At 42.3% G+C, this 71,356-nt stretch overlaps 2 protein-coding genes and 1 pseudogene across 3 annotated transcripts; 2 read left to right on the forward strand and 1 right to left on the reverse strand.

The window, feature by feature from the left end:
* Nucleotides 1-2,119: 2,119 nt before the first annotated feature.
* Ankub1 (ankyrin repeat and ubiquitin domain containing 1) lies at nt 2,120-34,023 on the forward strand. Of its 2 annotated transcripts, XM_085835879.1 has the most exons (7): nt 4,578-4,662; nt 9,562-9,609; nt 10,639-10,693; nt 18,195-18,411; nt 22,508-22,622; nt 24,814-25,746; nt 32,314-34,023. In XM_085835879.1, exons 4-7 carry the CDS (start codon nt 18,243-18,245, stop codon nt 32,441-32,443), a joined length of 1,347 nt encoding a protein of 448 aa, XP_085692005.1. In that variant the 5' UTR covers nt 4,578-4,662; nt 9,562-9,609; nt 10,639-10,693; nt 18,195-18,242; the 3' UTR covers nt 32,444-34,023. The 2 variants fall into 2 exon arrangements, with proteins under 2 accessions (XP_021009814.1, XP_085692005.1); XM_021154155.3 differs by lacking the exons at nt 9,562-9,609; nt 10,639-10,693 and adding an exon at nt 2,120-2,700 and having other exon boundaries at nt 4,519-4,662.
* Nucleotides 34,024-37,638: 3,615 nt separating this feature from the next.
* Commd2 (COMM domain containing 2) lies at nt 37,639-44,048 on the forward strand. The gene is made up of 5 exons (XM_021154154.2): nt 37,639-37,930; nt 38,018-38,095; nt 38,702-38,784; nt 39,260-39,433; nt 43,519-44,048. The coding sequence occupies exons 1-5, from the start codon at nt 37,864-37,866 to the stop codon at nt 43,714-43,716; spliced, it is 600 nt and encodes a 199-aa protein (XP_021009813.1). The 5' UTR covers nt 37,639-37,863; the 3' UTR covers nt 43,717-44,048.
* Nucleotides 44,049-45,751: 1,703 nt separating this feature from the next.
* Nucleotides 45,752-46,322, reverse strand: LOC110287583 (transmembrane protein 11, mitochondrial pseudogene; annotated as a pseudogene).
* Nucleotides 46,323-71,356: the final 25,034 nt, after the last annotated feature.

Genomic DNA, 71,356 nt, shown 5'->3' on the forward strand with positions numbered 1-71,356 from the left:
ACTCGAGCTGTGTTCAGTGCTGTTAAGAATCAAAAGAAATGCAATATAGTGGTCCTATCCTGAGTCAGATATACTCTAGCAAGAAAGCAGATGTACACCTATGGGGAGATACAACGATCAGACATTGAGCTGAATGTCTCATACAGAGTACTTCGGAGGAAAGATTTTCAGCTCTAGGGAAATGCTCACACTATAACTCGAGCAATGGTGCTTAAAATCATCACTCGGTGAATAGGGTTTGAAAAAATTCCCACCCAACATGGGTTGGGCTCTCCCACAAATTCTGCACCACTGTTTCCCCGGCACATCTTGCAGGCAGGGCAGGTTGTAAGTTGAGAGTTGCTTGGTATCCGGGTTTCCCTTTCACTGGTGTGAGAAGTACCTTCTCATGCCAGAGACTAGAACAGCAAGCAGTTCTCAGCCTGAGGGTCGAGATCCCTTGAGGGTTGAACACCCCTTTCTCCCTGGTTACAGATCAGATATACTGCACATTGGATATTTGCATTATGTTTCATAACAGTAGCACAACTACAGTTGTGAAGCAGCAATGGAAATAATTTTATGGTTGAGGATCACCACAGCATGAAGAACTGTATCAAAATGTTGCAGCATTAGGAAGGTTGCGAACCACTGCATGGAAACATAGGGGTGAAGGCTCCATGCAGGTACTATCTTGACCTCTCTACAGCCAATGAGTGTTGTCCTCAGCAATGTTTGGTTTAAATTAAGGCTTACACGAGGAGGCCCATGCCCTACACTGCCTGGGTAGCTCTGAGATGTTGGGTAGAACAAAACACAACTGACCAAGAGAGAGAGAGAGAGAGAGAGAGAGAGAGAGAGAGAGAGAGAGGGAGAGAGAGGAAGAGGAAGGGAGGGAGGGAGAGAGAGAGAAAGAGAAAGAGAAAGAGAAAGAAAGGAAGGAAGGAAGGAAGGAAGGAAGGAAGGAAGGAAGGAAGGAAGGAAGGAAGGAAGAAAGAAAGAAAGAAAGAAAGAAAGAAAGAAAGAAAGAAAGAAAGAAAGAAAGAAAGAAAGAAAGAAAGAAAGGGAGAGAGGAAGGGACGAAAGAAAGGGAGAGAGGAAGGGAAGAAGGGAGGAAGGATGAAAGAAAGGGATATCAAATGATTTCTAATGATATTCTGCTATACTCACAGACCGGTGCCTTGTCCAGGTGTCATCAGAGAAGCTTCCTCTGACAACAGATGGGAGCAGGTGCAGAGGCACACAGGCAGATGATACACAAAGAGAGAGTCTAAATTTGAGGTCTCCATTGGGTCCCTCATCTGGGAAATAGGGGAATTCAACAGAAGAGCAGGGGGAAAGATTGTATGAGTCCAAGGGGATGGAGGACAACAGGAGAACATGGCCTACCGAGTCAACTAAGCAGGGCTCCCATGGCTTCACAGAGGCTGAAGTGACCAGCATGAGGCCTGCAAGAGACTGCGCCAGGTCCTCTGTGTATATGTTATGGCCGTTAAGCGTTTTTGTGGGACTCCTAACAGTGGGAGTGGGTGTATCTCTGACTCTCTTGTCTGCTCTTGAGACTCTTGCTCTTATTGGGTTACCTTGTCCAGCCTCGATATGAGAGCTTTTGCCTTTTGCTATTGTATTTTATTTTGTCCTGTTTAGCTGTTGTCTCTTGGAGATCTGGTTGTTGTTGTTGTTCTGAAGAGAAACGCAAGGGGAGTGGACCTGGAGGTCCATTGGAGAAGGTGGGGAGGAGGTGTGAGTGGTGGAGGAAGGGGAAATTGTGGTTGGGATGTATTGTATGAGAGAAGACTATTTTCAGAGAGAGAGAGAGAGAGAGAGAGAGAGAGAGAGAGAGAGAGAGAGAGAGAGAGAGAATCCCCATTGAGGCCAAGAGGGGTAGAAAGAGATCACAACAGCAAATTGTTCTTAGTAGCACAAAGACTGAAAGAAATATCATTTATATTGTGTTGCTATGAGGCAGATTTTATTATGCAAGAATGGGAAGGGAAAGGCCACTTTCATTTTCCTGGTACAAATGGGTATTGTTCTGTAAACCCATGGCAGGATTGGACACACTGCCAGAGAACAAGTACACAAAGTTGTTATGGAAACTAGAATGCTTCCATGCAGACATTTTACAGAGAATCTTCAGGACCACCTCATTCAACAAAATCAACTTTATTTGCTTTGCTGTACACTGGTGCACCCTACTGAAGCCCTTATTCTGATGGGTTCTTTGATTGGCTTTTCTTGAGTGATAAATTCAAAAGTCAGGGGGTGGCAATTACAACACCAAAGTGTCACTTGTGTGTGGAATCTTTGCTCTATAAGTCACAAGCCTGCTCGCACATGCCTCGGCCATTGTCAAGTGTGCTGGTTTCTGTAATCTGAGAACCAGGTGGCTACTGTGATTGTGTTGAGAGAAACATTTCCTCCAACACAGCCACTGTCTAGGCTGTCCTAGACTGGGATACGGACCTTGGATATGCCTCTTTAATGCTCTTTCAAGTCGCTGTGGAGAATAGACAATGACAGCTGCCTCTGGCCATCAATTTGGACCTCAATCGTGAATTTGGAAATTTTTCCAGCTATTTTTAAAAACAGGGGTTTTGTTTGCCTTGTTTTTGAGAAGATAAGTGCACAATGAGGATTTTCATAGCTTTTGAAGGATCTTTTGAGGCATTCGATGTTGAAGCACATACGTCGGTGGGCGCCATCAAGCAGATGATAAAGGTATGTGTTTGCTCCAGGGACACTAAGATGTGTTTGGGTTCAATTATGCCTTACAGTTGAAGATCTGCATAGGATAGAGATATGATTGGGTACATTTTTAACATGAGGAACAAAGAGGTTTTGGGAAATATCACTATTTGTTTGCAAAGATGTTTTGGGAAATATCACTGTTTGCATACTAGAGTGATAATAATATGTTATATTTGGGGATCTTAGATAACAAACTGAGCTAGTAAATTCTTGATGGAGGGTGGAGAAGCTCACTGTTAAGTTTCACTTCTCTTTAGTGAATTTCATGGGTTGGGCCTGGACCAGATAGCTTACTGCAATTATTCATAAAAGGACAAAAATATAGCACTAACTTTAGCACCTGCAAAGAGTGTGCCAGTTATCTGACAAATGCCTTGTTTTAAGCAAACAGATATGAGGAAGCAAAGGATTTTAGAGACTTAGAAGACATCAATGATCCTGTGGGCTTCCGTTTTATTTGATATTCAGAGAAAACTGGAGCTCAGAGAGGGCACCTTACCCCAGACCACACTGCCAGAAGAAGAAACAGTCATGAAATATTTCATTTAGATATCGTCATTCTCATTCATTAAGGAGTATATCTTTTCTTGCTTTGCTTTGTTTTGTTAAGATGCGGTCTCACTATATAGCTCTGGTGGTAGACCAGCCTGGCCTCAAACTCACAGTGCCTGTCTCTGCCTCATAAGTGCTAGGATGAAGGACATATGTCACCATGCCCAGCTTTATACTTCATTGAGTTTTTCCTGAGGCTTGTTAGTATTTGGTAGATTATTGCAATCTAGATTTTACACAGGAGATAATGCCTAATATATGCCATGGATCTATGTGGAAGTATGATAAGGTCTCTCAGAATGTTGTTAAATGCATAAAATATGTAAGATAAAATAGAACTACTTAAGAGAGAGAGAGAACCATGGAGGGCAAGACGATGCACACTTATAATCCTAGCACTATGGAGACTAAAGATTGGAACCAGTTAAGCTACAGAGTAAAAGACTCTCTCAAAGAAAGCAAGAAAAAAAAGTGAATTGGATTTAAATATAATCTTCAAATAATAAAATCAAATTTATGATACAGTGATATGGGGTATGGGGTTTTATTAACATTAGCTAACAGGTTCTAACAATGCACTTAACAACTAGTATATTTTGAAATTAGTGATAAGTATGCATGATATTCTGAAGTATCTGTAACAACAGTAACATAAAATGAAAGTAAATGTAATTTGCAATTAGCAACAAAGACATAGTAGCTACAGATAATGACTTTATTAAACAGAATTAAAGAGGGTTTTAAAAAATCTCAATTTTACTTAGAGTTAACAAAACTAAAGCTGTAGGGCCTGATGACATAATTTAGTGTTAAGCAATGCCTAGTATTCCAGAGGACCTGGGTTCAATTCCCAACACTCACCTGAGAGCTGCAATTTCAGGCTCCAGTGCTCTCTTCTAACATCCCCAGGTTCCAAGTACACGTGTGGTAGACAGACATATAAACAAAGCACTCGCACACATAAAATGCAAATAATACATTTTAAAAAAATGATGGTGTAAGGTTTTTTTTTTTCCCAGCTAACATCTATTTATAAGCTTATAGAAACAATGGAATCCAAGGTAAGAACACTATCCAAGCTTTCTTCCTTTTGCTCTAAAACAATTATCACACCATATCAGGGAAGAAGGGAGGAAGAAAGGAGAGGAGAGAAAGAAGGAGGAGGGGAGTTTGTACTTCTGGTCTCCTAATAAAGAAACAGCCTGTTTCCATAAGATGTTTTCATTGCTCTTTAAGGATTACTTCCACATTCCTCTTTCTGAAGACAAACAAGGCAGGTGGTATCTTGAGCTGATGTATGCTGGAGCGGCCTTAAGGAACAGCTGGAGTCTGTCGGACGTTGGAATATCTTTCTGTTCGACTCTCAAATGCTTTGTTAAGGTATGATAGAATAATGTTTGCCCAAGATGTCTCACTCATTTGGAGGGAAGTTGTGAATGGTTCAGCTAAGTCATTTCCTAACTGAGAAAAGGCTTTCCATAGGCCGATGTTGTTGATGCATACCTATAATCCCAACACTTGTGAGTCAGAGACAGGACAATCATAAGTTTGAGGGCACCTTAGGCAATATAGCAAGATCCTACCAAGAAGTATATAATAAAGAGGGCTTCCTTTTCTTTTATAATTTTTAGATTTATTTACTTTATTCTATGTGTGTGAGCACAGAAAAGGATGTTGGTGCTAGAGTTACAGGTGATTGTGAGACACCAGATGTGGGTTCTGAGAATCAAACTCAGATCATCTATAAGCAGTACATTCTACTAAACTCCGAGCCATCTTTCTAGCCCTCTAAAGATTTATTTTAATTATAAGTATGCCTGTGCATGCATATGAGAGCAGTTACCAGCAGAGGCCAGAGCCATTGGATTCCCTAAGAGCTAGAGTTGGAGATAGTTGTCAGTTACCTTGCACAAGCACTGAGAACCTAACCTAGGTCATCTACAGGGGTAGTATGCACTCTGAACCATCTCTCTCCAGCCTTCCTTGTCTTGTGGTCTCTCCAGTTTACACATGGTCTTACACAAGCTTCATGCTTGTAAAGGGCAGTAAGATATGCACTATTTCCCCATCCCCTGCAATTCCATCTCTCTTTCTTGCCTCATCCCTTACCATCTGCTCCATCCTGTCATCACAGGACTCACCATAGACCAGAAAGTCTAAGGGTTGGCTCTGAAATACCTATACAGAATAGAGCAGATGAGATCACTTCCTGGGTCTTAAGGATTAGGGGCAGTGGGTGTGAAGAAGAGGAAATTCTAAGTAATAATAAGAATGATGGGCAAGCATCTGTACTGGCTAGTTTTGTGTTAACTTGACATGAGGTAGAATTATCTAAAAAGAGGGATCCTCAAAGAGAAAATGACCCTATCAGACTAACCAGAAAATGGCCACAAGTCACACCTTGCACAGGTTTAAAAAGGTAATGCCACAGAGCCACCATATTTCCCATCAGGTCCAAGCAGGGACAAGCATCGATCCTGATGTATTTCCTGCTTTTGTGCCTCCCACCCACATCCAATCAAAGCCAAGAGTACATCCTGCTATGTTTCCTGCTCACATACCTCCTACCCACATGTGATCAAGCACATCTGGTGCAGTGCAAATAGGCCAAACAAACTTGCTTAGGGAAGGGGAAGCATAAATAGCCTCCAGCATTTAACTTTGATTCTCACAGCATATGGCTCCCAGTTCCCTCCCTAAAGCCAGTTTATACTGATAGTTTCCTAAGTACTGCCAATAAAACATCATCCATCTGAGTGCTGCAAGCTCTGCAGTGAACTCTAACCTTTCTATGGGGTCCAAAATTACAAAGCAAGGAATACACTTTAATGGCAAAACAGTTTCTTTGAGAGAATCAAGACAGAGTGTGGCCATCATTGGCATGCTGACCACCACAGGGTTCACCAGGAACTCACACTTTATGGCAGATTTTACTCTTCATCATTCTGCCCATGGGAGTCACATCTAGAGTTTGTTATCACAGACTTTAAGAAGGAAAGTGGTGTCTTTAATCTAAAGAAAAAGAATTACTTAACTGTTAGTTCCTATTTCAATTAGATGGTTAAACAGGCTATTTCTAAAAGCCACAGTATTTACTATTTGTATATGATAGCATCTGAAAATAAATTTACAATAATGAAAACCCTCCAATTGAAAAAAAAAAAAAAAGATCCCATGCCCTAAAGGATGAGGGCATGCATTGGATCTATCTCAGGTAACCATTGGCTGCTTTGCAATCACATTATTGCTTTATTGCATAACTATATACATACAAATGTAAGTAATGTCCTCGTTCTGTACCATTTAATTATGTTGCTGTGTGCAAGTTAGTTCTGCCTTCTGAGAATCTAGGGAAGCCTTTTAACGTTCTTTAGCATTAAGTCAGAAATATGATAAAAGCCGGAATCTCTTGCTGAATTCAAAAGCTTACCAAATAAGTAGCTGTAAAAAAATAAATAAATAAAAAAAACATGTCCAAGTAGGGGGGACAGAGGCAGGTGGCTCTCTATAAATTCAAGGACAGCCTGGTTTACAGACCAAGTTCCAGGGCAGCCAGGATTACACAAAGAAACACCATCTTGACAAAGAAACACCAAACAAACAAACAAGCAAACACAAAACCACAAAACAAAAAGAAGTACAAGTAGATATATGCCATGAAATTAAACCAGGATAGCTGCTTCTTGTTGTGCTTATATTTTTGTGTAGTTTATGAAATATTGTTTATGTGATAAAGAGATGTTCTATAAATATTTAGGTGATGTACTGTTAAATATATTTTAAGATAGTCTATTTCCCAGTATTTGTGCACATGAAAGCATCAAGGGCCAAGTAAGAAAGTTAATAAGACAGTATATGACTACTGTTCAGACTTCACTTCAGGATACTAAACATTTCCATGGCCTGGATTCCCTCCTTCCCTAATCCCAAGGCAACATGCACCCTAACATTCTTGGATTTTTCTCTTTCTACAACACTGTCCTTAGTTACAAGCAACAGAAACAAGCCACAGAAAATTGAAACAGAAAAGAAACCTATTGAAAGCCTATTGGGTAGCTGTCAGTCTTTTGAGGAAGAACAGAAAGTCAGGATCTTCAGTTACATAGCCGAAAATGGCATCTAGATCTGGCTGTAGAACTAGTTCTGAGAGGCCATTCCTGGCTTTGAAAACTTTTAATTTTAAAATATTTATTTTCGTTTTTATTTATGTGTATATGTGCCTGGGTACCCTGAAAAGAAAGAAAAGGGCACTGGGTCCCCTCGTTCTAGGTGGTTGTAAGCTGCCATGTGGGTGCTGGGAACTGAACTCAGGTTCTCTCCCAAAGCACCAAGTGCTCTTAGCAGCCGAGCATGCACACAGCCATCCTTACTCCTTACACCAGGCACTGATCAGGCTGCAGCCTTGTAACCAGGCCAGGATGCATCTGAACCATCACTAGGATAACCCCAAGGTCTGCTGTTACTTCTTGGTTTCTTTTTTTATTTTTAAACAAAATGAAATATAATAAAATATAACAAAACCATCATACCAGAGTTAGACAAAACAAGCCCACAGTAAAATAAAAGAGCTTCAAGACAAGGCACAAGAATCAGAGATGCCCTCTTTCACACACTCAGGACTTCCGTAAAAGTACTAAACTGAAAGCTACAGTGTGTATGTAGAGGACCTGGCACAGGCCTGTATAGGCCTGTGATTGCTGCTTCAGTCTCTGGGAGTTCATGTGAGCTTTTCTCAGTTGGTTTAGAGAGCCTTGTTCTCCTGGTGTCCTGTCCCCTGTCTCCACCATTTTCTCTAGCTCCTTGTCTTAGTTAGGGTTTTACTGCTGTGAACAGACACCATGACCAAGGCAAGTTTTATAAAAAAAAAAACAACATTTAATTGGGGCTGGCTTACAGGTTCAGAGGTTCAGTCCATTATCATCAAGGTGGGAGCATGGCAGTATCCAGGCAGGCATGGTGCAGGCAGAGCTGAGAGTTCTATGTCTTCATCCAAAGGCTGCTAGTGAAAGACTGACTTCCAGGCAACTGGGGTGAGAGTTTTAAGCCCACACTCACAGTGACACACCTACTCCAACCAGGTCACACCTCCAAATGGTGCCACTCCCTGGTCCAAGAATATACAAACCATCACATTCCACTCCCTGGCCCTCATAGACTTGTTCAAAAACATGAGTCTATGGGGGCCATACTTAAACATATCATAATGCAAATGCATTTAGTCCAACTTTCAAAGTCCTCATAGTCTATAGCAGTCTCAACAATGTTAAAAGTCCAAAGTTCAAGGGCTCTTCTGAGATTCATTCAACTAATTAACTGTAATTTGCAAAGCAAGGCAGGAAACCAGCTGGGCAAACTCTAAACTCTGCATCTCCATGGCTGATGTCAAAGCAGTCTTCAGATCTCCATTCCTTTTTCATCTTTGTTGACTGCAACAAGCTGCTTTCTCCTGGGCTAGTTCTATTCCCTGTTAGCAGCTTTCCTCAGCATGTAACCCATGGCTTTGGCATCTTTAACATCTTTGAGTCTCCAAGGCAATTTCAATGTTACAGTGTCTTGTTTCAGTGTCTGGGATTCCACTTATCTTTTGGCCCTCTTCCTAAGGGCTGGCATCACTTCTCCAGCTCTGCCCTCTGTAGTACTCTAAGCTCAGGTTGATCCACTCCACTACAGCTGCTGTTCTTGGTGAACATCCCATGGTACTGACATCTCCAATACACTGGGGTATTCCATTCCAACTAGGCTTCACCAATAGCCTCTCATAGGATCTCTTCATGATGCCAAGCATCAAATCCTTTGCCTGACCCCTTCAGTCCTGGGCCATCAACTACAGCTGAGGCTACACCTTCTCCAATGGCCTTCCATGACTTCACACAGTGCCAAGCTCAGCTGTTCTTCATTACACCTTCATGCCTTCAAAACCAGTACCACCTGGGTGAGTCTTACATGTTACCAAGTCCAGCTGCAGCATGAGGTACAACCTTGGCTATCTCTGGAACACAGCTTCTTTGTGCTCCCAGAAAACACTTCCCAGAAGATTTCACCTCAGTGATGCTGGTCTCTTCTTAATCACTGCTAATTTCTTAGCTCCAGTTAACCAGCATCAATTGTCCCAGTAGTTCCTTCCATTCTTAACTCTAGAGCCAGAGCCACGTGGCTGAAGCTGCAGAGTTCTGCTGCTTGCAGGAACTAGAACATGACCCACTTGTGCTATTACATTGTCACTGGCTTTCTGTTTTCCAAATCCTTCAATGCCTAAACTTGGCTATCCTTGCTCTGTAGATTGACCTTGAATGCAGAGATCAGCATGCCTGTCTCCTGGGATTAAAGGTGTGTATCATCTTGCCTGGATCTAAATTTATCTGGGTAGGATCTTGCCCCAAGGTCCCACTCCCTTAATCTGTTATCTCCTAGAACACAAGATTTTGCTCCATTTCACTTCCTCGTACCCCTTTAATACTCGAACCATATATTTTATATTTTTCCTTTCTAAGCTTACTATGCTTGTTCAAACTTCTCTTCATAAGACTTAACCAGAGAACAAAGTCTCTGCTGGGCTTTTTTGAAACCTCCTTTGTCAATGCAATTAATTCACCTTAGCCTCAGGCAGACATTTTGGACAAGGGCAAAAAGTAGCCATATTCTTCACCAAAATATCACAAAAACAGTCTTTATGCCACATTCTGAAATTCTTCTCCTTTGAAATCTCTTGGGCCAGATCAACACAGTTCAAATTACTCCCAGCAACAAAGTCTTCCATATTCCTACTAGGATGACCAATTAGGCCCCATTTAAAGCATTCCACTGCTTTCCAAATCCAAAGTCCTAAAATCCGCATTCTTTCAAATAAAAGCATGGTCAGGCCCATCACAGCAATACCCCACTCCCAGTACCAACTTCTGTCTCAGGCTTTTACTGCTGTGAACAGACACCATGACCAAGGCAAGTCTTATCAAAAAAACAACATTTAATTGGGGCTGGTTTATAGGTTCATTATCATCAAGGTGGGAGCATGGCAGTATCCAGGCAGGCATGGTGCAGGCAGAGCTGAGAGTTCTATGTCTTCATCCAAAGGCTGCTAGTGAAAGACTGACTTCCAGGCAACTGGGGTGAGAGTCTTAAACCCACACTCACAGTGACATACCTACTCCAACCAGGTCACACCTCCAAATGGTACCACTCCCTGGTCCAAGAATATACAAACCATCACACTCCTCTTCTGTGGGGATCTTTGAGCTCTTAGGGGAGGGATTTGACAGTAATATCTCATTTAGAGCTGTGTGTTTTAATCTCTCTCTCTCTCTCTCTCTCTCTCTCTCTCTCTCTCTCTCTCTCTCCACATGTGCTATCTGGCTGTAGATGTCTGTATTTGTTCCTGTCTGTTGCAAGAGGAAGCCTTTCTGATGCTGGCTGAGTAAGGCACCTATCTGGGGATGTACCAGAATATCATTAGGAGTTACTTTATTGTTTTGTTTTTGTTTTTATTTTTTAGACTAGTACTTTCAGATTTTCACCCTAAATTTTTGGACTATGTAGACTCTGGCTCTTGGTTACCCTAGCAGCTCGAGGTATGCATTCTATCATGTGGAACAGTAAGCCAAATCAGACACTGATTGGTTACTCCTACAGTGTGTGCTGCCATGACCTGGCATGTTTTGAAGGCGGGCAGATTGTAGACCCATGATTTTGTGTTTGAGTTGGTGTTCACATTTCTCTTTTGGTAGCCTGTGGAGTACCTTTCTGTGTCATAGACACAAAGTCAGAACAAAGTTACAGAAATAATCGGGTTGACCCACCTTCCAAGTATACCTTTCTCTGGACAGCTGCTGTCCAAAAAGGGAACTTCTTTTGATTTCTCAAGTGGACTTCAGTCTATTTAACAAAACCAGACATCACTTCCCACTTTGTTCACTGTGCAACAGGCTGGACAGGTTGCTGCTTCTTTGGTTTCTGCAAATTTTTGAGGCAGAATGATAGCAGAATTCAGACCCTCATCCATTTGTGTTGTCTGTTTTTAATAAAATATTTTCCATCTCATTGCTAATGTACACATACTATTTTTAGTGTGTTCGTATCTACTTTTTGAAGACAAAAAGGAAATATGATCTTGAAATAGAATACATTTGTTTGGACTGAAGAGTTGAACCTTTGAGTTTGTTTGTGGTTTTGTTTTCAAAGGGAAAAATCTAATCTTTTTGCTGGTGTTTTGTTGTTAGTGATTGTTGGTCAGTGGGTGTAGGGAAAAGAGGGAGTGGATGAAAACCCCACATCCCACCAGAGTTCCGGTGCTCTGGGAAAGGAATGCCACACGCTTTCCTTGTGGCCCCTGTGGCTGTCTGGCTGTGGGAAGCTATGGACCCCAGCTCAGCGGATGGTGGACAAGGGGCAGTCCTAGGTACCAGGTTCTCAGCCTCGGGCATTCCAGACACTGCTGGACACCACAGAAGAGCTGAGAACAGAATGGAGGCTGGGGGCGGGGGTCAGTAAGCCACGGCCAAAGGGAGGGGGCAGGGGGAGAGGGATGCTCTGGGTGGTTCCCATGCAGGCAAGAATCCTTGGTCTGGTCCATGGCTGGTGCACAGGAAGGCCTTCTGCCAGGAGGTTAGACACGGTTCTTAGGAGAAAGCCTATCCCATCGTTCAAGCACAGCAGGCCTTGATGAGCAGAAACAGTCTATGGTTTTAGAGCCTTATTGTAGCAAGGCAGGGAGAAAGGAAGAAGGTAGAAAGAGGGAGAGAAGCCAGCCATGGCCACGTGGAGGTGGGGGGGGGGGCGGAGAAAGAGAGAAGGAGGGCTAGAGATGAAAGTAAGAAAGGTGAGAGCTTAAAGAGAAAGGAGGAGCCAAGCAGCCGCTTTTATAGTGGGCTGGACTATCAGGTAACTGGGGAGGAGCATACCTGGCTATAGTCAGGTAACTGTGGGGGTGGAGTCTAGCCAGAATGCCAGAAGCTTGGGACATTGTCTGTGTGACTTATAGTCACAGAATTATGGAGTTGGGGACTCTGTGGTATCAGGCACCTGACTCTGGGAACGTGGCTCACTTTTCTGTCCCTTGTAGAGTTTTTACTGGGTCATTGGAGCAAGCCTCATTCAACCAAAATAGGCTGCCTATCACAGTCCCACAAGTGATTTCTTTTTCATTCATTCATTTATTTACTTCTTTATTTGTTTGTTTATTTGCAACCCTGTGTTTTGGGATTGATTCCAGAGCCTCTTCCATACCAGGCAACCAAGCTCTTTATTACTAAGTTTCATTCCAAGTGAATTATTTGTTTTTTAATTTCCATAAGGAAGAAAAAATAAATCATGAGTGGACACATATAGGATTAGATTTTGCCAGAGATGCTCATTGGTTTTGGTACTTGTTGTTTGAGGAGGTTGAAAGACCTGCTGCTGTTCAGTGTGTAGTTCACTGTCTCTTGTAAGAAGTTGTGTGTATCATACTTTTATAAAAGAAAACTTTTTATTGATTCTTTGTGACTCTCACGCACCCCAGTCCCACTCATTTCCTCTCCTGGCATATCCATCCTCCACCCTTGCAACCTCTGCCTCAAAGGAAAACAAAAAATAAAAATAACAAAACAAACAAAAAACATCAGCAGTGTGTCACAAAGTGTCACACAGTATATACTTTTCTCCAAACTTCTTTACTTGCAAATATTCATTGCAATGCATCATTGATCTGTTTCAAGGCTCTGCTACACTATCAATACTGGATTCCTCTGGGATATCCTGTTGTTGTCCTATGTCATGGAGATTCTGCAGTTTTGGATTTGCAGGACCATGCATTCCAGCAGTTCACAGATGGGGTAAATGTTGGGATAGGCCAACTCAGAGCCCTGGCTAGTAGCTGAGTTGGTGAGCTTGCCAGTTCTCATGCACCCACACCATCAGGGCAAAGCTTTCTAGCATTGCCTCTGCTAGTTCATCCAAGTGTCACAGCTGGCAAGGGGTGGGGTCAGCCCTCAAGCTCTCAAACCCTCATGACCTGCTCTCTTGTCTGCTGCAGGTGGTGAGGGATGGGGAGGAGGAGAGCATTTCTCCCATGCCCTGTTCCTGTGAGTGCTGCACCCAGCTATGGGAGGGACCAGCCCTCCTGTGTGCGACAGCTAGTGCGGGGCTAGGCCAACTCTGCATAGCCCATGGAAATCAGCTTGGCCTCGGGTAGTAGGAAGACTAGGAACATTCACATGGCCTTTGATAGTAACATGGGCCATGGACATCAACACAAACCCCTGTTGTTGCAAGGCCATGGACCACAATATGGCCCTCAGTGGTATCACAAGCTGAGACTTGACGATGTCCTCTGCTGGCAGCACAGGCTACTCAGGCTGTTCCTCGACTCCCTCACAGCTCTTCCTTTCTTCATAGTGCTCAAACCATTTCACTTCTCTTTTTCTCCCATCTCTCCACCACATACTGGCACTTGCACATCGTAGTGGCAGCCAGGGCTGGCAGGCCATGCAGCAGTGGGTGCCTTCTGCTTGCTCATGCCAGCTGCCACATGGTAGCAGGTGGTCTTCTGGAAAAGCCCAATCTTATATTTGTCTAGCCATGATTTATTTATGGTTTTGCTTATCTAATAGCATCTGTCTTAGGGTTTTCATTGCTGTGAAGAGACACCATGACCAAGACAACTCTTATAAAGGACAACATTTAATTGAGACTGGCTTATAGTTATGGCAGGAAGCATGGCAGCATGCAGGCAGATATGGTGCTAGAGGAGCTAAGAGTTCTACATCTTGACTGAAAACCAGCCAGGAATAAACTTTCTCTTCTGCACTGGGTGGAACTTGAGTATAGAACTTCAAGGCCCATCCCCACAGTGACTCACATCCTCCAACAAGGCCACACCCACTCCAACATTGCCACATCTCCTAATAGTGCCACTCTTTGGGCCAAGCATATTCAAACCACCACAGCATCTGACATACTTGGGCATAGCTAAGCAATCTGTCTGAGTTCAGAATGCTTGGAGAGGAATATCATGTATGGAAGCAGAAAGATGCCTTTGCTTTTAGATACCTCTCTTTAGAAAGTGTTTATGTATTTGAATGTGTGTGTGTGCACATGTGAGTACACACATACATACATGCTATAGTTTCATGTGGAGGTCAGTAGATAGTTATAGGGAGTTGGTTATCTCCTTTCATCATGTGTGTCCTGGGTACTGAACTCAGGTCATTAGAGCTGGTGGCAAGTGTGTATATCTATGGACCCATCCTGTTGTCCCATAGATAAATTATCTTACAGAGAGACGCCTATTTTATGATGCTTTCTATTGTACCATTAAGTTAACAGGTACTATTTGTTGGTATCTGCAGAGTGGTAGGCTATCTCTGCTACTGCAAGAGACAAAAATGTAGTTTGGTTCAACGTGACTAAGTAGTCAGTGTTGGTTGAAACTTCAAGAGTCTAAATGTGAGTAGTTTAGTGAAATATTTTCTGGTGATAAATAACTCAACCCCATGTGTACAATAAAAAGGCATAGCTACATTAAACCTTCTTGTAAAAAATACATGTGATATCTTCTATAAAGTTGGGTTCTTTAGATCAATTACATGTGACACCTTCCATAGAGATAAGTTCTATAGATTGACAAGCTTGTGATAAGGTCCTAGGGGAGGATTCAGGGTGGTCTCAGCCACACAGATAGCACAAAGGCCACCAGGCTACTAACCACAACTGTTCGAAGCCTTTTGAGTGAAAAACAGATTGTACCTTCCTCCCTCTGATGGAACAATTCTGTGTATTTAACATTCTTAGTTCTCCTACCGCTTCTCTGTAAGCACAAGGACCACCGAACCACCCACGGGCATCTATATTCTCCTTTTTCCATACAATCAAGGGCAGAACTCTTTTCTGACATTACACCACATTACAGTTCAAACTACTAAATGAACCCAAAGTTTATGAAATAGTGGATGTATAGTTACAGTAGCACAATGGAAACTATTTTCTCCCTACATTAGAAATGAAATGAGCCTAGGATGTCATCTGTGTTCATTGATTAAAAACTATGATACAAAGTTCTAGCACCAAGAAGGGGGTGGGGGAGCAGACTTGAAGGCATTTTCAGAAACTTAAGAATCGAGCTTCATAGGTAGCAATTTTTTCTAGTCACTTCTAATTTTCATCTAAAGCTGCCAGCTATTTTGCTATCCCTCCTTGTTATTACTTGCTGCAGAGATTTCTATATGTATGCACAGACTAGAGATCTTTTCCTTTATAATCATAGGATAATTAATATTCTGGCCTGCTTTTAATCTTACTTATCTAATGTTATTATGTAGTAGTTTGCTGTTGAGATCAACTCTGTTAACTGGGTAAGGTCAACTTAAGCCTCTACACTTTTGTTTACATGTTGTTATTTGTTTATTTGCATTTTGTTTGACATTTGTTTGCATTTATTGATAAATATAAATTAGGGAGCGCTAAAGAGAAATTCGGGGATTCTAAAGAAATAACATACTGGTGTTGTGTGAATTACAATTTTTCTTTCTCTTTACTATCTTTAAAAAATGTATATGGGGTTAGAGAGATGGCTCAGCAGTTAAGAGCACTGGCTGCTCTTCCAGAGGTCCTGAGTTCAGTTTCCAGCAACCAGAAGGTGGCTCACAACCATCGGTAATAGGATCTGATGCCCTCTTCTGGTGTGTCTGAAGACAGCTACAGTGTACTCATATACATAAAATAAATCTAAAGATATGTGTATGTATGTGTAGTTGCTTGTATTGCGCATGCTAATTATGTCCCCCAAAAACTGTTTGCATGAGAAGGTCCACATGTAGCTTCCGGGAACCTGCTCCCAGCTGGTCCTGATTAGTAAATAAAGATGCCAGCAGCCAAGAGCTAGGGAGGAAAGACAGAGGCGGATTTTAGGATTTCCTGGGCTTGGGCCTGAGAGGAAGAAGAAGGAGATCCACCATGCAGGATCCATTCACAGAGTTGCCATGGAGTAGAGAAGCAAGAAGAGTGGCCCAGAAAAATGTGACCCAGAGGGTTGACTCATCAGAGTTTAGAGCAGCCAAGATGGAACATAGGAGTTAGTAACAACTCAGAATTGTCAGCGGGAAGTAGATTCTAGCAGCATGGAGGTTAGGAAGTTGCTCAGCTATTGTGTTGCTTGAGGCACATTAAAGTATAAACACTGAAGCGTGTGTGTGTGTGTGTGTGTGTGTGTGTGTGTGTGTTCATTCAAGAACATCAACCATTTGAGGTGGGAAGTAACCCAGGCACACATCACCACCATCACCACCACCACCACCACCCCCACATATGTGTGGGGCCCACAGAGACTAGAAAAAAAACATCAGAGACCCCAAAGTGGATTTACAGGTATTTGTGAGCTGCCTGATGTGTTGATATGTGTGCCGGGAACTGAACTTGGGTCCTCTGAAAAAGCAGCAAGTGCTCTTAAACACTGTACCATTAAAATACAGCCCCTCTCCACCGTCTTTTAATTACATTGTATAATAATTTCTGCCTGACTATAAATATTTCTGGGACAAATTTGTCAGATACTTACCTGAGGGAGCCAAGGGGGAACATGAGTATTCTTCCTGAGTGAGACTGAGATTATTACAACCTATGCTCAGAACACTTAGCCCACTGGGCACAGCTTGCCAGGCTGGCTTCGTGTGTAACAGAAGAAACCCTGAACCCGTTCAACTGGTTTCAGTCAATGAAATGCACTCTCAATCAAAACACTGGAAACTCATATTTCATCAGTAACATCATTCCTCTAAGAATTTCTGAGATGTGTATGTTATATTATGACAGTGGTATCCGGGAAGAGGAATGGAGTTAACATACTGTAAGCAGGAACAGGCTCCAGGAGAACCCGAGAAGAATTTAGCTTTGGGTTGGCTTTTGTCTCCTGAGACAGTTATGTAGAAAACTTTCTATGTAGATGAGGCTGGTGTTGAACGCCTGATCCTACTGCCTCTACCACCCAACCTCTCAAGTCCTATAACTACAGGCAAGATGTGGTAAGTGGCTGGGTTGGCTGAAGTTGCATGAAGGACTTGGAACCCAGGTAGTCACTTCTACGAAAACCTCTGTGGTGGAGACATTCTGGGGCAGTGCCACGCCCTTGCATGTGCTCAGCCAATGAAAGGCTGCTGAAGACAAATGTTAACAGTCCTGCCACCACTGAAGGGGAAGTATAGCCAGTTTCACTTCTCCAGGCTGCTGGAAAGGTACTCCTACTTCCCCGCCCCCTCCTTGGGCTTGGTTGGTTCAACTATTGCTGAGAGGATTAACAATCCCTCAACTTAACATTTTTACTTCTGATGTCTCCATTCTACTTGCTTTCCTATTTGGACTCTAAAATAAAGGGAATAATGAAACTGAAAAAAAAAATCTATATTAGGTATTTCTGTTTTACAGTATTTGTATTTGGTATTTTGTGTTACATCAATAGTAAGTAATAATAGTAAAATAGTAAATCTAGTGTGTTCAATAAGAAGCAGGCCACGCAGACGAGGAAGAACAGACACAGTAAGAAAACTGCTCCTCATGTTCTAACTTGGATTCAGCCTCCAGAGAGAACCCCAGAAAAGGGACTTTTTTAATTGGCCAAAGGTGAAAAGCCCAGTCTCTCCACATTAAGCACAGAAGAGTGGAGGAGTGCTCTCTGTACTGTTTCCTCTGGGAGCACAGGATACAAGCTGGCAGCACTCCACTTCTAGATCTGGATCTGTAGAATAAACGCCATAGTCCTGAGTCTTCATCCCTTGGCTCAAAGGAGGGGCCAAGTTATGTCCTCAGGGCGGGGAGTGAAACCAAGCCACAGAAGAAAAGTGGCTTTATATTTCCCTACTTTGCACACACATCCTGGGAAGGAGAAATGCTCAGAGTCCTGCATCCCTAACAACCCTCAGACAGTGAGTGTCCCCTTTTCTCTCCTGCAGAAAGAAGACAAGCCCACTCTCTATGTGTTCAATGCCGTGACCCAGGAGATGATGCCAATAATGGAGAACATGTCTCTCTTGGATAAAAAGGTGTCTGACCTGAGAATGCTGGTAACTCTGAAATGCGGCTTCCCTGTGAGTGTCTACTGTCTCCGGACACCAACGGGACTGGAGATGTATGACTGCAACACCCTCAAGGATTACCAGACTGATATCGGTACTGCCTGCCACATTTCACGTCAGCTGTCACCCAGGACCAGGGCTCTTTTATGCCGGGTTTTGCAGCTTTTCCAGAGGAAATGGAAACCTTGGTTTTTATATTCAGATCATTAGGCTTACTTATTTACCCTAAAATAGCCAATACATTATGTGACTTAACTATCAGAAGTATAAAAAGATGTACAGTGATAACTCTCCCTGGCCCCCTAAGCACTTGGTCCCCTCCTATAGGAAACCCTGGTTGCTATCAAGATTTAAAATCACAAATTACATCATACTAAACGGAGCTGTTGCAAATTGAAACCTCAGGAGGCACCCTGAGGGTGTCAACTATCAATATTCTGCTTTTTCATCTGGGTCTGTAGAATGAGAAATAATGGCCTCACAATTCTGCTTATTCCTCTATGTAATTTTAGAATTTTTATTTGTGTGCGTGTGCATATGTATCTGTGAACATATATGTGTGTATATGTAGACACACACACACACCCCTTTGGAGGCCAGGAGAGGGAGTCAGACCCCCTAGAGTTGGGGTTCCCAGTGGTTATGAGCTGGACACTGATCTCCAGACTCTCTGCAAGGGCACCTCCCATGCTCCGAACTGTTGAGCCATCGCCAGCTCTGCTCTGCTAATTCTTTTTCCTTTTTAAAAAGATTTATTTATTTATTTATTTATTTTATTTTCTGTGAATACATCTCTGTCTTCAGACACACACCAAAAGAGATCCTATTACAGAAGGTTGTGAGCCACCATGTGATTGCTGGGAATTGAACTCGGGACCTCTGGAAGAGCAGTCAGTGCTCTTAACTGCTGAGCAGTCTCTCCAGCCCTACTCTGCTAATTCTTAAAGCAACATTTTGCTAGAAGGACAAAACTCAAAGAACATCATCTTTGTCTTCTAAGGTATATTTCAAGCACGTACAGGAGTTCAGATGTTCTTTCTTAATGCGGGTGGCATTATAATACAGAGTTCTGAAACTTGCTTTGTACAGTTTCATTTTAAAATGTTGCCAATTATATTACAACAACCTTTCTAGCAGCAGTTCTGTGCAGGATGAAAAGCTGCCTTAGCTGGCTGGAATTTGCCCAACAAAAAGACGATAACTTCTCTTTCAGAAACATGCATTCAGGTCGCATCTTCTGTGGCCAAATGTCAACAGCAGAAAGTACTAGCTTTGTCTTACATATGCTAGAAAGTGACTCAGATCTTGAATTATTACTGAAAGGTGGATGAATCCTTGCTGAAGATCAGATCATCTCAGAGTGTGAGGGTGCTATAACATTTGCTGAAAGGGATTTTGAGTTCTAATAGACACACAGGGCTCTGTAGGCATGCTTGAGTTAAACAGTTTTGCTTTCTGTTAAAAAAGAAAAAGAAAAAAGAAAAAAGAAGCGAAAATCACTGCTAAACCTACACTTGTTGACATTTCTCCCAGCTCTTACTTTGCTTAGCCATCTACTTCCATGTTGTTTGGAACTGAAGATCTAAAATTGTTGATATCAATTCTTGTCTCTATTTTTGATCAGAGAAAGTAAAGCTGTAGGATTTGTCCCCAGAGTGCTACTCTAGTTCTGAGTGCTTGCTGGAGGCTTATATGAGCTGGAATGTAGGGCTCACTGTCATCTGTGCTCAAGCAGCTGATAATCCAATGCTTTCATTAAAGATCAAAAGATAAGACAACACTAGAATGCTTTCTGGAGAGCATTCGTTCACTCACTTCTTGGATTGTGACATTTTAAAGCAGGGAAGGATTTGGAAATTACTTGGTCCAAACCCACATTTCCAAGATTAAACAACAACAACAATAAGGACAACAAGTTTCTAAATTTTTCATGATATGTTGAAGAATGCCTTAAATTTGAATGTGTGTGGGAGGTGGGAGTGAAGGGTATTTGAGTGAGAGGATTTCAGATGTAAAGTCTAGAGCCCAGAAATCATAGGTAGATCTCCTGGCTACCCACAGAACATAGGACATTGGAGCAAAGGCTCAAAGAGGAGGATGGGGTTAGGGAGGTGGCTTTGGCCTGCTTCTCACCATCCCCAAGGCATAACCAGCATTCCATAGGTAGCCAGCCAGCCCGCTTGCTTTAACTAGAGGAATCCTGGCCAGAATTCTGCTCATTGGAGAACCTCTCCACCCTCTACTCAATAAACCACCCATGCTGCTATCTATAGGGAACCTCTGAACCCTTCTCCAAAAGCAGTGGAAAATAAAATTTTGGAAATGCAATCATATCCAGGTTGAAAATCCAGATTTGAGTTTCTCAGCGAATCAGCACACATACTACCTCATACAGAAATGCACAAAGTTGCCCCTACACACTGGCATCTGCAGCAAAGTGGAAGAGATGAACTGTGGACATATCCTCAGTTATAATCCAACAAACCAAGTCGGTGTGAACTAATGAGATCACAGGGAGACATTCAGGAGAATGTGGTCGGGGGTGCATGGGATGAAGAGCTATGGATGGTCAAAGAGGAGGATAGGAGGGATTCTGGGCTTCACAGGATTGTGAGCATACACTAATCCTAAGGAGAGGCTGAAAATAAAAGACTAAACTGAAAGGATTCCCCTGACCACACAGCGAAGCACAGTCCTATGAGCTAACCATGGCGGTGCATGCCTATAATCCTAGCACTTACAAGACACAGACAAGGGCTGGAGAGATGGCTCAGTGGTTAAGAGCCCCGCATAGAATCCAGGTGCAATGAATGATGTATGCCAAGAGCCCCAGATCTAGAGAACACAGACAGAAGGCTCTATGGAGCCTGCTGGCCAGCTTGTGTGGTCAGATTGCTAAGGTTTTGATCAAGGAAGAGATCTTGTCTCATAAAATAAGGTAAAAAGTAGATTAAGAAAATTTCTCAACAATGATCTCTAGCCTCTATACACATGCACCTGCACACCCACACTGTTCAATGGATTTTGACTTGGAATTGAGGACCTAAGCATCCTTCAGCATTTGTAGTGCGTGGTTATGTGAAGCAACACTCTTAGCAGTGACAGTTATAAAGTTAAAATATCGGTCAACTCCGAAAGATATTGCAGATGATCTACATCTGCATCAAATATTCATCCAAGACAAATTTATCTGTCAGGTAGTGGTGGCAGCGGCAGTGCATGCCTTTAATCCCAGCCCTTGGGAGACAGAGGCAAGCAGATCTCTGAGTTCCAAGCCAGCCTGGTCTACAGAGTAAATTTCAGGACAGGCAGTGCTACAAAGAGAAACCCTGTCTTTTTTTTTTAAAAAAAAAATCTTATTTTTATTTATGTTTTGTGTGTGTGTTTCAGGGTGTCCACAGAAGCCAGAGAGGGTATCAGATCCCTTGGAACTTGAGTTACAGATGATTGTGAGCCACCACGTGGGTGACGGGAACCAGATTCAGGTTTCTAGGAGGAACAGTAAGAGCTTCAAACCACTGAACCCCAAGATTTAAGTTTGATTTAAATCTTTATGTCAAAGTAAATAAAACTTCCGATCTTAATGTCAGAATCCTTCATGTCAGAGGGTAGCTTGCAGGAGTCAGTGCTTTCCTTCTGTCACACAGATCCTGGGATCAAACTCAGGCAAGCGTGCTCGGCATCGAGCACCTTTGCTTGCTGGGCCACCTCACTGGCTCCTTGAACAGATTCTTTGTGGTTGATTATAAATGTAAATGTCTGGGGTGTGTACTTATTTGCTGTACCTATTTCCCCCAAAACTGCATACAATTTGTTGGGCAACAAGGACTTGCTCATGAAAAGAGTTCAAGAAGTCCAGAATTCTTGAACATTTTTATGGATATGGGCATAAAAAAAAATGAGAAGAATGAGAAACTACTCCTAGGTGTGGGATATTTTCTCATGAAAATCCTCGGCATTTAGACATTAAATGCACTCACTGAGAAGACAGAGAACCCAGGGTACATGAATGTTAATGGGCTTTCCCCACCCAATAAAGGCCAACACAGATATATCTTCCCTGCTTCCTGATAAAAAGTTTCATCTTACTGTGCATCTTGCTATGTTTGGAGAAAGGTAACATTAAAATTTAATGTATTGCTGAGCCACAGAGAGAGACTGGACCATAAACTGTCTTTCTTGATCCACAGGCACAACACTTCGTTTGGATGTCTGGGATGGATGGAAGGAATTTCTCATGGGATGTCTTCTTGGGCAAAAACCTAAAGTCCAACACTACTTATCAAAAGAAGGACCAGTCCTCAAGTATGGAAGCTAAAGCAGACATTAGATGGATTTAAGTCACTTAGTTCTAAGCCTCCGTGAACCTGAATTCTCTGTAGAGACATAGTCCTGGTGCAAACCAATTTCACCTCACACAGTTCGATAAGATATTATTATTATTACTATTATTTTAGATATTTGATGACTCAATAACAAGAGAGTCACTAGGACTGGTAATGGGTTGCAATTCAGGCAGATTTTCCTCTGGAACACTAATTAAATCTGTGACAAGTTTGGTTTGCATATCATACTTGGTTGGTTGGTTGGTTGGTTTTTCAAGATAGGGTTTCTCTATGTAGCCCTGGCTATCCTGGAACTTACTATGTAGATCTGGCTGGCCTCCAACTCAGAGATCTACCTGCCTTTGCCTCCTGGGTGCCGGGATCAAAAGCATGCGCCACCATCACCTAGCACATATCATACTTATAATAACACTTTAAATATTCTTATCTTCAGAATAAGTATTCTGCCATACATATTTAATTATTTTATTAAGTAACAGTATTTTTTAAAAAAAATCTGCCAAGTGATAGGCTGAAAACAGTGGCCACTTCTTCCCAAGCCCACATATATTAGCTAAATTTAATTGTTAAAACAATGCAACTCCAAATGCAACTGTTGAATTTGCATTGAGTTATAACTGTAATTGCTTTTTAATTGAAAAAAGAAAAGGCCGGGGTTTAACAACAGACATTTGTTACAAAACCATAAGCTGCTATTTGATTTTAAATGATTGGTTGTATTCGAGCTTTGAAATGACAGTGAGTCTAGCTTCTCCTTTAGAGGCCTTATTAAGAGCTGGCTTGGCTGCCTGTCTTTACCTCCATCCAGATCCTTTGCACACAGTGGCCATAGTTACACCCCAAACAGCATACCAAACTGCCTTCTCTCTGTGTTTCTCTGGCATGAATCTCATTCTGCTTGAATGTGTTTGCTACGAACCAAATAAAAAGCTCTCCTCTCGATGGGGCAATAGTTCGCTCTTTTTTTTTTTTTTTTTTTTTGCCTTATGTGAAGGATAATGTGTGTCTAGGGCCGTGGAACGTGGCTGGCTTGGAGAAGCCGCGCAGCATTTATTTTATTGCATTAACAAACAGAAGCTACACGAGTCTCAGTTGAATTGTTTGTGGTACGGTGTTTTGTGATACGGTGTTTTAGAACAGCGCCCTCTTGTGGGCAATTTAACCACGCTTTACTAAAGGGTAGGAGCCAGCAGTAGCTCCGAAGGCTTCATAGAGTGAACACAGGAGGCAGAGTTCTTACAACCATGAAATATACAAAAATTCCCATCAGTTTCTGTTTAGGGATAGTTGTAATACTGTTTCATATTCTAAATCCGAACAAATAGTTGTATTACTTTTAATACAACTGTGTTATTGAGTGCATTGCTCAAGATCAAACACTGTACTGTGTCTATTTATAAAAACAGTAATTCGATAGGGTGGGAACTCTTCACTTTGTTTTACAGGTAAGGAAACAGAGATTTCAAAGATGTATATGGTAAGGCTGAAATGCTTTCTATTCCTCTCTACCTAATCAGCACATCTTTATTGAGCACTTATTATGTACCGTACGGTGAAGTCCTAAGAATTCAGCAGTAAGAAACGATGGTCGTTGTATTCTGTAAGCTTACAGCATAGAAGCTTTCTAGAGATTAACTGAGTCAGTCGTTGTAAGCATGCTTGGCCCACAGTAAGCAGGCTATAACATCAAGGTTCATTGCTATTATTATTCAGTAGGAGAGGGGCTGTGACTGGGCACGCTGCAGATGGCACGTCATGGGAACAGTATGACGAGTGTCTGAGACTGGTAAATAAGTGAGACCTTGTCTCAAAAAAATGTAACTGATTGTGTGTGTGTTGTACATGTGTGTGTGTTGGATGTGTATGAATCTGTGTGCTCATGCATGGAAATTCCAGAAAGGTGTCAAGTGTCTCCTGAGACAGGGTCTCTCTCTTTGGCCCTCCAGCCAGGCCAGTGGGCAGCAAGTCCCAGCAATTCTGCCTCTGCCCTCACAGCGCCTGATTACAGGTTCACCTGAAGCGCTTTACCCGCTGTACCAATATCTCAAACCTTCTAAACCCTGCTTACGGTTAGCATAAGCAATGAGCATTGGTTTTGTCATTTCCTCGACTTACTAACCCTTTGTACCAAACTTGTTCCACTCGTTCAGGTACCAGAAAAGGGTAGCCCTGTACATCGCTGCTTTTCACGGACACACTGAGCTCACTGAATGGGCTCTGAAGCAGGGGGTGCAGCCCCATGAGGCAGTTGGGGTTCACCCTTATCGAGCATGGTGCCACGAAGCCCTTCACACAGATGTCTCTAACTGCCCTATTCACGCAGCCGCAGAAGCTGGCCAGCTGTTAATTCTAAAGGCCTTTGTCAACTGCAGTGTCCTGTGCCTGGAATGCAAGAACGCGGCAGGACAATCTCCCCTGGCCATCGCATCGAAACACCAGCATAAAGACTGTGTGTTGTATTTACTGAGTAAAATGTGGTCCACGGTGTCTTTTCTAAAACTTTCAGTCCCGATGTGGATTTATATTAAAATAAAACAATGGATTCTCCGAGCTCAGAGTCGTAGGTGCCATAAAAGCCAGCTTGGCAGAGGGAGGGTCTCTGGGGCAAAAGTCGGAGACACTGTGATGGTTGATGGTTTCACCAAGCCCAAGATGACCTCCAAGAGTTGGTACAAGGCTGAAGACAAGAGCTGGCAAACTGCCCAGAGTAAATTACCACCCTGCAAGCAACAGTCAAGCAGGAAACCTGTCGATTTTTTACCAGTGTCACAGCGAGACACCAGAAAAGAAATCTTCACATTCCCGTCCTTAGAAGACGTGAAGAGCTTTTCAGAAGTGCGAAGTCATCAACAAGTAAACCAGAAAAAAATGTCTGCCCCGGCTAGAAAAGAAAGGCACATCAAAAACCCCTATCTCCCCCAGGTCCCCCTCCCTCCGGTTTCAAGAGTGGATTATGCACACCCTCTCTTCTACTGCCCTCCACCCAGGGCGGACTGTTTGCTAAGGTCGCTCTTCACATCATTCTCAGAGCACAGTGGGAGGACTCCACGCGAGAACGCCATTTACTGCTTAGCTGTGGCAAGGTAATGGTAATGCTTTCTCTTTAAAAATACAAGGACAAATCCTAAACGAGGCAGGTCTAGGACAGAGGAGTGTTTATGAAACCCTACTTAATTAGTACCAAGAACTGCGTCTCACTGAGCCTAGGTCTCTCTTTCCTGTAGTCACTTGGGAGTCAGAGTCGGGGGTGGGGGTGGGGATGGGGGCGTGTTTCAAGCCTGGGATTCATAGTAAGACTCTATCTCAGAAAACAAAATAACAACAGAAGGATCTCACCTCATACTTGGATCTAAAGAAAACCTCTGCTGGTGCTATTCCCCAGTCCATGTGTCTATATTCATTCCGAAGTTCTCAGGAGGGGAAACAGGACAAGGAAACTTGAAATATGGGAGGGTGTCATCAAAACTGCCCCCAAAGTCAGAACAGTCATGAAAGTAGAAGTGGGGGGAAAAGAACAAATTAATAACAAATTGAACAATAAAAGGTTACGGAGGTTTACAAGACAAGATGTACAGGAGAGAGGACATCTGTCCTCAGTAGAATGGCAGAATTGGAATTGGAATTTAAGGTGATGGACTGTCACAGCTGGGGACACACAAGGGTAAAGGGGAGGCTTTCTGGAACAGTCACTACTATAACTGAAAAACGAAACTTTCCCATCAAATCATTTGTGTTCTGTCTTACATGTGAGGCGTAGCTGGTGACCTATGTTAGAGAGTTACAGATGTATGATTGGCCTTTTCCCTTGCTCAGGATCAGAAGAAAGAACTTTAAAACCAGGATTTCCTTTCTGGACTGGTTTTGTTTTCCCTCCTAAGTTGCTGCCACCTAGTGGTGAGAGTAGTTTACGCTGTAAAATTCAAAATTAAGAGATCCAACTTTATGTGTCAATTAAAAAAAAAAAAAGCCAGGCGTGGTGGCTCATGCCTTTAATCCCAGCACTTGGGAGGTAGAGGCAGGCAGATTTCTGAGTTCGGGGCCAGCCTGGTCTACAAAGTGAGTTCCAGGACAGCCAGGGCTACACAGAGAAACCCTGTCTCGAAAAACAAAACAAAAACAAACAAACAAACAAACAAACAAACAAAAGAATTTAAAAATCCAACATATCTCAGTGTTATGGATCATGCCTATGATCCTAGCCTCTTTTTTAACTGAATTCAATTAAAAGACTATTCACTTTCTATATTCTGTCTGTATTTACTAAACCATGTTCTACTGAAGAGATACTAGTTCAGTGGAAAGATATTATGTTGTTTGATCTAGTTAACATCATGGTAGATTCTGTTTCCTCTTCTGTAAAATAGGTTTAAGCAAACAGTAAATCCTCCCAGAGACACCCTCAGTCTTACTAAAGGTGCATCCTGTTCTTTAATTTCTCTATCTGGCTGTTTGCTCAACATATCATCTATGAAACTAATTATTTTATGTATATTGGTTTTTCTTATTTCTATGTATTCCAACTTTATGTAATATCCTATATCCTAATATATTTATCCATTTTATTGGGGTGGGGGAGAATCTGGGTTGTCTTTAACTTAGAGGCTGTTTTGAATTAAAATATATGATTTTTTTTATTCCTCTCTCATTATATCCTGACCACAGCTTCCTTCCCACTAGCCTTTCCTCCAAGCCTCATCACCAATCACCTCCTCTCTTTCCCGGTTCACCTCCTCTTCCTCCCTTCAGAGAAGAGCAGGCCTCCCAGGTACATCAACCAAAAACAGCATAACAAGCTCCAATAAGACCAGTCACAGACCATCACATTAAGCCTGGGCAAGGCAAACCAGTAGGAGGAAAACGGTCACACAAATAGGCAAAACAGTCAGGAACAGCCCCTGCTTCCAGCATTAGGATTCCCATAAGAACCAAGCTACTCAGCCATATCACATATTCCCAGGAGCTAAGTCAGACCCCTATAGGCTCCCAGATCTCTGCGAGTCCCTCAGTCCTCAGTTTGATTATTTCCTGCTATCTCCTCTTCTTGAGTGTGTTTGCTTCTTTTTGTTCTAGAGCTTTCAGATATGCTGTTAACTTCCTAGTATGAGATCTTACCAATTTCTTTATGAAGGCACTTGGTGCTATGAACTTTCCTCTTAGCACTGCTTTCATTCTGTCCCATAAGCTAGGGTATGTTATGCCTTCATTTTCATTGAATTCTAGGAAGCCTTTAATTTCTTTTTTTTTTTTTAATTTCTTCTTTGACCCAGTGGTCATTCAGTAAAGAGTTTCCATGAGAGTGTTGTTTCCGTTGTTGAAGTCTAGCTTTAATCCACGGTAGTCTGATAAGATACATTAATGAGATCTAGGCATTGAAGTCTCCATTATTGTGTGAAGATCAATGTGTGATTTAAGCTTTAGTAATGTTTCTTTTACAAATGTGGGTGCCCTTTCATTTGGGACATAGAATTTGGGAATTGAAACCTCATCTTGAAGGATTTTCCCATCTTCATGACTATGAAATGTCCTTCTCAATCTTTTTTTATTAATTTTTGTTTGAAGTCTACTGTTGTAGTTGGCGGAGGTGGTGGTGGTGGTGGGTGTTTCCCTTCTTTGGGTTTTGCTGCTGTGAGATTATTTTCTTTGTTTTAGTGGGTGTGGTTAAGCTTCTTGGGTTAGAGTTTTCCTTCGAGGACTTATCTGTAGGACTGGATTTGTGGATAGATATTGTTTACATTTGACTTCGTCATGAAATATCTTGTTTTCTCTATCTATGGTGATTGAGAGTTTTGTTAGGTACAGTAATCTGAGCTGTTGTTGGTTGTGTTCTTACACTGGAGCTTAGGTGTCTGGATTTAGGATGAATCTATGTCTAGGTGCCGGTTACAGGGTTTGTCTTTGTTGGATGGATGTTTTCCCCCTACATTTCTGTTTCTTCTTTAGTTTTCTCATCTTTGTGCCCTGGATTTCTAGAAGTCAGTTTGACCTCTGATCCACAAGGGAATCTCTGACCACATTGGAGTCTTGACTTTTGGCAGTCTTGACTTGGCCTTTGGTGCAGCAGGAGGTCTCTGTTCTTCTGACTGGTGTGGCCTGCACCTGAGCAGCTGGAGTCTGCTAGAATTGGGGGCAAGGGCCTGGCTACCAATACATGATTGCTTTTGTGTAAGTCCTTTGGTGATATCAGCATTTCTTTCTCTTGTTCTGTATCTAGGAATGAATAGATAATAGGATATATTTATGGTTGGCTTTTTGTAACGACTTCTGGTCAGTTTTCTCTGTTATGCTGGGGTTTTGCAACTGTGTAAGACTGGAAATGTCGAATAATCAATTCAAGGTTGAGAAGAAATTTTCTAGAAAAAAAAGTTGTTTAATAAAAAGGATTAGTGCAGAAAGGAGAGTCCAATGAGGGGTGTCCTTCCTGACTGTTTTTCCTTGGCAGTTACTTCAGGCAAATCCATGTTCTGGTTCTCATTTCTCAATATTTTTCTCTTTTACTTCAACATACTTGACTCTGTCCACTTTCCATGGTGCCTTTCCCAGGATATGTTTAGTCTTTCTGAGCTGCTAGGCTCAGAAAGTAAGGGAGAGACCTATAGACTAATGTTCCTGTATTCTCTTGTCATCTTGTTGGTCTAGTTTACATGTGTTATGACAGTCAAGGAAGCCGGGGGTCTATCTGAATCAGCCAGGAGTCAACCCAGACAATCAAAGGTTCTAACTAATTATCTCCAAATAACCACTGCAGCTCTTTTGTCAAAAAGGCACACACATGTGATCAGTACATATCTTCTTAATTCAATGTGCACTAACACCGAGCTGCTATTACAGGTAGAAACTAAGCAAGAACCTCACTGTCCATAATGGATCAGGTCAGTTAAAGCAGCCACTGAAAAGCTAGTCTCCCAACCCAGGATTCCAGAAAACTCACCTAACACACCATGTAGAAGTGCTGTGTGGACCAATGGTCACTAATGAACTCTACATTTAGAGTAATGAAAGTGGAGTTTCTACAGTTGACTTAGGGATCACATTGCTGCAGTTAGCACAGACACAGGCTAATATGATCTAGTTCGGTGAGTTTGTATGACTTTTGCAGGGTTGGGAGTGACTGAGACCAAAGATCACAGAGTCTTAGGGTGGAAGACAGTGTAGGATTAACGTAGGTCAAAGGAAATGTCTATAGTGTTGAACAAAACATCAGATTCCAATGAGCTTCATGTGATCCGAAGTCCAGGTGAGTGACTATTCAAATATAGGAGACTGTTTCCGAAGGCTGTGTTAGAGCACATGGAAATCAGACATCAGCCTGAATGCTCACTCTGAACAGTCTCTGTGCTTGAGAAGCTGCCAGAGCTCTCTATTCTGTTTTGTTTGTAGTTTTAAAAAGGCATACCTTATGTGTTTTGTTCATGTTTTTGTGCTTCCAGTGGATAAAGCAGTTCTTGGTATATAGGTGCTACACAACCTACAGCATGTACATGAATGTAGAAGAGCAAGAGTTTGATACCAAGGGAGAACCAAGGGTGATCTCTGAATAGGGAGGAGTGGAGATATGCTTCAGAATGAAGGAGAGAGGTCCCCAGATTAAGCCAGATGGTATATGGAGAAAAGATAACTAAGTGTGAGCAATTGTTTCTGGGTTTAAGAGTTAATGGTATGGGCAGCATAGATGGGTTAACATACGTTAGAGGATTCAGAGAAACATAACCACTGAGATAAAGCAAGAATCTAGACACAACATTTTAAAACCTAAAGAAAGGGCTAGATTCATGGCTCAGTGGTTAAGAGAACTTACCACTCTTGCAGAAGACCCAAGGGTTTGGTTCCTGGCATTCACAACCGTCCCTAACTCCAGTTCCCAGGAATCTAATGCCCTGTTCTGACCTCCATAGGTAGAAGCTATATATGCGATAGATAGATAGATAGATAGATGGATAGATAGATAGATAGATAGATAGATAGAGATGCCATATGTATATATACATACATATGTATGTATAAATATTCAGGAAAAACATTCACAAATGTAAATAAAATAAAATTTTAAGGCAAAAAAAGTTCCAAATTTCACCAGGCTAAAGAATGATTTAGGAAAGGATCTAGGCAAGGTGGTAGATTGGTGGATGAAAAAGCTGACCACACTGCTTGAAGACCCAGGGAGAGATTGGCTGGAGGTGGAATTGGCAAGGTAGACTATATTTACATTAGGCAGCAACATCTCTGCCCAAGTGGAGAATTAGTTCTTATTCTTCCCTCCATAGCATAGGGAGTTAATCAGGGAGACCACGGAGTGGTCTTTAGTAAGGCGAGTGGAATAGTCAAAAGTGTTTGCTTTTGGAGACAAATCTGGTGGATATCTGTGAGATGCAAAACCCCAGCAGAGGAAGCAAGCAGCCATGTGACAAAGAAGAGACAGTGCAAACGGAGATCAGGAGCAGTGAGAGAAGAGGGCAACTGCTAACCTTGCTGAGGGTGTGAGCAAGGAGAAGGGGAAGAGGGCGGGGTTTGGTTCTGGCTTAGTAGGTGGGGAGGAGAGAGAAGGATGCTAGCACAAAGAAGATATTGTGAAGGGAACACAGAGAGGCTACAAAAGATGTGCTAAATTGTACGTGTATGGGGGGAGAAATACTTCTACTTGCTAACTGTGGGTATAGAACTTGAAAGAAATATCAGGATGTGAGAGTCACAGGCCTAGGTCCTGAAGTGATGAGTAAAGGGGGTCAGGATAAGGGCACTACAGGTCTGTGTACCAGATGCTATCAGTGGAGATCTTCAGGGCTCTGGCCGGGCATGAGCGGCCAGAGTTGTGCTCTCTGAAGGGACTTCTAAAGATAGGATGGGATCTTGGATGACACCAACATTTAATAAGGTGTAAAATATTTTTTTAAAATAATTATTTATTTTTATTTTGTGTGTATGGGGGTTTTGCCTGCATGGATAGCTGTGTATGGTATACATGCAGTGCCTCTAGGAGCCAGAAGAGGGCACCTGATTCTCCAGAATGGGAGTTAGAAATGGCTGTGAGCTGCCAGTGTGGGGCTGGGAACTGAGCCAGGGTCCAGTGTGTTTAACCACCCAGCCATTTCTACAGTCTGTAAGATCCTTCTCTAATGAATCTCATTTTAACCATACAAAGTAGGAGCTGTTGTATTGAAATTTACAACTCTTAATGTTGACCCAGAGCACGTATAGTAAAGAATTATTTCTCTAACATTTCAGTTAAAGACTGTCAAAAACAAACTTGTTTTTGTATTTAAGAATCCTACTGGGGTCAGAAAGGGGAATTGACGAGCGAGGATATATTACATACAGTCACCTAGGGAAGACAGATAGAAAATGTTACAACTCAGAAAATGCTACATGACTTTGTATGGCTTTCAGTTTCTAGGTGGGCTCTGAACCTCTAGCACTAACTTGGAGGACTAGCCTTCCTCCTCATCGCAAGGAATTAGCTTTAGAAGGCTGTAGTTTATACTTCCCCTCTGATCTATATGACAAGAGAATTCAACAGTAATGAAGTTAGTTACCTTCAAGATTTTCATTCCGCCACTTTCAGGGAAGAGATTGAGCCTCCTTGTGAAATACGTCGTTGTAATTTTTTTATTTGTATTGTTTTGTTTTGTTTTGTTTTGTTTTGTTTTGTTTTGTAGTGCCTTTAAAGAGAAGCGATGGCTTCAGCAGTTAGAAATAGCAAGAGTCCTAGCCAAAAGGAGCATTTCTAACCTGACTGTCAAAGGAGGTCCGGCAAAGTGTGAAAACTATCCAGAAACTGTGCTTTGAAAAGTCACGGCAGCCCTGGTTTGAATAGAGATATGGCCAAACAGAAGCTCCAATTCTGATGGCAACATATCTAATAGTAGTTCTAATGCTACACAACTTCGACCTGATGAGGAGCAATGTTTAACAGCAAGCTTCCGTGAACACTGTATTATTCAAAACTCTCTAGAGAGCAGAACCTATAGAATGAGTACGTATTAAAAGGGCTTACATGGTGTAGTTTGGATAGTCCAACAACAGGTGCCTTCACACTGAAGAACCAGGTGCCTGCTCAACCCAGGAGGCTGGATGATCCCACAATCTCAACCAGCTGCCAAAGGTGTGAAGGATTCTTGGTCTTCCCTCCACATCAGCATCCAGAAGAAGATGGATTTTTGTATCAGGAAAGCAGGGCATGAAGGCAAGCAGGCAAGAAGCAAAGGTTCCCCCTGGGACCTCCTTACATGTGGCCGCTATGGTGATTTGAAAAAGAATGGGGTTTGTATATTTGAATGATTCATTTGTTTGCTTGTTGTTGTTGCTGCTGTTGTTGTTGCCATTGTAGTTGCTGTTTTGTTTGTTGAGGAAGTGTGTCACTAGGGGTGGGCTTTGAGGTTTCAAATGCCCATGCCTGGCCCAGTCTCTCTCTGCCTGTGCATCAGAATGTAGCTCTCAGCTAATGGACCTGGTGTGCTCCTCATTAGGATGATAACAGAATAAACCTCTGAAACTATAAGCCAGCCCCCAGCTAAATGCTTTCGTTCATAAGAGTTGCCTTGCTCATGGTGTCTCTTGGCAGCAATAGAAGAGAGAGCTGCCTGTAGAAGATGCCATTTAAGGTGGATCTACTCACTTTTAAATAACCCAATCAAGAAAACCCCTCCCACACATCCTCAGGGGCTAACTTTTGTCTAGATAATCCCTCACGGGTGAGCTTTGGAGACATCTCTTAGTCAACTCCAGATACAGTCAAGTGGACATCCAAGGTTAACTATCAGGGATATAGACATCCAAATGGCATTTAATTTCTTTTTTTGTTTTAATTTATTTTATGTGTGTGAGTACACTGTAGCTGTCTTCAGACACACCAGAAGAGGGCATCGGGTCCCTTTATAGATGGTTGTGAGCCATCATGTGGTTGCTGGGATTTGAACTCAAGGCCTCTGAAAGAGAAGCCAGTGCTCTTAGCCACTGAACCATCTCCCCAGCCCCCGGCACTTAAATTCTTAAAAGACAATACTGTTCTGATGTCAAAATTTAAGAATGTACCCTCCATTAGAGTCTCAGAAAGAACTCATAGGAAAACAAACAAAAGCTGACAACAGAAGTTGCCTGTGGGGGTTAGGAAATCAAGGAGGATATAAGATTAAGAGTTTGGCAGGCTAGGGAGATGGCTCAGTGATTAAGAGCATTGACTGCTCTTCCAGAGGTCCTGAGTTTAATTCCCAGTAACCACATAGTGGCTCACAACCATCTGTAATGGGATCTGATGCCCTCTTCTGGTGTGTCTGAAGACAGCTACAGTGCACTCTCACAGAAAATAAATAGATCTTAAAAAAGAAATGGCAGCCAGGCATGGTGCCACACACCTTTAATCACAGCACTCGGTGGGCAAAGGCAGGCAGATTTCTGAGTTCGAGGCCAGCCTGGTCTACAAAGTGAGTTCCAGGACAGCCAGGGCTACACAGAGAAACCCTGTCTCAAAACCAAAAATCAAACAAAAGAAAAAAAGAAAGAAGAAAGAAAGAGAGAAAGAAAGAAAGAAAGAAAGAAAGAAAGAAAGAAAGAAAGAAAGAAAGAAAGAAAGAAAGAAAGAAAAAGAAATGGGAATTTAGAATTTTTATCATATTTTTTACCTTTGTTTTTCCTGAGTTTGTGTTAATTCTCTGGAGTTTAAAAGTCATATAAACAAAGAAGTAATAAGATAACTCTTAAATAAAACTCTATATAACAAGGTCCCTGAGAGTTACCAAAAGCTCCTAGGTTTAGACATTTTTAACTCCTGCTGGAGTATCTCTTGCTATTATTTTTTTTCAAACTGAAGTAAAGCTTACATCTGATGAGCTTACACATGGATATTACATGTAACAGGTAGTGGATCTAACAAGCTTGTGTCTGTGTAAAGAATACCCCAGTCAACATGCAGAACGGCTGAGTTACCCCTGGGACGTCAGTTAAGCTGTTGAATAAATCTCAACCTTGAAGGACAACGCTGTTCCAAAGTTACCTTCTAGAAAAGATGTGCAACACACTTGGAACACTGTTGTTCACTCGAGGTCTGCTGGCTTGTGATTCATTTACATTGCTGCGTTTATCAATGGCACTTTTGGTTTTTTGTTTGTTTGTTTTGGTTTTTTTGGTTTTTCGAGACAGGGTTTCTCTGTGTCGCCCTGGCTGTCCTGGAACTCACTCATTGGACCAGGCTGGCCTCAAACTCAGGAATCCGCCTGTCTCTGCCTCCCGAGTGCTGGGATTAAAGGCGTGCGCCACTACTGCCTGGCTAGGGCTTTGTTATTATGAGGCATGATTTAATGTGTGGTTCTGGCTGGCCTGGAACTATAATTTTGTAGTCCAAATTACTCTAAAATCTGTGGCTATCCTTCTTCCTCCACCTCCCAAGTGCTAGGAATTATAAGGATGAGCTGTTACACTCCACCCAGTGCTCGATTTTTTTTTTTTTATTACTTCCTTAGTAGTTAGAATTCTGTTTGTGGATGTATCATATCATCTATTGTCATACATAGAAATTTAGACTGTCACCATTTCTGAGATATTATGAATAAAGTATTTTTGGACAGTACTGTCAAAGTGTTTTCTGGATATCTGTTTTCAGTGTTTGGGGTGGGGGAGCATTAAATACCTAAGAACAGAATTACTTGATTATAAGGTGAGTACAAAATTATCATCGAAAGGAATTGTCTAAGAGTTTTTTAGGTGCCTTTGCAATTTCACACTTCCACCACAACAGAAAGGAGCTCTCATTTGACATGCCTCCCTAACACTTGCTTCAAGGCCTAACAAACAAGTTCAAATGTTTCCAAGCAGCTGGCCAGAGGCCTCCTGTCCTCCTCAGAAGTCACAGGTAGGAAAGAAGAAGTTCTTCCGGTGCTAGCCTCTGGTGAGTTTTCTAACCCTTGACAGCAGAAGGCAGCAGCAGATGGGCCCAGTAGCAGGTGGTAGCCTCTACGGTTACATCTCCTTTGCAGATTTCTGATAGTAACATTCCTAACCCTGCAAGTGTTATGATCCCTGGGCAGGCCTTAGTGTTGGAATAGACCTTGAACAAACAGCGTCAGACTCTGACTAAAGAGCTTTTCTTCCCTAAAGCTTGCTGAAATCCCCTGCCACTATGTTGAAACTCCAACCTCTTGCCAGGCATGGTGGCGCATCGCTTTAATCCCAGCACTCAGGAGGCAGAGGCCAGCAGACCTCTGAGTTCAAGGCCAGCCCTTCTACAGAAGTTGTTCCAGGCAGTAATGAGGAGAGAACCTGTCTCAGAAGACCACAAAAACAAACAAAACAAAACCCTCCAGTTCTTTCCTCCTCACTGCCATTTCCAAACTCATCTGCCCACTCTGCCCTTGCATCCTGATATCCAGGCAAGGGAGTTTCTAAAGATAAACAGACCTGTGTGGATAAACAGCTCCAGGATGGAGAAACTACAGGCTTACATGTAGCCCTAGCAGTTGCATTCCCAAACTGCCTACATAAGCCCAAGCTTTCCTTTTGAAGACACTGCCTTCATCCTGTGCCTGCCCTTACGGTTTGAAGTAAAGAGTTCCATCCATTGAGATCAAACTGGTCTATTTCCTGCCTCTATAAGCTGTTTCTTTAAGCTGCCTCAGAAATCTAATGTTGTGCTACTTCAGAAATCTAACATTGGTAGTGGAATCCTTACTTCTACAAGGTTCATGGCTCTTGTACAGGTCTACAGTACCAAGACTCTTTTATAGGTGTAAAAAAATAATCAAGATACCTTAGTCTTGGGCAGTAGCCAGCACTGAAGATTCTAAATAGGCAGGTATCCAATTCCTCACCCCTTGGTGGTAGACAATTGTGTAGCTCCTGGGCCTGGGGTAGTTAAAAACATTGGCTCCCTAGAACTCAAGAACTCTTTGATTATTTCTAAAATAATTTTTATGACATTAGGAAGAGAGAGAGGGTGAGAAAAGGGAGAGAGGGGAGGAGTGCATTAATATGTGAACACATGTGCCTCAGTGTATGTTGGTGAGTCAGAGAACAACTCATAGGAGTCAGTTTTCTCTTCTACCATGAGGGTCCCAGGGGTTGAACTCTTGTCTTCAGGCTTCGCAGCAAGCAGCTTTTACCCACTGAGCTATCTTACCCACCCAGTCTGTTTGAATTTTTACCATCTTCTATCCCTCTTCAGTTCCTAAGAAACTGGTTATTTTATGTTTCCTGCCTCTCAGCTCTCCCTCTTCTGCTGGCAAGAATCAGGCTGTGCTGTCACTTCTATGGCTTGATGTTCAGGATGCTCAGCTGTCGCAGCTGCTGCCAAATGGCTGCTTTTATCATTGCTGCTACAGCACTGTATCTGCTTCCAGAAGTGGGCAAGAAAAGACCCCTAGAGAGAAGCCTTTTATTGAGTCCAAAGTTGTAGCAGCAAGGGATACAGTGTAGGGTGTGTCTATCCCTACCTGCTCATGAACTGAGCAGCCAGCTTCTAAATCTGAAGAAATGGTGTTTGCACCATTTGAAGCAAACCTCACATGTAAACGAAGGTATGTTTGGTTAGCATCTTCCCTTTTGTACCAAGAGTAGCAGTTCTTTGGCTGGGCAGCCAAGGAAAGTGCTCCCTTTCTTGCCTAAGTGGACACGTTCACAGGCTTATTTAAGGATCATGAAGGCTTGTGATAACACAAAGTCCTACACAAACTATTCAAAACTACCCTAGTTGGGGCTGTATCTTCAGAAACCAACGCAAAGACCTTTGCTCATAGTGTAGTCACAGTGTAGTTTCTTCAAGGTATTTGTGGAGTGTACAAAATAGTCACTACATCATGATGCATGTATGTATGTATGTATGTATGTGTATAAGAGAGTGTTATATACCCAAAACTAGAGTTAGTGATGGTTGAGAGACACCACGTGAGTACTGGAACCGAACCTGGTTCTTCTGCAAGAGCAACAAGAGATCTTAACCACTGAACCATCTCTCCAGCACTACATATTACACTTTTGCAGGATGGCTCATGAATGAGTGGAAGACTTGTACCTTCAACTCTTTTTACCAGCGTTCACTGCCTCCCTTCACTCCTATAGAGTGAACCGGACGATACCGTGCTCCTAGGGCTGCCAGAAACCGGAACCCAAAGCATGGGCTGTACCGCGACGCCCGCCGGAGCCTCTTTTTGCCTGCACAGAGGTCGGAAGTGGTGAGGGCGGGGCCGGCGCCGGGTGGCAAAGTCCGAAGAGCCGCTAAGATGCTGCTGGATTTGTCCGAGGAGCACAAGGAGCACCTGGCCTTCCTGCCGCAAGTGGACACTGCAGGTAAGGGAGTGCTTGCAGGGTGCTTGCGGCGGGGACAAACCGGGGGACAGCCCGGCACTCACGGCCTGCTGCTGACTTCCGTTGCAGTGGTCGCCGAGTTCGGGAGGATCGCCGTGGAGTTCCTCCGACGGGGCTCAAACCCGAAGATCTACGAAGGCGCCGCCAGTAAGAAAGGGGGAGGACGGGCTCTGTCTGTGGAGCTGGAGAGTGCGATCCATTCTCTTTCTCCGCAGGAGCCTTTGCAGGTCCTAGGGTCTTGTTCCTATGGCAGCCCCTTAAAACCCCGCAGAGCAGTCAGTCAAGGCGCACACTCTGCAAGGAGCTGCGCGATTTTATAACTAGTATGGAACAAATATCTTCATATTTAAAATGAATACAGTGCCACCTGCCTTTTAGAAATATTCTGGTGCTTAATAAAATACCGCATGCTAAAGAAGTGGAACTGTCATCGAAGTGTTTAGTAAACATTTGCTACCCAGAAACTGCTTTTTTGCTAAACTGGAGTGGGGTGGGGTGAGATTAAGAACCTCTCTGCTGACTTCTCCTTCTGCCTGGCTTGAAGGGGCTTTGTGTGTCTGTTCACAGGTTTGTGTTTTGTTAGGCTGGCTTGGAGGGAAATAGCCAAGGCCTCTGTTAGTGGAGTGGGTTAAGAAGGAACAGTAGTCCCCGCTTAACTCATTTTTATTGTATTGTTTGAAAACAGAGCAATTGAATGTGTTTATTTTTAAACAAATTGATAATCTGTTTATTTCTTCACCACCACCACCTTAGGAAAACTGAACGTGAGTAGTGACACTATCCAGCATGGTGTGGAAGGATTAACGTATCTCCTCACGGAGAGCTCAAAGCTCATGGTAAGACTTCTGAGAACTGTATTGTATCACCCAGATCCTTTCAAACAGGCACCTATTACAATATTTCTAACTCATAATCGAATTTGTGCAGTATACCAAAACAGTGCTATTGGCATTATCTAATATGAATACCTCTTGCCGGTTTAAATTATAATTGTCTCTTTTTCTGCATCATGTGCCATCACCCATGTGTGTCAGGAGATGGGAGAATGAAATATTGCATTTTTTAAAATGTATCAGCAGTCAGTATCTGGCTTGATGGAAAAATATTAAATAAAATTAGGCATCTTAATTTCTTTCCTATTTTAATAAGGTTATTTTGTATATTAGTAACTTGGATTTCGGAATGGTGGGTCTGTAAGGAATGTTCTAAATAGAATTAGAGGATATAATGTACTTTTGTGTGTAGAAATGGTTTAGCATTTACTAGACAAAGATAAATACCAGTGTTCTGTTGAACTCAATTTACCTTTAGATTTCTGAACTGGATTTCCAAGACTCTGTCTTTGTTCTGGGATTCTCTGAAGAACTAAACAAATTATTGCTTCAGCTGTACCTGGACAACAGAAAGGAGATCAGAACTATTCTGAACGAGTTAGCACCTCGTCTTCCCAGTTACCATAGTCTTGAGTGGCGGCTAGATGTACAGGTATGGCTTTTCCTTTTCTTAAATCTGTTATTTACCAACTTAACCAAGCTCTGGTGTGAAAACAAAAATGTAGATTTTAATGGTCATTTTGGGTCATTTCACAAGCAGCTCATTTTATTTCTAATTTGATTTACTGAGTTTAATTTGCAAAGGTTTTTAATTTGTTTTTATTACATGTGTTTATTTAATGTATGTGTACATGAATGTCACTTGTGTAGAGGTCAGAGGACAACTTTCAGAAGTTTGTCTGAAGGGATTGAACTCAGGTAGTCAGGCATAGCAGCAAATGCCTTAACCCACTGAACCATCCCAAAGACCGTAATTTGAAAAGTTGATAAGAAGTATGGTTTAAGAAACAGACTTGTTTGTTTGTTTTGCTTTGGTTTTTGGCAATGCTTAGTTTAAAGACACAGTTCTCTCTTGTACACAAAGAAAAGTGTACAAGTCTGTGTACTCAATATCACATAGTCACATACTCAAAATAGATGTGACCGTGACCAGGACCCCAGAGACATTCTTTTTTTTTTTTTTTAACCTCCTATTAATTATGGTTCCTTCCCTCCTCTCCAAAGGTAACCACCATCGGAAGTATTTAATGCAGTTTTTTTTTTTAACTCATTTTATCTGTGTACACATGCAGTGACTGAGGCAACCCTCCTATGTAGGGCTGGGGTTAGTTCTGGTAGAACATTCTCCTAGTATATACGAGACCCAAGCTTGAAGCTCTAGCACTGGAACACAGAAACTTACACAGAACACAAAAAAATCATTGGTGTCTGGCTTCTCTTGTAAAACATTGTTTTTGAAAAGATTTGTCATTTAGCTATTTTGGAAGACTCATAAATCCAGGATCCAGGCCCAATACAGACCCCAAGTCTCAGTTACTTGAGAGGCTGAAGCAATGGAGCCACTAGCCCAGGAGTTTGAGACCATTCTGGGTAACAAGTGTGAGGTACTTTTTCAACTAGAAAGATGTTATCTATTGTCTGCTTAGGGTTGTTAAAATAGCTAGTAGTTTAGGACAGTTGTAAAACAAACTTCTATAGGTGAAAAAGTACAGTCTCATTAATAAAATAGCAACTGTTTCAAAAGGTTTATAGCTTGTGGTCTATGTGTGCTCATAAACTGAAATAATTGTTTTAACAAAACATACATTTCTGAATAAAAACTGATATAGAAAACAAAAGTCTATATTTTTGACAGAAGACAGAACCTAAGTTTTGTTTTGTTTTGTTTTGTTTTGTTTTGTTTTGTTTGGTTTTTCGAGACAGGGTTTCTCTGTGTAGCCTTGGCTGTCCTGGAACTCACACTGTAGACCAGGCTGGCCTCGAACTCAGAAATCCGCCTACCTCTGCCTCCCGAGTGCTGGGATTAAAGGCGTGCGCCACCACCCCCGGCTGAGAACCTAAGTTTTAAAGGCTCATAGGAATTCAGGGATTGAAATCAGAGATAGATTGTAGAACAGTGTACTGGTTCTCTGACTTAAATAATCTGATATTAGTGCCGTGCCCTATCTGATTCTGATGATACTAGTATAAAGTTTGGCCTGGAGAGCAGAAATTTTAAAATCTCTCTTTTAATCCTGTATTAGTCAGGGTTCTCTAGAGTCACAGAACTCTATGGATAGTCTCTATATAGTAAAAGAATTTATTGATGACTTACAGTCGGCAGCCCAATTCCCAACAATGGTTCAGTCGCAGCTGTGAATGGAAGTTCAAGGATCTAGCAGTTACTCAGTCTCACGGCAAGCAGGCGAAGGAGCAAGAGCTAGACTCCCTTCTTCCAATGTCCTTATATTGTCTCCAGCAGAAGGTGTAGCCCAGATTAAAGGTGTGTTCCACCACACCTTTAATCCCAGATGAAAGGTGTAGCCCAGATTAAATCTCCTTAAACTCGGAGATTTAATCTTCTGGAATCCATAGCCACTATGGCTCAAGATCTCCATACCAAGATCCAGATAAGGATCTCGAAGCCTCCAGATAAGGGTCACTGGTGAGCCTTCTAATTCTGGATTGTAGTTCATTCCAAATATAGTCCAGTTGACAACCAGGAATAGCCACTACAAATCCAGATATTGGTAATAGGAATCAAAGTTTGTGCGTCATTATCACAGTGGAGACTGTGTAACCTGAAATAAGGAAGCTGTACTGGCTAGTTTTGTGTCAACTTGACACAGGCTGGAGTTATCACAGAGAAAGGAGCTTCAGTTGGGGAAATGCCTCCATGAGATACAACTGTAAGGCATTTTCTCAGTTAGTGATCAAGTGGGGAGAGCCCCTTGTGGGTGGGACCATCTCTGGGCTGGTAGTCTTGGTTCTATAAGAGAGCAGGCTGAGCAAGCCAGGGGAAGCAAGCCAGTAAAGAACATCCCTCCATGGCCTCTGTATCAGCTCCTGCTTCCTGACCTGTTTGAGTTCCAGTCCTGACTTCCTTTGGTGATGAACAGCAGCATGGAAGTGTAAGCCGAATAAACCCTTTCCTCCCCAACTGCTTCTTGGTCATGATGTTTGTGCAGGAATAGAAACTCTGACTAAGACAGAAGCCAAAATGGGTTACAGAAATTTGGTAAGAATTTAGATGTAATATAGCAGACAATAGGAAGCCCTTGTAAATTCTTTGATAAACGTGACATTGAAGCAGTTATTTAAAAAATTAATTTGGCATCCTTGGATGCATCAGAACAAAAGTGGGAATTTAGAAATATAAAGAATGTAAGCCTTTACAGTCATTTCCCCCTTTCTATTGGATAAACCTTTTTTGTCTTACTAGTATCTTGGTACTCTTTTTCTTACCTTTTTAAATTACAGTTTATTTTTTTATTCATTCATTCATTTTGTTTTCGGAGACAGGGTTTCTCTGTGTAGTTCTGACTGTCATGAAACTCTCTGTAGACCAAGCAGACATCTACTTCTGCCTCTGGAGTGCTGAGTTTAAAGGCATTTACCACTGCCTGCCTTAAATTGCAGTTTGAATTAGGACTCAGCATACTGACCACAGCTGACTTACTTCTCTCTATAAAGTTTTAGTTGGTGTAGCCATGTTTGTTTGCATATAGTAGCTGCTCTTAAAATACAAAGGCAGAATTGACTCATTGGACCAGAAACTATATGGTGTGCACAGCCTAAAATACTTGTTATCTGGCTACTTACAGAAAAAAAATTACCAACCTCTGCTTTAATTTTTTTTATTTAACTGAATGAATGTATTTTTTTTTATTTATTTTATTTTTATTTTTTATTTTTGGTTTCTCGAGACAGGGTTTCTCTGTATATAGCCCTGGCTGTCCTGGAACTCACTTTTGTAGACCAGGCTGGCCTCAAACTCAGAAATCCGCCTGCCTCTGCCTCCCGAGTGCTAGGATTAAAGGCGTGTGCCACCACACCCGGCATGAATGTATTTATTTATATTTGGCTCTTTGAGACAGGGTCCCACCATGTAGCCTTGGCTGACCTAGAACTTGCTGTGTAGACCATGCCGACCTTGAACTTGTAACATGTGCCCTTTTATCCTGTCTAAGGAATCTTTCCACACCATAAGATTGCGTTTGCAATCTTTTTTTCCCCACATTTTTTATTAGATATTTTCTTCATTTACATTTCAAATGCTATCCCAAAAGTCCCCTAACACCCCCCCACCCCCCCCTCTGTTCCCCTACCCACCCACTCCCACTTCTTGGCCCTGGCATTCCCCAGTACTGGGGCATATAAAGTTTGCAAGACCAAGGGGCCTCTCTTCCCAGTGATGGCCAACTAGGCCATCTTCTGCTACATATGCAGCTTGAAATATGAGCTCTGGAGGTACTGGTTAGTTCATATTGTTGTTCCACCTATAGGGTTGCAGACCCCTTCAGCTCCTTGGGTGCTTTCTCTAGCTCCTCCATTGGGTGCCCTGTATTCCATCCAATAGATGACTGTGAGCATCCACTTCTGCAATCTTGTTGCTTTTCTTTCCAACTGTTTTAAAGTTTACTTTTCATTTTGACATTTGTGGTTCACCTAGAATTGGATTTTTACATAGTAGAGTGTACTTTAAGTGCTATCTATGCAGCATAGTTACTAGTTACTGTGCTCTCTTGTGTTTCCAAGCTTGCAAGCAGAAGTCTCCGGCAACAGATTAAGCCATCAGTGACCATAAAGCTGCACCTCGATCAGAATGGCGACCACAGCACTCATTATTTGCAGACAGACCCAGCTACCCTGCTTCATTTGGTTCAGCAGCTGGAGCAGGCGTTAGAGGAAATGAAAACAAACCACTGCAGGAGAGTAGTCCGCAGCATCAAGTAGCTCTGAGGTTCCCTTCCTTCCAGTTGGAGACACAGGCGTGGCAGTGGAACGTCTGGATTCGTGGAGTTTCTTTCCCTGCTTAGGATGTTGAAATCTTGATCAGAAGCTGAGCCGCAGCTCTGTTTTGGTGCTGAATGCGGTCAGCTTCTTGGCAGGTTGGAAAGCATTTTTTACTTCAAGTGTGTAAAGAGGATGGACCAACTAAGATGGATCAGTACTGTTCCTGATTTCTGTGGATATGTGACTTCGGACTTGGATATTTTTTTTATCTACTTTATTTCCTTTGTTCTTGATCAAAATTTGAAAATAAAATTCACTGTTACTACTTAGAACTATTTCTAGACAGTTCAATATTTTTTTTCTTCTAAAAGCAGTATACAATTACAGCCATAGAAAAAGCTTGTCTATATTGTTACAGGTAGCATGTGTATTCTTGTTTGTATGTAAAGATGATAAGTATCATTTACCATATTGCTTACATTTGAGTTATTGGGGCTAATTAATTTAAGTGATATATAAGTTTGTGTGGTCTAATGTACATTTTATCAGGGACTAACTTCCCCCATTCCCAAAGCAACTAAAAGACACACCATCATTTAGATTTACAAGCAATGATGTAAGAGTAGAATGATCAATTCTTTTTTATCTTTACATATTTATTTTGTGTGGGTGGCCAGGTGGCCTTGATTGGCCTGGAATTGAGTCTGTAGATCAGACTGACCTTGAACTTGTAAATTTAATTTGTTTTCTTAATGATATCCATTCTGATTGGGGTGCCACAGAATCTCAAGGTAGTATTAATTTGAGGTGTTTTTTTGTTTGTTTTTTATTTGCTTTTTGACACTTGAATTTCTTCCTATCTGTTCAATTTATTACCTATTTATTGGTTGTATAATTTCAGTTGTTTGGTAATGTGGTTTGTTTGTTTGTTTGTTTGCTGCTGCTGCTGCTGCTGCTGCTGCTGTTATTGAGACAGTCTCAGGTAGCCCAAGCTAGGCTTAAACTTGCTTTGTATTCCAATAATAGCCATTGTATTCCAATAAGAGCCAAAGATCCTCTTCTTCCAAGTGCTGGTATTACAGTGCCACCACATTCAATTTTAACATGCTTCGTGCATGCTAGGCAAACACTGACAATCAAGCTACATCCCTTCCCTTTCTTTTTTAAATTTTTTGTTTTGTTTTGTATTTTTGAGACAGGTTTTTTTTTTTTTTTTAAGATTTATTTATTTATTCTATGTAAGTACACTGTAGCTGTCTTCAGACACTCCAGAAAAGGCAGTCAGATCTTGTTATGGATGGTTGTGAGCCACCATGTGGTTGCTGGGATTTGAACTCCAGACCTTTGGAAGAGCAGTCTGGTGCTCTTACCCACTAAGCCATCTCACCAGCCCGAGACAGGGTTTTAACTGTCCAGGAGTGCACTCTGTAGGTATCCACCTGTCTCTGCTTCCCAAGTGCTAGGACAAAAGGTGAGTGCTACCACTGCCCCGCTCATCCCATCCCTTTCATGTTTAAATTTTGTAGTTCTTTATACCTCCTATTAGTCCCCTATCTGAATATAATTGGCATTCTGTCTTTTCATTACTGATGGTTTTTCTTTGATGTACAGATACTTTCTAATGTCATGTATTCCTATTTGTCAATTCTTTTTTTTTTTTTTAATTCTCATAATTTTAATGGTCAATAGCTTCCAGTTGGCTTCTGAATGGTATAGTTAAACAATACACTTAAGACACCCCCACAGCAAGTTCACACCCCTCAGAAAGTAGCATTGGCTATCCATACTCCACTGCTCAGTCAGACTTCCACAGCCTGGGAGCCACTCCTGGGTTATGGAAATAGACATCTTAGTGTAATGAGCTGAAGAAACCCCTGGCACACCCATGATCTGTTATTTTTGCTTAAAAAAATAACAAGTATTAAACCAAACACTTTCCCAGGTGCTGCTGCTTCACAGAGAAAACCCAGTGTTGCTGTAGGGATCTGAGTCCTGTGGGCCCTGTGGTTCTGCTTCTCGTCCCACTCTCCTGCAGTCATACGGCATAGAGCTCATAAACCTTCTTTACACAGTATACCAGGGCAGCCAGGGCTATTGTGTTGTGCAGTCTCTTTCTGTGCAGGTCGTCCTTCCGAACCAGCACTACTGGTGTGGAGGAGGTGAGTGTGTGCAGAGGCAGGCGGGACAGTTTATAGGCATACTCCACCTGGTACTTGCAGCAAGGGTCAAACTGCCAGGAGATCCCATAGAGGGTACAGCAGGCCAGGCTCAGCACACCAGGGGGCAGGGAGATATAGTGGGAGTAATCCAGGGGCAGTGCCAATGGGGTGAAGAGGCAGGCAGTACCTGCCAACACGGCCGTCTTGTGCAGGCAATTGCCTCCGGTGATCCAGCGTGCTGTCTCATCTCCAATGCGGGTGGGCTCTATCACAATGTACTTGTACTGGGCTTCCAGCGCCTGCTCCAGCTCATACTCAAACTGATCCTGGGCGTTCTCCCCACTGTAGATTTCATGCACAATGTAGCAGTCTGTAGCTGAGAGGCTAACCCTCTCTCGGGAGCCGCCTCCGCCCGGACCCAGACGCCTCCTTCCCCATGCGGCCATCTTGGAGGCCATCTTGGAGACTCTCGGTTCGTCGGGCCTATTTGTCAATTCTTGACTCTTTTCCTATGTTGTTGGAATCCTGATTTGAAAATCCTGGGCTATGTCCTAAAGTATTAACTATGTTTTCCTCTAAAACTGTCAGTTTCAAGTCTTTAGTCCATGTAAATTATTTTTGTGCAGAGTGAGAGACGTGTCAATTTATTTTACAGTTGGATCTTTAGTTTTTCCAACACTATATGCTGAAGGGAGCTCCTTTTGTTATAATGTATGTTTTTGATTGCCTTGTGCTATAGCTATGTGGGTTTCTGTCTGCCTCCTCTGTTGTATTCCATTGATCTACATGTCAGATGTTTTCATGTCAGTGTCTTTCTGTTTTTGTTACTATGGCTACATAGTATAATGTAGTAGTGTGATATTTCTAGTATTGCTCTTTCTGATTAAGATGACTTTGGATGCTGGGTGTGGTGCTGTACACCTTTAATCCAAGTACTCAGGATGCTACATAGTGAGCTGCAGTCCAGCCAAGGCTACATAATGAATGAGACTGTCTCAAACAAACAAAGGCTGCTTTGGCTATTCTGGGTCCTTTGTGCTTCTATATAAATTTTAGGGTTGTTTTATTTTTTTCTAGTTCTTTAAAGAATGTCATTGGAATCTTGGTGCAGATTATGTTGAATCTACAGATAACTTTTGGGGAGTCGCCATTTCCACAGTATCACTTCTGCTGATCCATGACCATGGACAGTTTTCCATGTTCTAGGATCTTCTTCACTTCCTCCTTCAGTTTTAGTTGTAGAGGTCTTTCCCTCTGCAGCAGTGATTTCTCTCTTGTGATAAATGACCATGACTGAAGACAGCTTGAGAGAGGAAGTTTAGTGTGGCTCACGGTTGCAGAGGGCTAGTGTCCGTTATAGTGGGAGGCATGGTAACTAACATGCAGTGGATCAGGAAGCTGGGAGAACACACACAGAAACAGAAGGAACTCATGGAAGTGAGGAAAAGCTATAAAGTCTTTCAAATCACTACCTTTTTGGTTAGATTTCTTACTGTTTACTTTTTTGGAAGCTATTGTTGGAATTTTTTTATTGTTGGAATTTGTATTATTGGAATTTTTTTTTCTGATTTCCTTCTCAGCAAGTTCAGTGTGTGTGTGTATGTGTGTGTGTGTCTATGTGTGTGTGTGTGTATGTGTGTGTGAATGTGTGTGTGTCTGTGTGTGTGTGTGTGTCTCTGTGTGTGTGTATGTGTGTGTGTCTGTGTGTGTGTATGTGTGTGTGTGTGTGTGTGTGTGTGTGTGTGTGTTCACTGGTGGGGTCTTTAGAATTTTAAGTATAAAGTCATGACATCTACAATTAAGCACTACATCGAATAAGATAGGAGTGGGCACCTTTGTCTCATTCCTGACTTTAAGAAACATGCCTTCTAATCCCCCCATTTCATACAATGTGTTTCAGATTTATGCATAGCCTTTATTGTGTTGCTATATGTTCCATCTATTTCTAGTTTCCTCGGGTATTTTATCATGAAGGGATGTTAATTTTGTCAGAGGCTTTTTCTGCATCTATTGATGTGAACATGTTGTTTCTGTCCTTGAGTCTGTTTATATGTTGTAGTACACTGATTGGTGATTTATGTATGTTGAAACTTCCTTGCATTTCTGCAGTGAAACCAACTTGAAAATGGTGTATGATTTCCCTCCCTCTGTGTGTGTGTGTTGTAGTTTATGTTCTTGAGCATGCTCTTGCACATATAACAAGTGTTGGTCAGAGGTTGATATCAAGTGTTTTCCTTTGTTGCTTTATTATTATTGAGACAGGGTCTCTCCTAGCCAGTGAGATCCAGCCACCTCCCTGCTTCTCAGACCTGGTGTTACAGACCCTTGCTGCCACATGAGTCTTCACGTGAGCGCTGGGGCTCCTACCTCAAATCGTCTGCTCATATATTGAGAATTTTGCTGACTTGCTATCTCCCCTAGCCCCCTTAATGTTTTAGTTTAATACCTTTTGAACATTTTATATATTTTCATGTATATGGATGCTTCACCTACATGTATGTCTGTGTATGAGCAGCATTCATGGAGACCCAAGAGAGCTTCAGATCCTCAGGGAGTAGAGTTACAGTTGTGAGTAAAGACATAGGTGCTGAGACTCACACTTGGGTTTTCCAAAGAGGACATCAAGGTACTCTTAACCACTGAGCTCTCTCTCCAAAGTGATTTTAAATTTGTGTTGTTATTCTCAGTATTGTTACTGTATGGCAGTATTACATTGGGGAGGCCAGAAGTCTCTGTTGATATGTGCCTTCCGTGTGAACAACTTGGGTTGTTCACTACCCAAGTTCCAGTATCCAGCACCTGCATGAAAATCGGTGTTGCGTAACCTGTCACCTAGGTGAGGGAAAGACAAGTAGATCTCTGAAGCTGATGTTCAGCCAGCTTCGCTGAACCAGTGGTATCTGAAAGCGACCATGCTGTCTTGAAAAATAAAGGTGGAGAGCAACTAAGGAAAGACACTTGGCATCAGCACGCATGCGTGCATACATACATATACACACATGTCCATACATGTACACCCACATCTATATGAGCACTCCCACAAGATACTAAATAGAAAATTAGAAACAACAGCCACCCTCCTGTGTATGCATTAAATGGAACTATGTGTATATCATATTTAGCATAGTACCAGGCTTTTTTAAAAAAGATTTATTTATTAAAGGTGGTGTACACCTTTAATCCCAGCAGTTGGGAGGCAGAGGAAGGCAGATCTCAAAGTTCAAGGCCGCCCTGGCTTACAGAGAGAGTTTTAGGACAGCTAGGGCTACACAAGAAACCATGTCCTGGAAAAAAAGAAAAAGGAAAACAAAAAGTTTAGATAAGTCAAAACAAGATAAAAAAAATCACCTAAAAGTTTATTAAATCACTAACATTAAATATATAAATCCACACATACAGAGACCACCATGTTCTTGTTTTGGAACTTTTTAAACTTTTTTAATATTAATTATTTTTTTGTTTTTTAACTATTCACTTAACGTCCCACTGACTGCCCCCTCCCCCTCCCCCTCTCCCATTCTCTGAGCAGGTGGGGGCCCTCTTGGGTATCCCCTACCCTGACACATTAAATCTCTGCAGGGCTAGGCGCATCCTCTGCCACTGAAGCCAGACAAGGCAGCCCAGCTAGAAGAACATATCCCACATACAAGCAACAGCTCTTGTGATAGCCCCTGCTCCAGTTGTTCAGGACCCACATGAAGACCAAGCTGCACATCTACTACATATGTGCAGGGAGGCCTAGGTCCAGCCTGTGTATGCTCTTTGGTTGGTGGGTCAGTCTCAGCTGTACATTTTTTTAAAAAATTATATACATTTTTGTTTGTTATACATGCATTGGTGTTTTGCCTACATGAATGTCTTTTTAGGGATGCTAGATTCCCTGGAACTGTAGTTACAGACCAATATAAGCTGCTGTGTGGATGCTGGAAATTGAACCCAGCACCTCTGAAAGAGCAGCCAGTATTATTAGCCACTGAGCCATCTCTCCAACCCCCAGTACCAGACTTTTTAAAATATTCAATAAATCTTTACCAGTATCAAATAATTTGGAGACTAAGGTTCTCATTCTTTTATAGTTTTGCATTATATTCAATATACTCTAAGAAACTAAAGCATGCTAACTTTGTTTCTGGATAGTAACAGCATGACTTTTCTATTGTGAGTTTGACTTTAAGAATGTTGTGGGAATTTTTTTTTTTAAGATTTCTTTATTTTATTTATATGAGTACAGTGTAGCTGTCTTCAGACACACCAGAAGAGGGTTTTGAATCCCATTATAGATGGTTGTGAACCACCATGTGTTTGCTGGGAATTGAACTCAGGACCTCTGGAAGTTCAGTCAGTGCTCTTAACCTCTGAGCCATCTCTCCAGCCCAGAAATATTTTAATATTATCTAAACAAAGGAAAAGCCGGGTGGGGGACTAAGTAAGTATATATAATATGTAAATACTTGATAAGTTGAACAAACCTGTTCTTTTTCATCTTTGCAAGATACACCACGGAGAAAAGCAGTGATACACTATACACTAAGATGGGCATTTAAGGACTTTTATATTTGTTGACTGATTTGTTTGGTTTTTCTGAGACAGGATCTTATTGTGTCACCTGAGGTGGCTTCACACATTTCTTCCTGCTTCAGCCTCAGCAGCACAGCAGGTTGTGTGTCACCAGCTGTAACTGTTGGCTGAAGAACTCAACTTGAATCTTCTGGATGCTATCCATCCATCGTCTGCAGTCTATGATGAGACCCTATCAAAAAACCAATTTTATTTTCTTAGATAGGCTTAAAGTACAAAGGGACAACTACAAACGCTTAAATTAGTACACTCTAAAATTGGTTTTCAGACAGGCATAGTGGTGACAACCTTTAATCCCAGCACTTTGGAGGCAGAGACAGGTGGATCCCTGAGTTCGAAGACAACTTGGTCTCTGGAACAAGTTCCAGAATAGCCAGGGCTACACAGAGAAACCCTGTATTGGAAAAATAAAATAAAGTAAACTTGGTTTTCAGTTAGAGCGCTGCCATTCTAAACCCAAGCAACTCTTTATACGATGAATTGTTTATCTAATTTCAACAGAAATTGTGGTTTCCAATCATTATAAATATTGCTAATTACATGGCTGTTGAACTGACAGCCTATGCTCTTTGCTTGATTTTAAATCACAGTATGTTAGTGTAAGGAGTGAGTGACATCCCTAGGGGATATGTTGACAGAGTCATGGCAATGTCAAGAACTCCAACGCCTCAGCCCCATGAGACTGAGGAGCTAAACGGCTTCTTTGTTGTGCTGTATATGATAGCTTGGCTTCCCTTCCTATTCAGCTGTCTGTGACACCTCCGTCTCCCTGCTCAACTGGAATACAACAAACACGCTGTTCTTCAGGGGTACTGTGGTCTCTCCATTTGAGAGCACAGACTTCCCGATCCCAGGTTTTCTGTGTTCATGTATCCATCATTTCTTTAGTGTCATCAGTCCTACTCAGGGTTATGCAAGCCAAAGGAGACTAGACTGTTTCTTTCATTTTCATGTAAAATAGAATAGTTTGCCCAGCTACCAACCATATGAAGTTTATATCTCTTTTTCCCCCACCCTTTACTTTCTTAAAGGTATACTTCACTTATTTTTGGTATGTATAAGTGGGAGGGGGGATGCAGAACAATTTGAAACCTTTCTAACTTCTTTTTAGACAGAGTACAGGCAGGTTCAGTTTTGTTAGTCATTTATTACACGCTTAGAGTGGTCCTTGTGTGTGGAATGAAGGATAGTTTTCTGGCTTGGGTGTGTTTAGCTCATTTCATCCTGCAGAGCTGTCTCACCTAACGCCCCTTAAGTTGCAGCACAGGCTTCCCTGAGTGGGTATTCTGGATAAAAGCAATGTTTGCACCTACCTGTTGACAGTGCTTCACAGCAACCGTGCTGCAGTCCAGAAGGCAGGGCAGAGCTGGAGTGCACTCCAGTGGCCAGATCCTTGGAGTGTTCTGCAGAACACAGATCCCCGCAGGATGCTGGGTAAGATGTGGTCGTGCACAGCAAAGCAGAAAGTGTCCCTATGCCTTTTCCAGTGAAGTGGGGTTCCCTGAGGTAACTAGAGGTGTGATGGGAAAAGCAAACTTAAATGCTCCTTCACCTGCATGCCAATGTGGTGATTGTCATAAATCCAATGAAAAGTGCGTGCCTGTGGTCATAAAGGAATGTGCTTGGTTCACAGAATGGAAAGGCTTCTCGGTGAACTCAGAGACTAAATCCAGAGATTAAATCCAGAGAATGAGGAAAAGAAAATCCAGAGTCACAGAATTTCACTGAGGCAAGTATAGATGGTTAGAATATGGGTCTGGGACCATGTTCTGAAAACGGTATAGTTTTACTCCAAATTAAAAAAAAAAAAAAAAAAAAAAAAAGTCCTTCAAAGGTCAGGTTACTTGAAGTTCTGTAACATAATAAAAATGCTACACAACAGGAGCTGCAGAAAGGCTGTGACTTGTTGTTGTGTTTTGCTTCACTTGTTAGAATTTTGTTTGTTTGTTGAGACAGGGACTCACTATGTATTCCCAGCTGGCCCATAGCCCAGGCTGTTGTTCTCAAACGCAAGAGAACCACCTGTTTCTGCCTTCTGATTGCTGAGATTCATGGTGTGCACCTGTTTGTTAGGGGTTTGTGTGTATGTGTGTATGTATGTATGTATGTATGTATGTATGTATGTATGTATTTTAACGAGACCTGGTCTCACCATGTAGCTTGTTTAGCTTGGAACTCATTCTGTAGACCAGGCTGGCCTTGAACTCACAGAGATGTACCTGCTTCTGCCTCCTGAGTGCTGGGATTGAAGGAGTGTGCACTACTTTGTTCAGCTTGTTTGTTAGTCTTTTAAGACCAGGCCTCACTCACTCTGTTACCTAGGCTGGCCTCAAATTTACTGTGATGCTCTTCTTAGTTGTCAACTTGACCACATCTGTAATCAACTGAAATCGAGGGGCTGCTCCCGTGAAGGACTTTTTTCTTAATACAATTATTTGAAGTGGGATAAATCATTTAATCCAGATACTTTGAGGTGACAAGAAATACCTTTAATCCAGATTCTTTGTTTTGTTTTTTTGTTTTTGTTTTTTTTTTGTTTGTTTGTTTTTAGAGACAGGGTTTCTCTGATAGCCCTGGCTGTCCTGGAACTCACTTTGTAGACCAGGCTGGCCTCGAACTCAGAAATCCACCTGCCTCTGCCTCCCGAGTGCTGGGACTAAAGGCGTGCGCCACCACGCCCGGCTTAATCCAGATTCTTATTGTATAATCAATATAGTTAAAACCTTTTATACATTTGGTTACAGTTTTATTTATTTCAGAGGGCACTGCTACAGTGCACATTTGGAGGTCAAAGGACAATCTGGAGGAATGGGTCCTTTTACCTGTGGGTCCCTGGGATCAACTCAAATCAGGCTGATTGAAAGGGCCTTTATCCTTTACGCTACCTCACTGACACATTGAAACCTCTTTTTTGAAATTGTTTAAGGGTTTGAACATGACTTAGTGATTTAGAATACATACTGCTCTTATAGAGGGGCCCGAGTTTGGCTTCCAGTGCCATGCCTGACATTTCACAACTCCCCTGGTCTGGATTCTGCAGGCACTTGTACCATGAGCACATACTACAAGCAGACACACAAATATGCATCGTTTAGAGATAAATTTTTAAACTTGTTTGCGGTCACGAGAATGTAATTACTGAATATCCCTGCCTGTGCTTTTTGCTTCTGTTCATTGTCTTTGCCAAAGCAACTGTGACTTCATGCCTTTGTTAGGCCCTCAGAACATTTGGCTTTTTTTTTTCCCTCATATCAAGCCTCTCATTTACATTTGTGCCCATTCTTTAAAAAAATAAATAAGACCCACTGTATAAGCTATATTACAGAACCCTTTCAGAGAATGTACCCTTTCAAAGTCTGTGGCGTTTATATGATTGTGAAGTTGTGTGACCATCCACTCACTGGATTAAAGAACACTACACTAGCTGTCCCTCGTCAATATTCTGTCTGGCTTCTGGCCACCATGACTACTTTCGATGGATTTGTCAACGATCCATATTTCACATAAGTTGTAGAGCAGATGAGATGGCCTTTCTGTTGGCTTCTTTCTCTTAATGTGCTCAAGGGTCTTCTGTACTGTAGCATGGCTCAGTAGTTCCTGCCATTTTATGACTGAACAATATTTGGTTGTTTAGATACAATATTTCTTTTTAGTTATTTGAGGCTTCTTCCTAGTTGCACTGTGAAATTAATGTCTTGTGTTTTATTTTAGGTTCTTGAACCTCTAGCAGATTCTAGTAACATATTTCCTATAATGATGGATTTCTATAATTCTTCCCAGGTATAATTTAGTTGGGTCTGAGAGCAGTTTCTTCTTAGCCAGTTATTAAAGAGTCGTTCCTCCCGTGCTGAGTGGTTTCGATAGCCTAACAGAAAAGTAGCAGCTAGCCAGGGGAAGTTTAAAAGTGTCTTAGGAGAAATCAGCTTTAAAGAAATCATTCTGTTTTTATATCCATTTTACCCCAAAAGATTTTTTACTAAAGTAAGAAATGTCCCATGTTCATAATTTTTTGAGTTAGGAAAACTCGCCTTAATATGTTCTAATTGTCTCTAGTGGAACAGAGGAAAGGCGTTTAGCTTTTGCCAAAGTTGGCATCTTATATTTCTAATCTAATTTAAGGAGCCATGCTGAGAGGTTCCCCCATGACATTAGTTTTCGGGTCATGTGACTCTGGTAGCCACTGTTACCTGAGCAGTCCTCCCTGGTACCTGGACTAGTGTTTTGGTATCTCTACTTGTGACTGATCTATTCCGTATGTTTCTGAGTCCCATTCTTTCAATATTCTGACACTTTTAAAACTTCTACTTAGTCATTTTCATGATTTATTTTAAAGGAAAAAGAAACAGTTTGGAGTCTATATCATCTTCACATCTCCTGGCTCACATCCCATCTGCAGGTACCACACACTCTTTTCCATTTTAGTAACTTAAGATAATTTGCCTCCCTCCCCAGCCAATCATGGGACTGTCGCTAGGACTTGCTGGGTGGTTAAGTCCAGCTCTGACTTCTCAGGCATTGAGTGTGGCTAATGACTTAAACAGTTTCCCCAGCCCTTCTGTCTGACTGGCTGTTGTGTTTTTAATTCTACATGCAGAGCACTGCATTCTTTTTCTTCCATGTGGGGTGTTCCTGGGTGCCCCTCTTTCTTGTGAGTGTTCTCCAGCACTTTGCTCTAAGCCATTTTTCACACACTGATGCTAGAGAGCTTGGTTCGTTGCCTAGATTCCCTTCAATCAAGTCAAGTCACATTGATTGTACTTTTCTAAGCCTGTCTCAGATTATCACACATCTCCCTATTTCCAGTGCCTTTTGCCTATTGAGCCAACACTGTCTCTTTCCTAGGGTCCTTTACCTGCCACCAGATCTGGGCCTTCAGTAGTCTCTGACTCGCTCATATCAAATTCATTTCATCCTCCCTCTCAAAACAAAAAATTTTCTCACACAGCAGCCAGAATTCTATTTGTGGCAATTGAGCATCCTCTGAGCCAAGCAACTGCCATCTTGAGGCATTCAGCTGTGCCCCCTTGAAAATGATCTTGCCATCTGGGCTTTGGATAGAAAGACAGAGGAGAGTATGAGAGTCTCATCTTAGAATCCAGTTGTTTCCTGACACCTGGTGTAAGCAACTGTGACTTAATTGCATGTGGTCTGCGAGAGGAGTTAAGAGTATATATAGTCTGAATAAGGGTCACCCTGGCAAGCCCTCATGCCTACTGAGTAAAGGTTTTCTAGGTATAGCTTGTTAGGGGAGTGTGATGGTTTGTCAGCCCAGGAGGTGGCACTATTAGAAAGCATGTCCTTGTTGGAGTAGGTGTGTCACTGCAGGCTTTAATAACCTCATCCTAGGTGCCTGGAAGCCAGTCATTTAAATGAAGATGCAGAACTCTCTTGAACCATGCCTGTCTAGATGCTGCCATACACCCACCTTGACGATAATGGACTGAACCTCTGAACCTGTAAGCCAGCCCTAATTAAATGTTGTCCTTTATCACATTTAAAATATTAAAATATTGCTGACTTGGTCATGGTGTCTGTTCACAACAGTAAAACCCTAACTAAGACAGGGAGAAAGTCCCCACACCCTGTATGTAACCCTCACCTGTGTTCTTTAAAGGAAGCCTAATAAACTCACTGATTTTCCCAGCATGACCTTCGGTGGAATCATACTTTAGTTTGTTGATGGAACCTTAGGAGAAGGGGTAGGTCTTTCTTTTAGGGGCTTTTTAGCACAATCAAAATGAAGAATCCTATCCATTGGAGGCTTAAAACTTTAGTTGATGTGTACTGCTTTTTGGAAGAAAGTCTAAACTTTTTTTAAAAGAGTTTCTTTTTTATTATTTTTTAAAGTGTATGCTTGTTCTGTCCTCAAGCATGTCTGTGCAGCATGTGCGCACGCTCACACCTACAAAGGCCAGTGTTCATCATGTGCATGCTGACGCCTATGGAGGCCAGTGTGCAGCCTGTACATCCCGATGCCTATGGAGACCAGTGTGCAGCCTGTGCATGCTGATGCCTATGGAGGCCAGTGTGCAGCATATGCACACTGATGACAATGAAGGCCAGTGTGCAGCGTGTGCACGCTGATGCCTATGGAGGCCAGCGTGCAGTGTGTGCATCCTGACACCTATGGAGGCCAGTGTGCAGTGTGTGCATCCTGACACCTATGGAGGCCAGCGTGCAGTGTGTGCATCCTGACACCTATGGAGGCCAGTGTGCAGCGTGTGCACGCTGATGCCTATGGAGGCCAGTGTGCAGTGTGTGCATCCTGATGCCTATGGAGACCAGTGTACAGCACATGCACACTGATGACAATGAAGGCCAGTGTGCAGCGTGTGCACGCTGATGCCTATGGAGGCCAGTGTGCAGTGTGTGCATCCTGATGCCTATGGAGACCAGTGTACAGCACATGCACACTGATGACAATGAAGGCCAGTGTGCAGCGTGTGCACGCTGATGCCTATGGAGGCCAGTGTGCAGTGTGTGTATCCTGATGCCTATGGAGACCAGTGTACAGCACATGCACACTGATGACAATGAAGGCCAGTGTGCAGCATGTGCACGCTGATGCCTATGGAGGCCAGTGTGCAGTGTGTGTATCCTGATGCCTATGGAGACCAGTGTACAGCACATGCACACTGATGACAATGAAGGCCAGTGTGCAGCGTGTGCACGCTGATGCCTATGGAGGCCAGTGTGCAGTGTGTGTATCCTGATGCCTATGGAGACCAGTGTACAGCACATGCACACTGATGACAATGAAGGCCAGTGTGCAGCATGTGCATGCTGATGCCTATGGAGGCCAGTGTGCAGCATATGCACACTGATGACAATGAAGGCCAGTGTGCAGCGTGTGCACACTGATGCCTATGGAGGCCAGTGTGCAGCGTGTGCACACTGATGCCTATGGAGGCCAGTGTGCAGCGTGTGCACGCTGATGCCTATGGAGGCCAGTGTGCAGTGTGTGTATCCTGATGCCTATGGAGACCAGTGTACAGCACATGCACACTGATGACAATGAAGGCCAGTGTGCAGCATGTGCATGCTGATGCCTATGGAGACCAGTGTGTAGCATGTGCACACTGACACCTATGGAGGCCAGAAGAAGTCATTAGATCCCTGGAACTGTAGTTGTAGACAGTTGTGAGCTGCCACATGGGTGCTGAGAATTGCAGTGAGGTCCTCTGAAAGAACAGCCAATGCTTTTAACCATGGAGCCATTCTCTCCAGCCTGAATCTAAACTTCTTAACTTGGCATGTAAAGTCTTATAATATGGCTTCTGCTTCGATATCCCTTATCTCTCTAGATGGATTTCCCTTCTCTTTGTCCTCTGTTAGGTTCATTTAGTCCCCCAACTCTTGTGACTCTAACCAGGATGTTACACTATCTGATCATTCTTTCATTATTTACCAAGTAGACAGGACCCTTTCGCTATGTACATAGTGCCTCATGTTGTCCTTATAAAAGATTCATGTTTCCTTGTAGTGTGTGTACATGCATAAAACAGGACAGTTGGAAAAGCCACACAGCACAGATAGTCAGCTCTCTCTCTACCATATCGGTCCCAGGGATTAAAGTCCAGCCACGAAGCTTAGGGGCAAATGCCCCGTGCCCACGAGCCATCTCACTGGCTCTTGGGGCATGGTTAGTTTCTATTGAACAACAAAGAAAGATGGAGGAGGAGGATGTACTGGCTAGTTTTGTGTGTCAACTTGACACAGGTTGGAGTTATCACAAAGAAAGGAGCTTCAGTTGGGGAAATGCCTCCCTGAGATCCAGCTCTAAGGCATTTTCTCAATTAGTGATCAAGGGGGGAGGTCCCCTTGTGGGTGGTGCCATCTCTGGGATGGTAGTCTTGGTTCTATAAGAAAGCAGACTGAGCAAGCCAGGGGAAGCAAGCCAGTAAAGAACATCCCTCCATGGCCTCTGCATCAGCTCCTGCTTCCTGACCTGCTTGAGTTCCAGTCCTGGCTTCCTTAGTGATGAACAGAAGTATGGAAATGTAAGCTGAATAAACCCTTTTCTCCCCAGCTTGCTTCTTGATCATGATGTCTGTGCAGGAATAGAAACCCTAAGACAGAGGAGAATGTAAAATATGGAGGAGACCTGAACTGTAGTTTGCTTGTTTGCTGGTAGATACGGTTTGCAGTAAGCTCTCAAAGTTCATGGCAGTCTTCTCTTCTTTAGTGCAAAGACATTTAAGACATTCGGATTCCACTGAATGGCAAGAGCAAGGTTCTCACTTGGACAGTTTTTAAACCATCCCATATACTTGAATCATTTAGTAATCATAACAAAATATACAGAATAACAAACAAATAAAATGATTCCTGACTTTATAGGTTTTGATTTGATTGCACTGAGATCTATAAAATCTTGCCACACGATTTTGATACACAGTAAAAATCAACATGCAATTTTTCCTCATCCTCTTTCCTGCGACTTCTTTATTGACTGACATTCAAAAGAGTTGAGGATATTAAATTCAAATAAAAAGAGGGCTGGAGAGGTGGCTCAGCAGTTAAGAGCACTATTTTCCTGTAGGAGAACCTAGTTCAGTTTCCAGCACCCACATGATAGCTCATAGCCATTGTTAATTCTATTTCAAGACACACATCATACACAGATATACATGCAAGCAAACCTTCATACACATGAAATAAATTAAAAATTACTAAAACTAGAGAAAAAAAAAACCCTTCAATCTCCTCCAAGCCGTGTCAGCAGTTGCAGAAAAACCATCCTGCTTGACTTCTCAACATTTTAATTTTAAAAAACATCAGCTAATTGATGTTTAAAAAACATTACCAGCACATTGAAAGAGTCACATACTTTGACCAAGCAGAAATCATTCATAGAATGCAAGCAGCTTGTGAAAGTCAACATAATAGAGCAAAATTAAGGGTTGGGGAACTACATAATCTCGATTGATGCAGAAAATGAGCATCTGAAAAATTCAATACATGTGTCACACACACACACACACACACACACAAAGCAACACAAACCCAAAAACCTAGGGACTGGAGAGATGGCACAGCAGTTAAGAGAGCCTGCTGCACTTCCAGAGGATTGGAGTTCAATTCCTAGCAACCACAGCATATAGCCCATAACCAGGATCAGACACCCCCTTCTGGCCTCTGCAGGCTCTTGCACACATGGGAGATACAGACACCTCCCCCCCACCCCCCCACCAATCAATCAATCAATGGATGGATAAATAGTTTTTTTTAAAAAGCCAGGTGTGCTGCCACTCACCTCCAAATCCAGCATTCTGGAGGCAGAGACAGGGGGATCTCTGTGAGTTTAGGGCTAACACAGTGAGATCCTGTCTCCCCCTCACCCCCAAATAAACAAGTAAAACAAATAAATAATAAAATAAATAGAGCTGGTGAGATGGCTCAGTGGTTAAGAGCAGTGACTGCTCTTCTGATAGGTCCTGAGTTCAAATCCCAGCAACCACTTGGTGGCTCACAACCATTCGTAATGAGATCCGATGCCCTCTTCTGGTGTGTTTGAAGACAGCTACAGTGTACTTAGAGAATAATAAATAAATTTTTAAAAATTAATAATTTAAATACATAATGATAAAAGTTAAAAATAAACAAAAGGTAAAACAAAGACAGCAGAATATCATGGAGTTACCTCAACGTAACACAACTATTTGTAAATTACCCCCAGGAAAAGCCTATGGAATTTTAAACACTATGTTAAAAATTCCAGGTTTTCCCTAAGATGAGAAGTCATGCACAAATGTTCACTTTCAACACTGATATCTAACATGGTATTAAGAATACTAGTCAGAGCTGGGTGTGGTGGCGCACGCCTTTAATCCCAGCACTCGGGAGGTAGAGGCAGGCAGATTTCTGAGTTCGAGGCCAGCCTGGTCTACAAAGTGAGTTCTAAGACAGCCAGGGCTATACAGAGGAACCCTGTCTCGAAACCCCCCCCCCCAAAAAAACCAAAAACAAAACACTAGTCAGAGGGGCTGGACAGCTGGCTCAGCAGTTAAGAGCACTGGTTAAGAGCACTGACTGCTCTTCCAGAGGTCCTGAGTTCAAATCCCAGCAACCACAACCATCTGCAATGGGATCCGATGCCCTCTTCTGGTGTGTCTGAAGGCAGCGACAGTGTAGTCATATACATAAAATAAATAAATCTTGAGACAGAAACAGAGACAGAGACAGAAACAGAGACAGAGAGAGACACTAGTCAGAGCAATAAGTAAAAGACACTGTGAAGGAAAGTTCTGAAAAGAAGCTGTGCCTTCTGAACTTTCTACAAGGTTGACTGACAAATTAGAGTTTCGAAGACCTTTCAGATGTTAGAATGTTGCAGGTCCAGAACCTGATTACAACTTATCTTAGGCTACTTTTTGCCTTCTAAACAGCCATTCATCACCCACCTCTGCATCTAACTTAACATTCTGTGACTAATAAATAATACCTTTAGGATATATTAAGTTATGAAGACCCCCGATTTCCACCAAAGAAGCTAATAATGCTTTAGACACCATCAGATGTCCAGAACTGAGATCCCAACCTGTACTTTGTTTTCATCTTTCTGCTTTAAGTCTCCACCAATGTATCTGACATGTGCCTTGATTTATGACTATCTTTGTTACTGTAAAATTTTTATCAAACTATTACCATGTTAGAACATGGAATTTGAGAAGAGTTTAATATGTGTTTCTAAAGCCATAGTTACTCATATTTGACTCCAGAACAAACTCTTTTACTCCTCTGAAATGGGAGCTGTTTCTTTGGTTGACGTTATCTAAGTTCGAAAAGAAAATTGTTTCTGTTTACAAATGATTTTTATGTAGGAAAACAAGTTTCCACCAAAAGAAATTTCTTGAACATTCTTCTGGTTAGTTTTTATCAATTTTATACACACCTGGGGATACTTGAGAGAGGGAATCTCACTTGAGAAATTGTCTCTCTCAATTGGCCTATGGGCAAGTCTGCGGGGCATTCTCTGATTAATGATTGATGTGAGAGGGCCCAGCCCACTGTGGGCAGTCCATCCCTTAGACACATGAGAAGTGTAGCTGAACTAGCAGTGTTCCTCTGTGGTCTCTGCTTCAGTTCCCCAGGGTCCTACCTTGGCTTCCCGAAAAATGACAAACTGTAACCTGTAAGCCAAAAGAAATAAATCCCCCTCCTCAAACTGTTGTTGGTCAATGTTTATCGCAGCAACAGAAATGATCAACCTGGAAAGAAAACGGTGTTGTTAGTTCTATGGCAAGGAGAATAATATGCTTAGGAAGTGAAACAATCTGTATGATAACAACTGCAAAGCACTTCTTAGGAAAATTAAAGAAGAAATAATTAAGTGGAGAGGCGGGAGAGATAGCTCAGTGTATGAGAACGTTCTCTTTCGGAGGGTTTCAGTTCAGTTCCTAGAAGCCACATGCTGCTCACAACCATCTGTAACTCCCCTTGTAAGGGAACTAGCACCCCCGTCTCCTGATCTCTTCAGACTCATATATACATGCAGGTAGAAAACACATACGCATAAAATAAAAACAAATCTAAAAATTAGATGTTAAAGACAATATCAGCAGTATGCAAAGGCAACACAGAATGACAGGATGTATTTGTTATGGTGTTCCTGATCCCTGGGGAAAGACTCAATCCAATTATAATTAAAAAATTTAACCAGGCCTGGTGGCACAAACCTTTAATCCCGTCACTCAGAAGGCAGAGGCAGGCAGATCTCTTTGAGTCCCAGGACAGCCAGGGCTGTTAGACAGAGAAACCCTGTCTCAAATAATAATAATAATAATTTGGAGATTTATTCATTACTGCTAGCAAGACAACAATCTCTGAGACAAACTTGAAATTGCCATGCCAAAAGGGGTGAGGGAAGGATTTTTAAGGGGAAACTCACAAGAATACCTTGAGTATCTACACAAGCAATCCAGGAGTTATTCTGCTCTGCCAAGATTAGAGAGTCAAGGCTACCTCACAATAGTCCTTAAATGTCTGCATAAGCAGGTTACAGAAGCCAAAAATGCAGTTAGTCCTATCATAAGAAGTAGATGGTCCCAGCTATACAGGTCTGGATGAAGGTCACTGAGTCAGGGTTAACTTATCTTCCAGGCACAGCTAATAGGTGTTTGTCTCTGACTCCAACATGGATGCCTAGAATAAAAAGTTGCTTTAGTCATCACACATTTGTGAGTCACATGTTTGACAAATAAAAAATAAAAAATAAACAGAACATACAAAGAATTCTGTAACTCAATAACAAAAACTAATCAGCATCCTTACTCAAAGGTAGTCATGGGATTTGAATTTCTCCAAAGAAGACCTACAAATGGCCAGTAGGCATATGAAAATATGCTTAAGGTCACTAAACATTCAGGAAATCCAGGTCAAAAGTCCCATGAAAAGAACAGGGTAGCACATGCCTTTAAACCCAGCACCGGAGAGGCAGAGAGGCAGAGAGGCAGAGAGGCAGAGAGGCAGAGAGGCAGAGAGGCAGAGAGGCAGAGAGGCAGAGAGGCAGAGAGGCAGAGAGGCAGAGAGGCAGAGAGGCAGAGAGGCAGAGAGGCAGAGAGGCAGAGAGGCAGAGAGGCAGAGGCAGTCCTATCTCTGTGACTCAGAGGCTAGCCTGGTCTATAGAGGAAATTCCAGGTCAGCCAGGGCTACTTAGTGAAACACTGTTTCCAGTAACAAAAACAAGGACACAAATAAAATACCATTTGATACCTATTTGTACTGGCTATTTTTGTGTCAACTTGACACAGCTGGAGTTATCACAGAGAAAGGAGCTTCAGTTGAGGAAATGCCTCCATGAGATCCAACTGTAAGGCATTTCCTTAATTAGTGATCAAGGGGGAAAGGCCCCTTGTGGGTGGGACCATCCCTGGACTGGTAGTCTTGGGTTCTATAAGAGAGTAGGCTGAGCAAGCCAGAGGAGGCAAGCCAGTAAAGAACATCCCTCCATGGCCTCTGTATCAGCTCCTGCTCCCTGACCTGTCTGAGTTCCAGTCCTGACTTCCTTTGGTGATGAACAGCAGCATGGAAGTGTAAGCCGAATAAACCCTTTCCTCCCCAACTTGCTTCTTGGTCATGATGTTTGTGCAGGAATAGAAACCCTGACTAAGACAAATTGGTACCAGCAGAGTGGGGTATTCCTGTGACAACCTGACCATGTTTTGGGGAGGACTGTGGAAGGACTTTGGAACTTTGGGCTTGAAGATCCATTCGTTGTTAAGAGCTCTGTCAGATGTTGTGTAGGAGCTTGGAAGATAATGCTGAGAACAGTGCAGAAGATGGAGGCCTGGTTTGTGAAATTTCAGAGGGAAAATTAAAGACTCTCTTCAGGGCCATTGCTGTTTTTATTGTGAAGTTTTTGTAGTTCTGGTTAGCTGGGGCTGAAGAATCAGCTGTGATTAACAAGATACCAGAACTACTAAAGCAAAAACTTTGCATTACTGGGACTATTGATGCTGGTTAGCTGGAGCTAAGAAATTAGTGGTGATTAAGAAGAGACCAGCATCGTTGAGGTGACATCTTCTGGGAAGTGTTTTCTGAAAGCACAAAGAGGTTGTGTTCCAGAGATAGGCAAGTTTGTACTCCTTCTGCAGTGGGACTTGGTAATGTGTAAGGGTCACCCAGGTGGTACTGGTTTTGAAGGCATGAAGGGGTCACACAGCAGTTCAGGCTCGGCACTGTGAGAGGCCATGGAAGGCCATTGGTGAAGGTGCAGCCCCAGTTGTAATTGAAGGCCCAGGACTGAAGGGGTCACGAAGTGTTTTGGAGATGCCAGTACCACGAGATGACCACCAAGAGCAGCAGCAGCAGTGGAGTACAGGCATCTGGAGCCCAGAGGACGACGTGTGTGCTACAAAGGGCATGGCTGGAGAAGTGACCCAAGCCCTTGGAGGAGCCCAGAAGATCGTGAGTTGGATCCCAGACTTTGGACGGTTGGAGATTGATTTTTGCTTTGATTGTGACTGTGCCCTGATATTTTCCCTCTTGAAGGAAGAAACTGTTTTGGTGGAGCCCACAGTTAAGAGACTTTTAATTGTAAAAAGACTTTGGATTTTAAAAGAGACGGATATTTTAAAGAGATTGAAATTTTAAGAATATGTAAAGACTGTGGGACTTTTAAAGTTATTTAGATCTTGGGGATGAATAAGAATGTAAAGGTTGAGGCTTACTAGTGATGTGTTTGTGTGTCAAGTTGACAAGGGGTCAATTGTACTGGCTATTTTTGTGTCAACTTGACACAGCTGGAGTTATCACAGAGAAAGGAGCTTCAGTTGAGGAAATGCCTCCATGAGATCCAACTGTAAGGCATTTCCTTAATTAGTGATCAAGGGGGAAAGGCCCCTTGTGGGTGGGACCATCCCTGGACTGGTAGTCTTGGGTTCTATAAGAGAGTAGGCTGAGCAAGCCAGAGGAGGCAAGCCAGTAAAGAACATCCCTCCATGGCCTCTGTATCAGCTCCTGCTCCCTGACCTGTCTGAGTTCCAGTCCTGACTTCCTTTGGTGATGAACAGCAGCATGGAAGTGTAAGCCGAATAAACCCTTTCCTCCCCAACTTGCTTCTTGGTCATGATGTTTGTGCAGGAATAGAAACCCTGACTAAGACACTATTGGAACATTACTATCAAAACAATAGAAAAGAAGAATTAGTGAGGATGTGGAGACATTGGAACCCGTGTGGCCTCACAGTAGGAATATAAGCAATACAGCTCCTGACAAAGACAAGTTAGCAGTTCCCCAAAATCAGAAACAGCTGGCTATGTGATGATGGCGTGCTGGTTTTAGATGTTTGCCCCAAATATTTGAAAGTGAGGTCTTGAAGTATTGGTCCCCTATGATCCATAGTTGCATTATTCACATAGCTATTTACTTCTTCATTTTCATGGAAGCAAGCCTCCATCAACAGGTGAGTGAGAACCATATGCTTACAATAGAACAGTGGTTCTCCAAGTTCCTGATGCTTCAACCCTTGAATACAGTTCCTCGTGGATTATGGTAACACCCGACAATAAAATTGTTTTATTGCTACTTCATAACTGTAATTTTGCTACTGTTACGAATCATAACATCTGATATGGGACTCCTGTGAAAGGGTCCTTCAAAGGGGTCATGACCCACAGGTTGAGAACCACTGCAACGGACCATTATTCAACTTTAAGAAAGCTCTGGAGTGTGCTACAAAAGAGTTAAATCCTGAGGCTGTGGTGCTATGTGAGATAAGCCACTCACAATGCTCTATGATTCTACTTACTAGCCAAAGGCACGGAGACACAAAGTAAGAGTGGTCTCTGCGAGGCACCGCTGGGGAGAGAGAGCAATGGAGAGTGGTTTAATAGGTGAGTGGTTTCACTTTTGCAAGATGAAAGGGATCTGGAGATGGATGGTGGTGATAGCGCACAGTATCGTGTACTTAATTCCACAGCGCTGTGCGTTTAAAGAGGGCGAAGATGATGCAATTCAGAAACTACTGGAGAGCCAGGTACAGCGGTACAAGCCTGTATGTAACCCCAGCAATGCAGAGGCTAAGGTAGGAAGATGTCAGGTTCAAGGGTAAGCTGGAGTACACAGGGAGAGCTTGGAAGAGGTGTGTGGGGAAGAGAAAGAAAAGGAGAGAGAGAGAGAGAGAGAGAGAAGGAGGAGGAGGAGTTGGAGGAGGAGGAGGAAAAGGGAGGACAGGAGAGGGGAGCGGAGGAGAGGGGAGGGGAGGGGAGGAGAGGGGAGGGGAGGAGAAGAGAGGAGGCAGGAGACTGAGAAACACAGAGTTTGTTGGGGGGGAGGGGGAGGCGTAGAACTTTATGGCTAAGTGGCTACTTATGATCCCTACCCCCCTACGCTGCCCACCCCCGCGTGTTCGCCCTTCCCTTTCTCAAGTCTCATGTTCTAGTCCGCATTCCTGTACAGTCATGCTTTTAGGAGACTGAAAATTCCAAGTTGAGAGCTGAGAGTGGTGGTGCATGCTTCTGATCCCAGTTCAAGGCCAGCCTGGTGTGCACGGAGAATCCCAGGCCAGTCAAAGCTACACAAGGAGACCCTGACTCAAAGTAAATAAAATAAAATAAAATAAAATAAAATAAAATAAAATAAAATAAAATAAAATAAAATTCCAAGTTGAATGTAGTGATTATGAGGGAAAAAAGAGAGACAAGAAAAAAGTCACCAGTCAACCACTGCCAAAGCCTTTTTAGTTTTGATTATCCTACAGACCCCTCGATAGCCAGGGCCTGGTAACTTTATCATGTCCACACAGGGACAATGAGAGAACAGAATGATCTATTTTCTGACATATTTGGGTTAAGATTTCAGTAGTTAAAACCATTTCCTTAATAGGTAGTCTGGGGGCATAATTTTATGTGAATCCTAGCCTTAATGACATGGCGATTTTTTTTTTTTTAATTTCAAAATTGGGGATGTTTTCTACATGGCGGTTTGAAACCTAAGAAAGAGGAATGTGCCAACGTATTGTTTGTGACTTAGAAAATGTCTGATTTCACAAGCTATTGCGGACCTGTCTTTAAGGTTTACATACGTGCCTTTCCAGATGTATGAAGTTTTATTTCTGTACTGCAGCTGAGGGTATTTTCATTATCCCCTTTCCATACATAATCAGGCAATTACAGTCTCACAAAGTTAGCTTTCCTCTTGTCCTTCGCTCCTTAAACACCAGAGGGCGCACGGCCTTAAGTATCACTTTGTGGGACCTTTCACTCCAAAATTTGTCTTCTGGATTTGTTCCACAACCAACTTGAGGGAACACTTAACTGGGCCATTGCTAACGACACAAAGCCTTTCCTGGTGGCTGCATTAACTCATCGCTGGACCCTAGGGACAGAGAGTTAAGGTCAGTCGGGAGAAAGCCCCTCTTTATCAATCAAACTTAAACAGCGTAGTCCTTAACAGAGGTAAGAGATCAGCCCAGCATCTGTTCTTGCTGACTTTTCTCTGTGTTCGGGTAGATACAGAGCGTCTTCAAAGCTAACGAAGCAAGCTGGAACGACGCTGCGTGCAAAAGACAAGGAGCAGAGCGCCATGTAATTACAAAGTGCTCAGGGTGGGAGACGTTAACAAGCCCACGCTCCTGCCAAATCGGCCAGTCAGTAATCTGCAAATGGTATTATTAAGAGCACTGTTTTATTCTAAAAAAAGTTTCATTGTGTGTGTGTGTGTGTGTGTGTGTGTAGAAAGGTCAGAGACTACCTTATAGAAGCTGGTTCTCCTACCGTTCGGGACCTAGGGAATCAAAGTAGGGATTACGAATTGATAACAAGTGCCCTTCTGTACTCCCTGAGCCATTTTATATGTTTATTATTATGAATGAAATTATCACATTTATTCTTATCATTTCAAAGTTGATCATACCTAATAAAATATTTTATTATCTATGCCTGTTACTATTTGTGGAGTGATCCTAAAATATACATTCAACACCACTTAGCAATCATTGTTCCCTTATAAAATGTTATGCCTACTTATAAAGATATTGAATTAAAAACAAAAAACAGAGGCTAGCCAAATGGCTCAGCCAGTAAGATTACCTGCTGCCAGGGCTTAAAACCTGAGTTCAATCCAGGAGCCCAGACTGAAAGAAGAAAAGTGAGTCATAAAAGTTGTCCCCTGACCTCCACCTAAGTGCAGTGTGGCACCTATGTACCTACCTATACACATCAATCACATATCACACACACATACACACACACACACACAACGTGTAATTCAAAACAAAAAGGAAATAGCAAGGCATAGCACATGCCTTTCTTTAGACCTAGCACTTAGGAGACAGAGAGAGGCAGGTGGGTCTCTGTGAGTTCAAAGCCAGCCTGATCTACATAGTGTGTTCCAGGACAGCCAGAGCTACATAGTGAGACCTGTCTTAAAAAAAAAAAAAAAAAAAAAAAAAAAACATAAAACAAGTAAATGATCTAGGAGGAAATATCCAAATACAAGCACATGGGCATTGTCTCTAAAGCCACGTAAGAGTATTTACGATTTTCCTGTGATTCAGAGTTTGTAGGATTCCCCGACCTTCCTCCAAGGTGCTGAGGGTCAAACCCAGAGCCATCAGGGGGCTCAGAAAGCACACTAGGTACAAATGCTTGTTATCTATTCCTTTGTTTTTTTATTTTGTTTCCTTCTCTCTCTCTCTCTCTCTCTCTCTCTCTCTCTCTCTCTCTCTCTCTCTCTCTCTCTCTCTCTCTCTCTCTCTCTCTCTCTCTCTCTCTCTCTCTCTCTCTTTCTTCTTCTTCTGATACAAGGCCTCACTAGGCAGCTTTGGCTCTCCTGGAACTTGCTATATAGACCAGACTGACCTTTAACTCACAGAGCTCTACACCAGGTGGGGTTGGTTGGTTGTTTTTGCTTTTTTTTTTTTTTTAAAGACAGAGTCTTACAACATAGTCCTGCCTGTCCTGAAACTCACTATGTAGATGCTTGGCTTGAGTGTTATATTTTTTTTGTTTCTTTGACAACTGTGGTTAAATTTAGTTGAGGGAGTATTTAGGCTTCAGAGGATCAGAATAACTTCTGCATTCGACACAAATAATCATTCAATGTTTAGAGTTTTTAATGTTCAGAATTTTGTCAACTGTTTGTAAACAAACTTGGGAATGATTTTCATAGGAGGGCAGCATTATAGAGGATGGCAATGTGCCACAGTTATCATTTAAACACAAGGAAGCATTACATCAGAGTCGGGTATGGTGACCCAGGCCTGTACTCTCAGCGTGGGGAGCCCAGGCAACAAAGACACAAAGTGAAGCAGAATGAGATCTCATTAAAAGGTCCCCTCTGGGACTCCTAGCACTGTATTGCTATCTTTGCTGGTTTTATGATTGGTGCAACAGGAAAATAACTAGCATGTGGGCATCATGTTACTAACCATTGTACTTCTCAGCTACGTTAGAAACATCTGAGGTACCATGTTCCCGATTTTTTTTAAAGTACAACTGCTACAGAAATCTGCTCAAAAGATTAAAAAATCCAAGATACTCACCAATTTAGGAGACAATGCCGGAATTGCGTTTTGTTTTGTTTAGAATTGACCTAGGCAATTCCAAAGTTTTAGTGTATGTGTGAATTTATTTTTAAGTCAAATAGCTGAAAAAATATTAAGGAGTACTGGATACACGTTATATGGTGAACTTCACCTCTCCAACTCCACCCCACCTGGAAATCAAATTCCTTCTCATTTCTCAATATTAGCATCCCTATCTGGCGACATCATTAGTACAAAAGCATCTACTTTTTCTAGTTTGCTTTCCATTGCTGTGATAAACACCAGGACCAAAAGCAACTTGGAGGAGAAAGTTCATTCGGCTCACAGTTTCATATCACAACCCATCTTTGGGTAAAGTCAGGACAAGAACGTAAGGCAGGAACCTGAGCAAAAACCAAGGATGCTCATCGCTTTCAGGCTTCTGTGCAGGTTTCTTTTTTACACCACACTGGCCCACCTGACTGCAGTACTTCCCACAATGGGCTGGCCCCCCTACATTAATTAACTATAAAGTAAAAGGCCCCACAGAGAGGTCTAGCCACCAGTTTAAATGAAGGCAACTCTTTAGTTGATGTTCCCTTTCCCCAGGTGTGACAACCAAGACTAGCCATCGTTTACACAGGTATGTGAAATCTGTTGGAGAGGCATTGTGAGTGGGAGACACAGCCTTTGGCATCAGGCATCTGTCCTTCTTGCTCATTTACAGTGTGATCTTGATTGAGCCTCAAGAAAATTTTGTAACTTGCCTGGGTCCCTTTCAAATCGTTGTAATGATATTTACCTCTGGGAATGATTTCCAGATATCAATGAGGTATCATTTGTATGATACTCAAGTTACTGTTTCCTTCTTAGCAGTAAACTGGGTAAATTTACAACAACTCCTTTTGCCATAATGATTTAGAGTTCCAGGTTAACACTGGTGTAGAACTGATGAACAACAATAACTAGGATGATTTCAGAGAATGCTCAATATTATATGAGAAGTAAAGCAAATATAACATAGAAACAATGAGGAGTAATTGAGGTCGGACAAGCAAAGAGTGGCCATCTCAGGAAAGCCAGAGACCTGCGAGATGAGCCATTTAAGTATCTGAAGCAGAATAAAGATGCCCAGGTCTTGTTCGCAGAACCAGAGCTGGAATGTGGTGATGGGAATAGGGGTAGATGAGGGAAGGGGCGTAGGCTGATAGCTACCTTGAGGACTGGGTCTCCAGTTTTCTTGGCCTTAACTTCTTGTATCCCTGAAAGAGCCGAGTCCAAACAGGACACAGCAAACAGAGCACGCAGTCCGAGTCTAAATTTAACCAACACGGAAACAGGAACACACTCTTTAAAATAAGAGCAGTTTTATATTCCTCTCTCTGTCCTGCCTCAGGGTGGACACTTCCAGGTAGGAGCACGTTCTTAGAAGCCCATTTACTCAGAATTTAGACAAACTATACCTACAACGTGTGAGTATATGTTTAAGCCATAAATTAATAAGCGTCTCTGTTTTTGACATTTTCACTAGGGGAAAAGGAATCTGGCACACGTACGTCCGTGCTTTCCTGGCAGGTAAAAACTGAAACCAGTTCAAAATAACCAAGCTAGAATCACCCACTCCCAAGGATGCTTTGTTGTTGTATGGTTTTGTTTGGTTTTTTTTGTTTGTTTGTTTTGTTTTATTGAGAATCTATTTGATCTTCCCTTCCCAGAGCTGCCTTTCTGCCTAATAACCCACAGACCATGGTTAAGTTTCTAATTTTCTACAGGAATTTTACAATCAAGATACATGCTTACCAACCGGACTGATGACTGATGCTTTAAAGAATTCCTCGGGCCACATGTGGAGACAGGGAAGGTGACAGAATATCCTGAAGCACGCACACTGCTTAGGGAGGCGCGTCAACACTCCAGCTAAGAGATGCTAATGGCT

Source organism: Mus caroli, unplaced genomic scaffold, assembly GCF_978045245.1.
Source record: "Mus caroli unplaced genomic scaffold, Mus_caroli_1 scaffold_3, whole genome shotgun sequence".
Lineage (NCBI taxonomy): Eukaryota > Metazoa > Chordata > Mammalia > Rodentia > Muridae > Mus > Mus caroli.

Bases quoted from the DNA above. Each gene is read 5' to 3' on its own strand.
- Ankub1 (XM_021154155.3), top strand. From the start codon at position 2,611: ATGAGGATTTTCATAGCTTTTGAAGGATCTTTTGAGGCATTCGATGTT. The intron at 18,412-22,507 runs GTACTGCCTGCC...CTTGATCCACAG, and splicing joins GGATTACCAGACTGATATCG to GCACAACACTTCGTTTGGAT. The intron at 25,747-32,313 runs GTAATGGTAATG...TTTGTTTTGTAG, and splicing joins TACTGCTTAGCTGTGGCAAG to TGCCTTTAAAGAGAAGCGAT.
- Commd2 (XM_021154154.2), top strand. From the start codon at position 37,864: ATGCTGCTGGATTTGTCCGAGGAGCACAAGGAGCACCTGGCCTTCCTG. The intron at 38,096-38,701 runs GTAAGAAAGGGG...CCACCACCTTAG, and splicing joins GATCTACGAAGGCGCCGCCA to GAAAACTGAACGTGAGTAGT. The intron at 38,785-39,259 runs GTAAGACTTCTG...ATTTACCTTTAG, and splicing joins CGGAGAGCTCAAAGCTCATG to ATTTCTGAACTGGATTTCCA.